This window comes from Podarcis pityusensis, assembly GCF_964106645.2.
Source record: "Podarcis pityusensis genome assembly, chromosome: 2".
Taxonomy (NCBI): domain Eukaryota; kingdom Metazoa; phylum Chordata; class Lepidosauria; order Squamata; family Lacertidae; genus Podarcis; species Podarcis pityusensis.
In genome coordinates, this window is record NC_138029.1 from 20,561,985 (window position 1) to 20,634,073 (window position 72,089).

At 43.8% G+C, this 72,089-nt stretch overlaps 1 long non-coding RNA gene across 2 annotated transcripts; it reads left to right on the forward strand.

Moving 5' to 3' along the window:
• The first annotated feature begins 14,901 nt into the window (after positions 1–14,901).
• On the forward strand, positions 14,902–55,597 carry LOC308471257. 2 transcript variants are annotated; one of them, XR_013982849.1, is made up of 5 exons: positions 14,909–15,036; positions 34,680–34,734; positions 44,546–44,694; positions 54,006–54,286; positions 55,308–55,597. It is a non-coding gene; the product is annotated as an uncharacterized lncRNA (long non-coding RNA). The 2 variants fall into 2 exon arrangements; XR_013982848.1 differs by lacking the exons at positions 34,680–34,734; positions 44,546–44,694; positions 54,006–54,286; positions 55,308–55,597 and adding exons at positions 29,111–29,211; positions 29,842–29,948 and having other exon boundaries at positions 14,902–15,036.
• Positions 55,598–72,089: the final 16,492 nt, after the last annotated feature.

Here is a 72,089-nt window from a genome sequence, read left to right on the forward strand (position 1 = left end):
CTAAAACAGTTTCTGTTTCATTTTCACTTTCTTTCTTTGTTGAAATGCATCTTCTTCTGTCCAAGATCTGGAAAGCCAAAGTGAAACTTTGGCAGCTTCCCATTTATATACAGTGGTACCTTGGTTTTCAAACATCTCCATTGACGAACATTTTGGTTTTCGAACACCATAAACCCAGAAGTACTGTATTTTTCGCTCCATAAGATGCACTTTTTTCTTCCTAAAAAGTAAGGGGAAATGTCTGTGCATCTTATGGAGCGAATGCGTGGTCCCTGGAGCTGAATTGCCCAGGGGCAAAAAGCAGATCATGCTTTTTTTTTTTTTTTTTTTTTTTTGCTTTTTTTTGAAAGAGGGAAGTGGGTGTTGAAACAAAGCCCTGATCATTTGCCAATTGGGAAGAGAGATAAGGGACGCTAAAGATAAAGGAGGCTGCCTGGGAGTGGGGGAGGGTAAAAGCCCATGGATCCTCAGGATTTTTGCATTAGGTCACCCCAAATTCACAATCAGATCACATAGCATGTCCATGGCTACAGCCTGCACACACACAAAAATGCATCCACTCTTTCGTGGGGCTGCAATGGCGCAAAAACATGGATACAAAGCACGGATCCACATGGATTCTCAGGATTTTTGCATTGGGCTACCCCAAACTCACTGTCAAATCACATGTCTGTGGCCACAGCATGAACCACAAAAATCATACATCCACTATTTCGTTCAGAATATTTTTTTTTTCTTGTTTTCCTCCTCTAAAAACTAGGTGCGTCTTATGGAGCAAAAAATACAGTGAATGCTTCGGTTTTCGAAAACACCTCAGAAGTCAAACATGCCACGTGGCTTCCACTGAGTACAAGATGCTGAGGCCTAGCTGTCGGCTATAGAGTTTTCGGTTTTTGAACATTTCAGAACTCGAACAGACTTCTGGAACGGATTATGTTTGAAAACTGAGGTGGTACCACTGTACTTCCATACCCTCCAACATTTCTGCAATGAAATAGGGATCACTTATTCCATGATGATGATGATGCCCCACCTATCTGACTGGGTTGCCCCACCCACACTGGGCAGCTTCCAACATATTTAGCATAATAAAACATTAAACATTAAAAATAAACTTCCCTATACAGGGCTCCCTTCAGATGTCTTCTAAAGGTTGTATAGTTACTTATCTCTTTGGCTCATGGGTCGCATAACTCCATACCCTCCAACATTTCTCCAGTGAAAATAGGGATGTCCTAAGCAAAAGCGGGTCATTCCAGGATCAAATCAGAAACTGGGACAGCTTCTGTAAATCTAGGAGTGTTCCTGGAAAACAGGGATGCTTGGAGGGTCTGTACTTCCTGTAAGCCTTGCCCAGCTCATGTGACTGTTGACAGCTCCACCCCAGCCCCACCCACAAAAAAATTCATTTCGGGAGTTTTCCTAAACTTAGATTGTTAAGTTGTGGGTGAACATATCAGACGACACAGCGATTCTTCAAACAGCTGTTTATTCAAAGGCCAGAACAGAACTGAACTGAAGGGTTCAGCCAGTCTGCTTATATAGAGCTCCAGTACAACGCAACTGTAACAACTTTCTGTAACTATCCAATCACTGAACGTCACTTTCAATCCCTTATTTGCATATGTGGACCTGAGTGAAAACTATCTACACTATCCCCCTGCTGGCCCAGGGTGAGAACTTCAGTACATAACATAGATATTATGAGGGCTTCACAGCTCCTTTGCTCCAAATTTCAGAGGCTTCGCTAAGCTATGACATCTTATTATTTAATGCACTTTGCTTAGATGCTCAAAAACTGTTCTCCTTCATCAAACAGGCAGATTTCAGCCTGAAACATGTGAAAACCAAAACTTCAAAAAGAAATGTCTCACCTGTCCTGTACATTCTTGTTTCGATGCAACAAAGCATTAATCTCAGCTGAATTGTGTCCCCTCTGTTACTGAGGTTTACAGGACCAGCCACAGGCTTGAAATCAGATATGGCACTCAAGGGTTCATCATTGTCGAAGGTTTTTGTGCCCAGTTTCCACATCTAGAATCATATCATTACCATCATCATCATCATCATCCTGCCCGTTTACCCGAAGGCTCCCAGGGTAATACACAAGCAATTCCTTAAAATACAACATTGTAACTCCTAATATAAAACCCCAAAACCAATAAACACCATAAAAAAGCAATCCAGCTGCACACACACACACACACACACACACACACACACACCAATCATCCATCTTCATAAGCCTGAAGGAAAAGATGTGTCTTAACTTGATGTTGAACGTCCTTCTTTCTTAGCTTTCTGGCTAATGACAATCATTTTTGGTTTTAAATTAATCTTTATTAAATCTTAAAACACAGGAAAAAAAGAAACAGAAAAAATATCAAGCTGTCAAAACCATTATGCACTTCATAGAAACAAACTGACACAGCATAAGACTGGCAGGCAATAAAGTACTAAAAAGGGGGGATGTAAATTAAAATGAAAGTAAATAATTTTTAATTATTATTTCTGGTCCAATAAATCAAGAACTCTGCAGTGCATATCTTATCCACACTCCTGTCCCCAGATACCTACTGAGACATCCCAGGCCACATCACATTTTGTTTTGTTTCCCTACATATAAAAGTACTGTGATTTGGTGTTTCTTAGGTGATCCTCGGGGGACGCGGGTGGTGCTGTGGGTTAAACCACAGAGCCTAGGGCTTGCCGATCAGAAGGTCGGCGGTTCGAATCCCAGTGACGGGGTGAGCTCCCGTTGTTCAGTCCCTGCTCCTGCCAACCTAGCAGTTCGAAAGCACATCAATGTGCAAGTAGTTAAATAGGTACCACTCCAGCAGGAAGGTAAATGGCGTTTCCGTGCACTCCTCTGGTTCGCCAGAAGCGGCTTAGTCATGCTGGCCACATGACCCGGAAGCTGTACGCCGGCTCCCTTGGCCAGTAAAGCGAATGAGCACCGCAACCCCAGAGTCGGCCACGACTAGACCTAATGGTCAGGGATCCCTTTACCTTTACCTTAGGTGATCCTACCTTCTCAATTTCCTCGCCCATTATGATCTTCATTTTTTAAAAAAATTATTAACATATAAAACACATACATATACATTTACACAGTATACATACACAACACACTACCTTATTTTCATAACATAAAACATACCTACATTACTCTATATAATACCTACCTACACTGTACATATCAACATACCTACACTCCTACCCCACACAGAAACCCACCAAGTGACTTGACTTCCAGCCATTCTTGTTACGCTACTTTATTTTTCCAACTAGCTTAAACACATTTCATTATTTCTTTAATCTCTTCTTCTATCTCGACTTTACTCTCCTTTCACTCTAATAATTTTCTGGATTCACTCAATATCTGTCAGAAATTCTACTTTTTCCACATAAATTTTGATGTATTCCTTAAAGATATCCCACTCCTTACTCACTTTTTGTACCATATCTCCTCTTATCTTCCCTGTTAGTTCGGCAATATGGAAGTATTCCATCATTTTAGATAACCAGTCTGTTTTAGTTGGGACGCTGCTACTTTTCCAATTTTTGGCAGTCAATAACCTTGCCGCCGTAGCTGCATACATAAATATTGGTCTGACCGTTCTTTTTATTTCCTCTGACATGATACCTAGGAGAAAGGATTCTGTTTGGTATTTTTTCAAATCAATCAATCAATCAATCAATCAATCAATCAGTCAATGTTTATTACGGTCCAAAGACCCAACAAATTGTTACAAAGCAATGCATAATTCAGACAGCCTACCTCCAGGTTAAACAAGCATTTTGTTCAGACTTAAAGAGAGGGATCATTGGTTCTTCCAACCACCGATAAAAACTTCACCACTGCTAATGTTCTAGCGTTTGTCTGGTCTTCCAATAGGAACCTGACATAGTGAGCCTCTGATTTTCCTGGGAAAGGAAACGATAACCTAAACATCTTTTTCAGTTCATTATAGATATTTTCCCAGAATCCCACTATCTCTTTGCACTCTGTTATGATCTTCAAGTGAGAAATTGGACTCAGCTATACAGCGGCAAATAAAAAGTTTTAAATGTATTGTAAAGTGAAATATACAAATGTGACACTAGATGGCAAAAGTGAGCTATTCCAAATTCAATGTCTTTTTCAAAACGTTTAAAAAAAAAAAAGCAATTTCAAAGCACTTTTTTAATACGTGTGTAGATTCCCCCCTTGTTCCAAATCCGTTTTAGTCATGGATACAAGGCCTGCAAGGTTACGGAGCACCTGTTTCTTGGTTTAGTGCTCTGAGGAGGAACTTAACAGGAGCTGCCTTGCATTGAAGAAGAAGAAGAGTTTGGATTTGATATCCCGCTTTATCACTACCCGAAGGAGTCTCAAAGCGGCCAACATTCTCCTTTTCCCTTCCTCCCCCATAACAAACACTCTATGAGGTGAGTGAGGCTGAAAGACTTCAGAGAAGTGTGACTGGCCCAAGGTCACCCAGCAGCTGCATGTGGAGGAGCAGGGAATTGAACTCGGTTCACCAGATTACGAGTCCACCACTCTTAACCACTACACCACACTGGAGTCAGACCAATGATCCATCTAGCGCAGTATTGTCTACGCTAACCAGCAGCTGCTCTCCAGGGCTTCCCAGATGTGCCTGGAGATGCCAGCGATCAGAGCTGGGACCATCTTGTATGTGCTGTACCTATGGTCCCTCCACATCTGGGGATCTACGAGTCCCCCACCCCTGCCTTGTTGGAAGTCTCAAGCTTGCTTGCACCAGCCTCCTCCACCCCCCATCTCTTACAAGCAGAAAGTTACACAGAGAAGGAGCTGGATGGTTTTGAAGATGCACAAACACCAGAGACGCCTGTAGGACAGAACAGAAAATTTTAACATGGCACTCCCGCCTGCTGGAGAGAATGTGGGCAGAAGTCCATTCCAAATGTGAGGTGCCAACAAGACCAGGATCTTTCTGATTCCCAAGTTTCCCATGGGAAGGGAGTGTTGCGTCGGAATTTGGCGTTGCTTAGCTTGAATGCAACCTGCAGGGCAGAACATTCCTCACAGGAACAGGAGATTCAAAAATGTGCATGAAAGAACTTTATTACGATACCATTTCACACACTGTACTTCTCATGACCACAATACAGTTGCAAGGGTGGAGGGAGAGGGAGGGAGAGGCGTAAGTCTTTGGGTTGCCAGTTCTTTTCCTTGAATTCTTTTCTTGCCCTAACAGCAGAGAGGTAGGGAGATGTTTGCCGGGTGTGGTTCCCCCATTACCACAACAGGAGATGCCACACCTGAATTCTTCACTCCTGTTCAGTTATTAAAAGGCATGAAAACCTTCCCAAGGGCTCCGCCAGACAATCTGATTTTGTTCAGCTTTCACCCTGATTTGCTGACACGGTAGTTATATGAGCATAACGTATCTTTCCATTCATCCCCTACTTTTCGGCACATTTCCCCATCACTTTCCAAACTGCAAATAGCCTGTGGTTTTCTGGGTGGATTCCAACATAGCTCTAAATCTTTCGTTCCATCAGTCCATGGATTTCTCTTTGCACAACAGAAAGTTCTCCCCTGTGCACACCCTAAATCGGTGTTTGAAAAAATTTGGTCTCCAGCTGTTTTTGGACTACAACTCCCATCATCCCTAGGGATGATGGGAACTGTAGTCCAAAAACAGCTGGAGACCCAAGTTTGGCAAACACTGAACTCAGCTATACAGGTCAATTCATAACATTATATTTCTATTTTTTTTTATTTTAGAAAAGTTTTATTGTTAAAATAATTCAGCATTAATACACACATATTGCGAATATACAAACATACATTTCATACAATCCTTAAAAATGTTCAAACATACCTACACTCAATCCCACAGATAATTCCTTTTCCCATCACCATCCACCACCTCTCACCCCACCCTTGTGTTAGACTTCCAATCTACTCAATTGCAATTTCTTTCCACTTCTATTACTTTCTTTCACACACCTTTAACCTAATTTCATACTTCTTTTTCTATTACACATTGTTATCCATCTTATTTAGTATTCCAGTATTTAAAACAGAACTTGTTTATTCTAATAGGAGTTCTGATTTTTCAATATGGTTTTGCAAGTATCCTTTAAACACCTTCCAGTCCCTGTCTATCTTCTCTTTTGATATCCTTCCAATTTCTCCCATTGTTTTGGATATATTGTAGTACTCCAATATGAATTATTGGAATACTGACAATAACATTATAAATGCATTATAAAAATGTGACACCAGACAGCGCTATAGAGCAGCAATCCGAGGTCAATGTAAATTTCCACTGGGAGCTCTCTTTTTTTAATAGCTTTTTTATAGTGCTTTTTATATCTGTGTAGATCCAGCCACTGCCCTAAATCTTGGCCACCTCTACCAGCAACTCAGCAAGGTCGGTATCATGCGGAAAAGGCAGTGAAAAAGGCAGTGACCCAGTTTAAGAAAAACAACAGACGCTTTATTTATTAACTTCCGTTTATGCAGTCCAGGCCTCTTTATATTCACATCCACACCATATATTTAAAGAACATTTATACCACTTTGACAGTCAAGGGTTGCCCCAAAGAATCCTGGGAACTGTGGCTTCCCTACCAAACATAAACATTTCATGGGTTGTAGCACAATGGCTGATCCACATAGAAAGCAGTGGGTGGATAATAATAATAATAATAATAATAATAACAACAACAACAACAACTACTACTACTACTACTACTTATACCCTGCCCATCCGGCCAGGCCTCCACAGCCACTCTGGGCAGCTTCCAACAGGATATTAAAAACACGAAAAAAATAACAAACATTAAAAACTTCCCTAAACAGGGCTGCCTTCAGATGTCTTCTAAAAGTCTGATAGCTGTTTATTTCCTTGACATCTGGTGAGAGGGCGTTCCACAGGGCAGGCACTACCGAGAAGGCCCTCTGCCTGGTTCCCTGTAACCTCACTTCTTGCAGTGAGGTTACCACCAGAAGGCCCTCAGAGCTGGACCTCAGTTTCTGGGCTGAACAATGGGGGTGGAGACGCTCCTTCAGGTATACTGGGCTGAGGCTGTTTAGGGTTTTAACGGTCAGCCAGCACTTTGAATTGTGTTCAGAGATGTACTGGGAGCCAATGTAGGTCTTTCAAGACTGGTGTCATATGGTCTCAGCAGCCACTCCCAGACACCAGTCTAGCTGCCACATTCTGGATTACTTGTAGTTTCCAGATCACCTTCAAAGGTAGCCCCACGCAGAGCACATTGCAGTAGTCCAAGCGGGAGACAAACAGAGCATGCACCACTCTGGTGAGACAGTCCACGGGCAGGTAGGGTCTCAGCCTGCATACCAGATGGAGCTGGTAGACCGTTGCCCTGGCCACAGAATTGAGCTGCGCCTCCATGTACAGCTGTGAGTCCAAAATGACTCCCAGGCTGCGCACCTGGTCCTTCAGGGGCACAGTTACCCCATTCAGGACCAGGGCATCCTCCACCCCACCCACCCCCTGACCCCCAAAACCAGTACTTCTTCTTGTCAGAATTCAACCTCCATCTGTTAGCCACCATCCACCCTCCAACCGCTCAACCACTGAATTGCTTTGTCATGGAGGTTGGGATCATTATAGCATTTCTCTCCCCTCTATGATCCCCCCAGTTTCAGAAAGTTGCTCAAGGCAAGACAAGAAACAGCAGTTCTGTCTCCCAAGAGAGACCTGAAATTCTTCCATTCCCCAGCAAAGGTCGCACCACACTTTTATAGTGCATGCCCTCCAAAAAAAATCTGGGAACTATAGCTTACCTCTCCCAAAGCTACAGTTTCCAGCACCCTTTACAAACTACAGTTGCCAGGATTCCTTAGGGGAGGTAATGTACTTTAAATGTGCTGTAAATTTATGGTGTGGGTATAACCTGTCTTTTAATGACATCACTTCTCAGGACAACTTCTGGCACACACGGAGGCCCCCAGAGCTCTCCAGAAATTCCCAGAACTCTCCCTGCGCTTCTAGTGCCAACCTCTCCACAAATATCCCTCCCACTTTAAACTTTGTGTATAAGGCGTACATTGCCTTTACGCAATGTACGCAAAGATAAATAGATCTCAATCAGTGCATTTCTGGACTGGAGACCAGTTCAGCGACCACCTCTCTTCCCATAACAATTTGAAAATGTGGGTTGTTTTCATTGTCCCCTGCTCCACGGCTGTTTAAACAGCAGAGGGGGAAGGAAGAGGAGTCCATGACATGGAAAATTAATTTTGGAAACCTTTAGCGCTGCAAAGTTGCCCAGGGTTTCCTCCTCTCCCTCCCCCCCCCCCCCCGCCGCAAACTGTGCTGAGGAACTCTTAGCTCTTCTGGAGCAGCTATTTTTAAACCACATGTCAAATTTTACAGTTGAGGCTGACGAGGCCGTTAATGGAGAACAAGAGAGCGGGAAGGATGTTAATAAGACTCTGGACATTTTGGTATTTGCATGGGGAGGTGAGCGGCAGCTCCTCAGAGCCTAAAATCCAGGCAAAAGTTCTAAGGACCAATGAGGCCCAAAGATCTAACACAAACAAGCTATTTCAATGCACTCCTAGTGGAAGTTGACTCTGAACAGCAAACAGCACAAGTCTAGGCAGTGGGTTACCTCAGTAGCAGGCGTGACAACTCTATGTGGCTAAGGCCTCTACTACTACTACTACTAATAATAATAATACTAATAATAATAATAATAATACTAATAATAATAATAATAATAATAATTTATTTAGACCCCGCCCATCTGGCTGGGCCTCCCAAGCCACTCTGGGTGGCTTCCAACAGTATATTATTATTATTATTATTATTATTAAAGCAACAACATCAAACATTAAAAACTTCCCTAAACAGGGCTGCCTTCAGACGTCTTCTAAAAGTCAGATAGTGACCTGTTGTCCTTTTCCACAGGGCAGTCATCACTACCGAGAAGGCCCCCAATGTCCATTGGGATGGGGCTCAGGGCCCCTCCCCCAATCTTGAGGGGTCAGAGGCCTGGTGATGTCGCCCCGATACAATGCAGCCTGGTGAGAAGTCACCAGGGTAGGCGTTCGATCCAAGAACTTCAAGCACTGAGAGGAGATCGCTGCCAGAACAGCAGGTGAAGCAGTACCAGATTTGTGGTGAAAGACCAACTGGTTCACATAACATCTGTGAAAGAGCTGCAGCGAGCAAGTTACCTCTTGGTACGGTAGTCAAGTAGCAAAACATAAGCCCAAGACTTGACTGAGGGTTTCTCTGTGTGAGGCTCTGTAGGAGTCAAAACCATTTGTGTGGACGACACTGTGAGCCTATTGTACTCACAACTGGCATTCCCCTCCCCTCAATCAGCCCCATTGTTGAAAGATATTTATTGGGTTTCTAATTTATAACGTAGCCTCTACAGAGAATGCATTAACTTTGCCTCATCCCAAAGTGAATGAAGTCAATGGGAAGACTGTGTTTTGGCATGTGTTTTTGGCACACCCCTACACACAAGGCCAGGTGGGAGGAGAGAGAATGATTTGCATGCTAGTAGTAAGACACGGCCCTGGAAGGTCTGTTTGGTTATACTAAGAGAGAACAGAACAAGAAAAGCTCTGAGCCAACAAAGAGCTTGTAAGGAACAGACAACTGTCAGTTCATCTTCCCCAAGCAGCTATGGCCCTCCAGATGTTGGTGGACTACAGCTCCCATCATCCCTGACCACCAGTCATGCTGGCTGGGGCTGATGGGCATTGGAACCCAACAACATCTGGAGTGTCATAGGTCCCCCATAGGTCTTCTTCTTCTTCTTCTTCTTCAATCACTCATAGCTGAGTAAGATTGTCTTCCGTGAACACAGTTTTAACTGTGAGTCCGTAAGTAACTGTGGAGGTCAATTCTGGATCCACACGTCCTTCCACAGTGGGGACATAGGTTTCCTGGCAGGAGTTGATCATGGTGAGGGTTTGCCAAGCGTGCCTTCCTCTTAGCACGTTTCTCCCTTTCGTCCTGAGTTGGAACATCTTCAAAGTCCTTTGGTAAAGGCTGTTATCCAATTGGAGAGCTCGCAGGCCAGTGTTTCCTAGTTGTCGGTGTTTTTACTACCTACATTTGTAGCTAAGCACCAGCACCTTGAAGGCAGCTCAGGAGTAGACGGGAAACCTGTGACACCAGTGAGGTATATTCCCAACAATTGGCCTCCTGGCAGTTAGATTCTGGATTAAGTGAAGTTTCTGGACCTTCTTCCAAGACTGTCACATATGTAAGCCCTGTGGTAGTCTAAACATTTACACAATTGTACATTCTGGCATAGGGACGCGGGTGGCGCTGTGGGTTAAACCACAGAGCCTAGGACTTGCCAATCAGAAGGTCGGCAGTTCGAATCCCCGTGATGGGGTGAACTCCCGTTGCTCGGTCCCTGCTCCTGCCAACCTAGCAGTTCGAAAGCACATCAAAGTGCAAGTAGATAAATAGGTACCACTCTGGCAGGAAGGTAAATGGCATTTCCGTGCGCTGCTCTGGTTCGCCAGAAGCAGCTTAGTCATGCTGGCCACGTGACCCGGAAGCTGTACGCCGGCTCCCTCAGCCAATAAAGTGAGATGAGCACCGCAACCCCAGAGTCGGTCATGACTGGACCTAATGGTCAGGGATCCCTTTACCTTTACATTCTGGCATGGTCATTTTATCACACACACATTGAGAGGAGGAGCTATTGACAAATAGAGCAGACTCCCTCACCTTTCCTAGCAAACAAGAAAATGTGTCCAGTACATTGCACAACAGCAGGAAACAGGTCAAACGGGCAGGTAGGAGGGCAAAAGAGCACATGTTTTGATCATTGCTCCAACAGCCCCACCTTCTATAACCAAAAGTTGCATTCTTGCTTGCTTCATACCCAGAACAAGAAATAAAAATGACCCACCTGAGAGCAAGTCTGAGAACTAACGCAGATAGAATGTGAATTTTTTCATAAATTACTCAGATTCTCAAATATTTAGGCTGCAACCCTAACCCCACACACCTTGGGCTCAGGGGGTAAACCCTGCTGATTCCAATGAGAGTTTAACTCGCCTTCTGGAAGGTATAGAGACTCACCTTTCTAAAAAATAAAATAACGGAAGCTCAGATTCTGGGCCCCTTTGCAGGTATGGGCCCTGAGTCAATTACTCAACTTGCACCATAGATGAACTGGCCTTGAGGATAAATGTTCAATAAATCAGTTGTCTGGAAGTGACTGTTGTGTTTTATTTAATTCTGAGCAGAAGCCAGAATTTCCCAAAAGTTCTGGATGCCACGCAACAACTGCGTCTTTCTTATCTGAAAAAGCTGCATCTGGAAAGCAACCCGCCCGCCCCAAGCCAAATCTCCGTCTAAAATTTCCATGCACAGTTAAAGGGATCAAATGTCCCTCCAGAAACAAGTCTCCTAAGTAACTTGGCTCACAGCATTTTCATTCAGGTTGAATTAAAAGAGTGGTAAATCTTCCGCACACAGCCTGGGAACTTTGCTTCGCAAAGCATTCCCAGCGTATCCCATTCAGCTTGGGGAACTGCTACGTTGGGTTGGGTCCCAAAATCTATTTCAGAAAACAGAACCGGTTGGTTTCGCACAGCAATCAGGTTCTTTTCCCCTCTAGTGGCAAAGCAAAGGGAAGCCATGGATCATTTTGATGTCCTGTCCTCAAACTACTGGTGTCAGAGCAGCCTGGAAGTAAATATTGCCATTCAGAAGGCAGGTGAAACCTCATTCCTTAAGGCAGACTTCCCCCAAGCTGGTGACTCTCCAAATGTTTTAGGAGTCCAGCAGTATCTGAAGAGCAGCACTGTCTTTCTATTTAAAGTAGAGTAATCAGTTCCAAATTTGTATCTGTCCATACGAACAAACACATGCAATTCTTATGCGCCTCCGTGTCCTCCTTTCTGGTCATCCATTTCTTATTTGGCAAGGCAGGGTATTATGTACTGAAGTTCTCACCCTGGGCCAGCAGGGGGATACTGTAGATAGTTATGCAAATAAGGCATCGAAAGTGACGTTCAGTGATTGGATAGTTTTAGAAAACTGTTACAGTTACGTTGTACTGGAGCTCTATATAAGCAGGCTGACTGAACCCTTCAGTTCAGTTCTGGCCTGGCCTGTGAATAAACAAGAGCTGTTTGAAGAATTGCTGTGTCGTCTGATATATTCACCCACAACTTAACACAGAGGTACCACCTTATTCACCGTAGGAAATCTTGTCGCTGAACGATTCTTGTGAGTCTCCAAACTTAAGGGGTTAAGAAATTAAATATGGCACTGCTCCTCTGACCCACAGCCCTCCTAGACCCCTCTGGTATCGCAAAGAGAGGTCCACTTCTGTTTTCAGTAGGCAGAGTGGGCAAGAGGATGAACAGGGCAGGATCCAGCTACATATGCGGCCTAGGACCCACGTACCTACGGGACCACCTCTCCTGGTATGCCCCGCAGTGGACCTTAAGGTCCACAAATGACAACACTTTGGAGGTCCCAAGTTTCAAGGTGGTTAGATTGGTCTCAACTAGGGCCAGGGCCTTTTCAGTACTGGCCCCGACTTGGTGGGACGCTCTGTAACAAGAGACTAGGGCTCTGCGGGACTTGACATCTTTCCGCAGGGCCTGCAAGACAGAGCTGTTCCGCCTGGCCTTTGGTTTGGACTCAGTCTGACCCTTATGTTTCCCTCCCCTTATGGTTTTGATCTATGGGCTACTATTAAAATGAGGCTGCATTTTAAATTGTATTTTAACCCGTATTTTAAATTGGGTTTTTTCCCCTATTATGTTTTTATTGTAATTTTACTGGTGTTAGCCGCCCTGAGCCTGGCTCTGGCCGGGAAGGGCGGGATATAAATATATTATTATTATTATTATTATTATTAGGGGTGGGGGAGGGAACAGGAGAGGAAAAGGAAGCTCTGTTGTGTGAATAGTAGTCCCTTGGGCCAATGGAACTGCAGCGTCGGATACATGGCGCAACCTAATTAGAGAACCAATGTGGTACAGGGTTTAGGGGGCTCCCCCCAAATCTATAACAATATACATATATGCAGTACATATGGAGGGGGCCCACACGTATACATAAGTATATTGCACAGTTGTATTACTGTTTTTTTTTTAAATTGGCATCACCATAAACAGCGACGATAGCAGCAACCACCTCCCCTATGGCATACCATGACCACTTTCCCATAATTGTTGACTTTGAAGTTCCTCCAAGCCATGCCAGCATTCCTTCTGGATAAGCTTCAGCAAACAGGGAGCAAAAATTCAGAATTATGGTAATGGGCTCAGAGCAAGCCCATGGATCTCAGGTTACATCTTAGGTCAGGGGTCAGCAAACTTTCTCAGCAGGGAGCTGGTCCACTGTCCCTCAGACCTTGTGGGGGGCCGGACTATATTTGTGGGGGGGGGGGTGAACAAATTCCTATGGCCCATAAACAACCCAGAGATGCATTTTAAATAAAAGGACACATTCTACTCATGTAAAAACACACTGATTCCCGGACCATCTGTGGGCCGGATTGAGAAGGCGATTGGGCCGGATCCGGCCCCAGGGCCTTAGTTTGCCTACCCATGTCTTAGGTTATACAGCATCAACGACAGTGACAGCTATAGCAACTTTTTAAAAGGGGCTGGGATGGTGTCCAGGAAAGAGTGTGTCAGGGGGAAACCCATATCTTGACCCTTTGAGGCAGTTTCCTTCGAAGCCCCGTAGAAACAAGGGAATATTATGCTTGGGAGAGCTCTTGCTGGGTTGCTCTCCTGCTTATGGGGACGCATAGCATTCTCCAGATTTCAAATGCTTGCAGCAACTGTACATTTCATATTATGCTACTGAATGCTCCCCGGAGACAATGAGAATGAAAAGAGATCCACTGTGTTCTCATCGCGCAGTCCCCATCTGTTGTCAGGAACAGGGAGAGTTATGGAAGCCTTCCCTCCGCCGTTACATCAGGAGACTGTATTAATAAACTGCTAAAATGTAATGCAATCTGCTTCTCAGCACCTGCCTCAGAGCATCTGCTTCCTGACACTTTAATGGCAAGCAGGTTATTCATTAAGTGGTGCTTGCAGTATTGCCTTCGCTAATGAGGTTCTACTCTGGAGGTTCTTGGTTGGCCATTAGAAGCCCTCAAAATACTCACAGCCACTGGCTTGTAACCGATATCCAAAGAAGATCTGATGGCAAGTGTGTGGTTTTTTCCCTCCTGGAGAACCAGTCGAGGGAAGGGAGTTAAGTGACAAGCAGGTTTGGTCGCTGAAAACATCCCTCCTGCTCCAACTTTTCCAAACATGCATGCCGGCACTGTAATTAATCTCAGTGAAATGGAATGTATCGTCCTGACCAGTTCAGCTGGTGTGGGCCAAAGTGCAAAGGAACAAGCAAAAAGAAAAAGGAGTTCAGTCTCTCGCTTCGGAGGGCGCAGTTCGGTTTCCCTAACGAGAAAATCTGACACAACTCCTCTTCGTGAAAGGAACGGGACCGTGGCAAGAGGCAATGATAGATTCCACAAGGCTGTAGAGAGTTCAAAGAAGAGACAGGTTGCTGTTTTTCAAAACGCTATTCTGCTCGGCAGGATCTGCAATGTTTAGAATGTGTGGTGAGATTTGGGAACAGGCGCAAATCAAACTTTTAAATGCACACACACACACACAAACACACACAGTGCAGTTACTCACAAAGTGTGCAGAATAATTAAGTTGGTATGTGTGGGGCAGCCAACCCCCAAACCCAGAGACCCCATGCAGCACTGGATCTGCGCCCCCTAACCAATATGTCACAAGGGAAGGCATTATAAGAGAACAAGGAAGCGTTCGTGGTGAGTTCTAGCATGTCTTTTTCTAGAAAAACAGCACCACATGTGATTCCCAAGTAGTCTCCCATTCAGAAACTGATGAGTGTCTGAGGTGTTTAGCTTCAGCAAGGCCTCAGTGCCTCAGGAGTCCTCAAGCCAGTCAGGAGAGGTGCTGGAACTGAGTTCAAGTGAGTTCCAGCTGAAGAAAAGCGCTGATCGCATATATGCTGCCTTGAGTTCCACAGCTGAAAGAAGGTAGTGTATACTTTTCAATGTTTTTTTAAAAAAAAAAATCTGTTTTTTCTGTTTCTAGTTGTTTTATTAGACATCGTTTTAAGTTGGTTGGCTAAAATGTGATTAATAAATCAGTGGTGGGAATGTTCTTAATAATAAATTTACTAAATAAATAGCCCATTCACTTGTTTTTTCTCATAGCCTTTAGTATCTAGCTTCCCTTGCCTCTATGACTGCCACACAGCTGTTTTCCTTGACATTGACCTTTGCTTGTGTCTTTTGACCATGGGATGTCTCTCTGACTCCCATCAACCAATCCAGCTGCTGGCTCCTGCATCACAGCCAGCTGGGTTCTGCCTGTCATTCTGACCATTAGTCTTCTCTTAGACAGCTCTTTGCGCTGTCTGTTTCAAGGATCTATGTAAAAGCCCTTAATATGAAAGCTGAGTATCCAGTTTTCGAGTGTCGGTGCTTGCTTGATGCGAAACTGACAGCAGCAGCATGTTTTTGACCCATAAATATATTAACGGAAGACTTTGTAGCACGTCTTGGTAGGTTTCCACAAGCCGCATGAATATTCAGCATCAACGGGAGAGTATTCATCCATTGTAGAGAATGAATATATATTTCCGAACTCCTCACTTGAGAATCAAGAAATTCCCATCTCAAGGTCTTCCAGATCAGCCAAAGTTCAAGTTCTTATTTCTTCACCTTGACAAATATACGAGGCAGACGAGTGTGATACACAGTTCAGAGCATCGCTGGGTGATTCAGTAGCAAAGTCAGGAGGAGGCGAAGGATGAGCAATATTATGTAAATGCAGCCGTGCTGATTTAGAGGCGCAAATGGTGTTAGATTTCAAGGAATAAAAATAAAAAACCAAATTCCTACAATTGGATTTTAGGACGGTTAGTCATCCACATAAATAGAATAATGACGTGCCTGTCATTGAAAGGACCTTTTTATGAGAAGAGTAACTTTGAACTCCTGTTGAATGCTGATTTCCTCATTGAAACTCACCAACAGGATGGAATAAGAGGGCAGATGAAACAGCAGTCACCTGTGGAATGAGCAGCCCACCAGTTCACTGGCTTACATTGGGGTTCAGACATCTACAGTGGTGCCTCGCAAGACGAAATTAATTCGTTCCGCGAGTTTTTTTGTCTAGCGAATTTTTCGTCTTGCGAAGCACGGTTTCCCATAGGAATGCATTGAAATTCAATTAATGCGTTCCTATGGTCAAAAAAAGTCCAATCAAAGCCAAATTTGGAACAACAATAGTTTATTAACTGCTCTTTAAAGTCACACATACTTTAAAGAGCATATCAAAAATTGAAGGAACAATAAATTAAGTTTCTAAACATGACAGAAAAACATTTAAAAATTAACAAAGTGTACTGTACATACATTTTCTAAGACTCTGGGGGACCACTCGAAGAAGGTTCCTCTTCCACTCTTTGCTTCTTGCTGAGGAACCTGTCCATGGTCTGCTGCTTCATCCGCCTTTTCAGCAGCTCCCTGAGAGGCAACATGACCGTCGTATCAAAAGTGTTCGCTTGGTCATGTGCCACGTGCTTGTTAGGGTGGTGCCGCTCTGCAAAAGCCTGCACCTCCTTCCACTTCTGGCAAATGTCCCTCAGTTCTTTGGAGGACGGCCGTTCCTCAGTTGCTTCCTCCTCTTCCAGTGAGGCCTGCTCTTGCGCAACCTCTGCCTGCAGTTCAACCAGCTCCTGGGTGGTCAGCTCGTGGTCGTGCTCCTCCACCAGCTCGCTGACGTCCTCCTCTGTGACCTCCAGGCCCATGGTCCTCCCCAAGGCAACAATGTCCTGCACCACTGTCGACTCTGGTGCATCAGAGTCACTTGGTGCCACACAGTCCGGCCACAGGCTGCGCCAAGCGCAATTCAAATTTCTCTGGCTGATCCCGTTCCAGGCCGTGGTGATCATCTTCAAGCAGGTGACAATGTCGAAGTGGTCCTTCCAGAATTCCCGCAGGGTGATGGTGGTGCAATCAGTCACCTCGAAGCATCGCCTGAAAAGCTCCTTGGTGTAGAGTTTTTTGAAATTGGCGATGACCTGCTGATCCATCAGCTGGAGCAGTGGCGTGGTGTTAGGCGGCAGGAACATGATGTTGATGAAGCTGAACTCCTCCAACAAGTCCACCTCAAGGCCTTTAGGATGAGCAGGAGCATTGTCCATCAGAAGCAAAGCCTTCAGCGGCAGGTCGTTGTCCAGCAGGTACTGTTTGACAGCAGGGCCAAAAGCAAGATTGACCCAGTCCACAAACAGCACACGTGTGACCCAAGCCTTGCTGTTGGATCGCCACATGACACTCAGCTGCTCCTTGTCGACCTTGTGTTTCTTGAAGGCCCATGGGTTCTCCGAGTGGTACACCAGCAGGGGCTTGATCTTCAGGTCGCCACTTGCGTTGGCACAGAAGAGCAGGGTCAGGCGGTCCTTCATGGGCTTGTGGCCAGGCAACTTGGCCTCCTCCTGTGTGATGAAAGTCCTTTTGGGCATCCTCTTCCAAAACAGCCCGGTCTCGTCGCAGTTGAAGACCTGCTGTGGAACGTAGCCCTCCGTCTTCACAACCTCCAGGAACTCCAAGGCAAAGTCTTCAGCCACAGGAACATCAGAACTGGCAACCTCTCCATGCCTGACCACGATGTGGATTCCAGATCTTGCCTTGAACCGGTCAAACCAGCCTCTGCTTGCCTTGAAGACTTCTGGCTCGCCTGAGGTTCCTGGCTGTTCCCGGATGAGGTCTGCGTGCAAGGCCTTGGCCTTCTCACAAATGACGGCCTCAGTCACTGTGTCCCCTGCACGCTGCTTCTCTTCTAACCAGATGAGCAGCAACTTCTCGACCTCCTCCAGAACAGCTGGGCGGTTCTTCACGATCCTGGTGACTCCCTTGGCTGCATCAGTCGCAAGGATCTTCTCCCTCATCTTCAGGATGGTCCCGATGGTCGATGGGTTCCTGCCGTACTCCCTGGCGAGGTCCATCACACGCATTCCACCGTCGTGCTTCCAGATGATCTCCTTCTTCATTTCCAGCGTCACCTTCTCCTTCTTCCTCTCGCCAGCCTCCGCAGCAGCAGCAGTCTTCTTGGGTCCCATGGCAGCACAGCTCTTACCTTCGTAAACTCAGAAAAAGAAAAAAAAAAATCAGCAATTCAAACCCAAAACCAAGTCCTTGAATTCCAAACACCCAACCCAAAATCCAAAAACCCCCAAAAAAGTTTTTAAAGTTTAACTTACGAAATGGCTGCAAATCACCAAAGTCTTCAAAATCCTCAAATGGCTGCAAAAGAAGTTTTGGGAAAGCTTTAAAAATCACCAAAGTCTTCAAAAACCTCAACGGTTCCCCCAGCCCCTCCCCAACTGTTGCAAACCCCTCCCAAACTGTTGCAAACCCCTCCTCAACTGTTCCCCCATCCACCCAGCACACAGAAATTCAAACCCAGAAATTTTTTCAGAAAAAACCAACATGGCCCAATGGTCACAGAAAACCATAAAAATTCAAAAAAACCCACACAAGCTCCCAGATTCTTGCAAACCCCTCCCCAGCTGTTCCCCCAGCCACCCAGCACACAGAAATTCAAAACCCAGAATTTTTTTTCAAAAAAAAACACAACATGGCCCAATGGTCACAGAAAACCATAAAAATTCAAAAAAAAAAACCACACAAGCTCCCAGATTCTTGCAAACCCCTCCCCAGCTGTTCCCCCAGCCACCCAGCACACAGAAATTCAAAACCCAGAAATTTTTTTCAAAAAAAACCAACATGGCCCAATGGTCACAGAAAATCATAAAAATGCAGAAAAAACCACACAAGCTCCCAGATTCTTGCAAACCCCTCCTCAACTGTTCCCCCATCCACCCAGCACACAGAAATTCAAACCCAGAATTTTTTTTCAAAAAAAAATTAACATGGCCCAATGGTCACAGAAAATCATAAAAATGCAGAAAAAAACCACACAAGCTCCCAGATTCTTGCAAACCTCTCCCCAACACCAAGTCCTTGAATTCTAAACACCCCAACCCAAAATCCAAAACCCCCCAAAAAAGTTTTAAAAGTTTAACTTACCGAACAGCTGCAAAAGAAGTTTTGGAAAAGCTTCAAAAATTCAGCAAACTCTTTAAAAAGCTCAAAAAGGCCACCACACCGCATGCAATGTGTTGCTCCTCGAAGTCAAGTCGCAACTGCACCTCTTCCAGCAATGCACCCTGGGTATTCACGGTTTTACGAAAAAGGAAACAAACTTGCAAAACGTTTTCGTCTTGCGAAGCAAGCCCATAGGGAAATTCGTCTTGCGAAGCAACTCGAAAACGAAAAAACCTTTCGTCTTGCGAGTTTTTCGTCTTGCGAGGCGTTCATCTTGCGGGGCACCACTGTATTGCATTAGACACTTTGGATGCAGGGTGTGAGTGTATCCATGGGTGTAGCGTGGGTTGACAGTACCCGGGGCAGTGCAGAAGGGGGTGGGTGGGAAACAGACAGAGTACGCAAGGACATTCCATTGCCTAACAGAGTCCATGTCACCCAGGAAATCACAGCCACAGAGATAAGAAAAGAAGAGTCATTCCATAGTCTGGAGAGGTCACTTCCTGGTTTGCATGGAGAAGCCGTTTGCAATGGAGCCCAGCAACGGAAGTGAGCAGCTGCACTGAGGCAGCACTGGGTGTTGAAATTTTGCGCCCCAACAATTTTGCGCCCAGGGAAACCACCCCTGTGGGCCCCTCGCACTACGCCACTGAGGGTACCACCACTAGGGTGACCACCACCATGTGACCAATGCAACCAATGGGACAAGGTACATGTGCACACATGTGTGCCATGAGCCCCACAGTGCTGCTGGGGTCGGGCTTGGATTGGCAGGCTCTGACACAGGAGGAGGAGGAACAAGAAACAGGGGGTGGGGCGCGAACCCGTCGCAAGCGAGGGATTTCTCTGGGAGAGGAACCCTGGCTATTTCGGCCAGAAAAGGGGGGTTTTAGGGCAAAAAAACCCTCTTAAACCTCTGGGGGGTGTCCAGAGGGTCAGGTTCCCGGCAGTGCCTAAAAGCTGCCCGCCCGGCCGCCAGGTAACCTCGGAAAGGGGTGAAGAGCGCGGCGGAACGGGATAGCAGACTATCGGGAAGCCATTGCTACGGCCGAATAGCGAAGCCCTGAGCTTGCAAGGAACAGCGCTTCGCTCTTAAATTTAAGAAATTCGGACTTAAAATAATTATAATTGGATTGAAGAGACATTAAGGGAAGTACTGAAATAAAAAGGAGAAGATTTCAAGTTCAGCTGTCATCTGGAATCAGCACAGACGCAGCATTGCAAGGAGAGCCAGAAAGCGAAAGTGAGTTGCCGCTAGCGGCTATTGTTTCCGTTTCTCCCTAACTTTTAGAAACTTTTAGAAACTAAGTTAAAAGTTTAAAAGTAACCTTTATTGAGAATTTAAAGAGGTGGAAAAGCAAAGGGGGAACAGAAGGTTACTATTGTGGCAAGCAGAAGTCTTAGATGCAACGGAGGATATATGAGGATTGAATTGTTTTCCCACTTCTACTTTCACAATAAACTTGTTACGCCAGGAGAAGAGCTTCCGACTCCATTTTAACTTAGCAGAAAGGCTACAGCGGCAGAGAAGAAAGAAATAATATATTTCTCCACTTTCCTTTTTTTGGATGATTTTGGTTTTTTTGTCCTTTAATTTTTAAAAAATTGAAAATTAAATCTGGCAAAATTGAATTGGAAAATTTAACTTAAGTTAAATGACAATTATTTAAATTACTTAACTGTGGATTGGAGCCCCCTAGTGGATGGAATGAGATACTACAACTTGTTTTTCAGGATTTTTCTTTGTTAATGGAGTATTACTGAGGTGGAAGGAATACTTGGGTTCCTGTTTGGTTTCCTGTTCCCCATATTTTTGTGGAATGCCCTGCTTGGAATTATAAAAAACCTACCCTCTCAAATATTTATATCTCCTCTGAAATACCGTCTGGACTATTAAACAGAAAATAATTTGGACCTGGCTTTGGAACTTTAAACAGATAATATAGAACCAATTTTTTGATTTGAAATCAGAAGATATAAAATAAATTAAAACTATTTAGATTATAGCCATATTTTTGTTTTTATTTCGGAAGAAATTATTATTATTATTTTCCTCTTTTTTGGGAAACAACCATAATTGGATATCTTAAGGTAAAGGTACCCCTGCCCATACGGGCCAGTCTTAACAGACTCTAGGGTTGTGCGCTCATCTCACTCAAGAGGCCGGAGGCCAGCGCTGTCCGGAGAGACTTCCGGGTCACGTGGCCAGCGTGACAAAGCCGCATCTGGCAAGCCAGCGCAGCACACGGAAATGCCGTTTACCTTCCCGCCAGTAAGCGGTCCCTATTTATCTACTTGCACCCGGGGGTGCTTTCGAACTGCTAGGTTGGCAGCGCTGGGACCGAGCAACAGGAGCGCACCCCGCCACGGGGATTCGAACCACCGAACTTTCGATCGGCAAGCCCTAGGCGCTGAGGCTTTTACCCACAGCACCACCCGCTTCCCGACTGGATATCTTACTGGAATACAATTTAAATTATTCGGATTACAATCTGGATTACAATTTTATTATCTCAACTCAATTTATCTTTGGATTATAGTTTTATGCAGTTCATGAAATATCCAAGAGGACATCTAAAGAATCTAACTGAGGATTAGCCCGAGTGGGGGCAAGAAGACTGGACTACATCTTAATTCTGGTTCAGGTTTTGACTGCCTTCATGTTTAGAAGTGGTTAAAGGGGGAAGCATTCCCTCTTATAAAAGCTATGATCCGCTCCTCCTCTTCCTATATTATTTTTTAAAATTACGGAGTAAAACTAAGTAATTGTATTCTGTATTTTTATGTTTTGGAAAGGATATTAAAATTGTAACGGTGAAAACTATTTGAACAACTGGGAAACTGTTTAAGTTACATTGACTAAATATAAGGTAAATAACTAATTTGAGAAACTTGTTTTTGTATTGGTTATATCTTGGTATTTTTGTGAAGGGAAATGTCACATCAACCAAAAAAAGGGGTAGAGGGAGGGGCGCCAACTGACAGGAGAGCATCAAGGCAAGAAACAGAGTTTAGTAAAACTAAGTAATTGTATTCTGTATTTTTATGTTTTGGAAAGGATATTAAAATTGTAACGGTGAAAACTATTTGAACAACTGGGAAACTGTTTAAGTTACATTGACTAAATATAAGGTAAATAACTAATTTGAGAAACTTGTTTTTGTATTGGTTATATCTTGGTATTTTTGTGAAGGGAAATGTCACATCAACCAAAAAAAGGGGTAGAGGGAGGGGCGCCAACTGACAGGAGAGCATCAAAGCAAGAAACAGAGTTTAGAACAGAAATATTGAGAATGTTTGCAGAGATAAAACAAAGTGAAAAAAATCTGGAAACAAAATTGGAACAAGTAGATAATAAAATTGGGAAAATGGATAAAAAAATTGATGAGACAGTCAATGAACTGAAAGGGCAAATAAAAGAGGTATCCAAAAGAACTCAATCATTGGAGGAGGGGATGAAGAGGACAAAACTGGAAATGAGAGAGGTAAAACGAGAGGAAGAGAGGATGAAGACTGAGATGATGGAAATAAACAAATCACAGGAAGAAATTAAAGATGCGATGAATGAGCTGAGACAGAGAGAAGTGAATTTGAGGCTGAGATCAGTGCCAGAGATACAGAACGAAAATATAAAAGAGAGATTGATAACGGAAATTGCGCAGTGGCTGGAGATGCCAGCAGAAGAAGTTGCAAAAACAGTTCAAAATGCATTTAGAATGAAAGTAAGGACAAGTAAAGCAAGGAAATTCCCTGGTGACTGCTTAATTACATTCAAGGATAGAGAGATGAGAAATTTGATTTTACAGAAGAACAGAGATAAAAGACTATACATAGACGGGAATTACATAATTATCTTTAAAGATATACCAATAAGGCTGTTGAAACGAAGAGACCCATATAAGCCACTGTTGCAGATCCTTAAGAAAAACAAGATTGACTTCAGATGGGAATTTCCTGAGGGAGTCTCGTTCTTTTACAAAGGTAAGAAACGCAGATTGATAAGCCCAGAAGAAATAGGGAAATTTACGAGAAGGTACAAGGAATTACAAGTGGAAGAAGAAGAGGTCAAAGGTGCAGGAGGAGGAGCAGGATCCAGGGAAGAGTCTGAATCAGGAGAAGAAGAAGAACAGAATGGAAAGAAATCGGAAGAAGAAAAGGAAGAAGAAGAAGAGGTTGATAGGTTATAAGGAAACGAAACCAAATTTATTTAATTGGAAGACATTATGGCGTTAAAATTATGGAATTGGAACATTAATGGGATGAATGATAAGAAGAAACGAAACAAAATTGAACAATTTTTTAAAAAGAAAAATCTGGACATCATATGTTTACAAGAAACACATGTGGCAAAGAGACACAGGAAAATTCTGATTAACAAAAGACTCGGAAATGAATTTATTTCTTCGGACAAAGAGAAAAAAAGGGGAGTTGTGTTATACATTAAAAACAAAATCGAATCTCACCAAATATTTAAGGATGAAGAAGGAAGAATTATAGCAGTTCAGATTAAATGGCAAGGCGAAAAATTAATAATTGTCGGGATCTACGCACCAAATGGAAATAAGACTGATTTTTACAAAGCTCTGGAGGAAAAATTATTTGAGTACATGGATCAGAAAATTATAATAATGGGAGACATGAACGGAGTGGTTTCATTGGAAATGGATAGACTAAGAGAAGGAATGAATAAAGAAGGGAAATTGCCTAAGACCTTCTTTATGATGACTAAGAACTGTAACTTGATTGACATCTGGAGACTTAGACACCCATTGGAGAAGCAATTTACCTATTACTCAGAACCGAATCAGTCAATGTCAAGAATAGATCAAATATAGGTATCGAATGAATTGACTCCAAGAATTCAACAAATTGAAATACAACCCAAAGTAATTTCAGATCACAACCCAATAAAAATGGAACTAAAAGGTTTTGAAGAAAGAACTTTCAGATGGAGAATTAATGACTACTTGCTGGATGACCAGAAGATTGTAGAAAAAGCACAAAAGAAATTATCTGAATATTTTATGGACAATATCAATAAAGGTACAAAGATGAATATAGTTTGGGACGCAAGCAAAGCAGTTATGAGAGGATTTTTCATTCAGCAGAACTCATTGAAGAATAAAAACAGGGGAAAGGGGAAAAAAGAAATTTTAAAGCAGATTATGGATAATGAGCAAAAATTAATCAAAAAACCAAACAACTTAAAAATTAAGCAAGAGATTAAGACCCTTCAAACTCAATTTGCAATGATAATAAACAAGGAAGTAGAATGGAATATTAAAAGGTTAAGACAGAAAAACTTTGAGTTCGCTAATAAATCAGGAAAATGGCTTGCATGGCAACTTAAAAAGAGAAAGGAGCAGAGCACAATTAATAAAATTATGGTAAATGGCGAGGAGACAGTTAATCCGAAAGAAATCAGAAAAGGATTCTTGGACTTCTACAGGCAACTGTACAGAAATAAAGAAAGGAATAATATGAAGAAAATAGAAAGATATTTAAGAGATAAAAAGGTGCAGAAGATCCCGACAGAACAAAAAGACCAGCTGAACGCCCCAACAGAAACAGAGGAAGTAAAAGAGGTCATAAAAGAGTTGAAGAGAGGGAAAGCCCCGGGACCAGACAGATTTACATCAAGTTATTATAAAGAAATGAAAGATGTGTTGATGACCCCATTGAAAGAAGTTATGAACAATATCTTAAAAGAAAGCGACATCCCAGAAACGTGGAAAGAAGCATATATTACTTTGATTCCAAAACAAGAATCGGACTTAACCTAAGTTAAAAATTATAGGCCTATTTCATTATTGAACACGGACTACAAGATATTTGTGGGGATTTTAGCGAAGAGAATGAAAAAGATACTGATAAGAATTATCCATAAAGATCAAGCAGGTTTCCTACCAGGCAGACAAATGAAAGATAATAGAAGGAATATAATTAATGTTCTAGAATATCTGACTGCTAGGAACGAGAAACAAGCAATTTTAATGTTTGTGGATGCAGAAAAGGCCTTTGATAATATTGTATGGGAGTTTATGTTGAAAAATTTAGAGCATATGGATGTGGGGAAAGAGTTTCTAAATGGTATTAAGGCAATCTATACAGAACAGAGAGCAAAACTGATAGTTAATAGCGTAATTACAGAAGATATAAAAATATCTAAAGGAACAAGACAAGGTTGCCCGCTCTCGCCATTGTTATTTATAACAGTTCTGGAGGTCTTTTTAAATGCGATTAGACAAAATAAACAAATAAAAGGGGTGACAGTAGGTCAGAATGAGTATAAAGTTAAAGCCTTTGCCGATGATTTGGTAATAACAATCGAAGAACCAATAGAAAGTACAAAAGAGGTATTGGATGAGATTGAACAGTTTGGGAGGGTAGCCGGATTTAGACTGAATAAGAAAAAGACTAAAATGATTGCAAAAAATATGGAACAAAGTAAGATTGAAACAATGCAGCAACAGACGGAGATAGAGGTGGTGAAAAAGGCAAAATATCTGGGAATTTGGTTATCTCCCAAAAATATTGATTTGTATCAAAATAATTATATTCCGGTTTGGAAGAGAATAAGGAATGATCTGGAGGTGTGGGGTAGAATGAAACTATCTTTTTGGGGTAGAATTTCTACGATAAAGATGAGCGTACTGCCAAAGATGTTATTCTTATTTCACACTATCCCCATTATAAAGGGGATAGGAATTTTTAAAGAATGGCAAAGAGTGATTTCAAGGTATATCTGGCAGGGGAAGAAGCCAAGAATAAAATATAAGTTATTGACAGATGTAAAAGAAAGAGGAGGCTTCGCCCTACCAGATATGAAATTATATTATGAAGCAGCATGCCAATGTTGGCTAAAGGAATGGATAAAATTAGAAAATAAGGAGTTACTAGATCTTGAAGGTTTTAATACCAGATTTGGTTGGCACGCGTATCTATGGTGTGATAAGAAGAAAGTCCATAAAGGTTTTGGAAACCACATTTTCAGGAGTTCGCTAATAGAAATATGGGAAAGATATAAAAATTTACTGGAACCAAAAGTTCCACATTGGCTATCTCCGTTGGAGGTTATGAGTGTAAAAAAAATTAATATGAGAGGAAAATGGATCACATATGGAGAATTGGTAATTAAAGAAGGAGGAAAATGGAAACTAAAACAATATGAACAAGTTAAAGATCATGTATATGATTGGTTGCATTATTTCCAGGTAAACAAAATGTTTAAAAAAGATCTAAAAGAAAGTGGTTATGTAGAAAAAGATTCTAAATTCCAAACAGATATAATAAACAATGAATGTAAAACTTTGTCAAAAATGTATAAGATATTGTTGGAATGGCATACGAAAGATGAAGAGGTTAAATCGGTAATGATACAATGGGCCAAAGATTTTGGATATAACATACAATTTGATGATTGGGAAAAACTGTGGAAAGAGAATGTAAAATTTACTGCATGTATGGCATTGAAATAAAATGTTATGAAAATGTTTTATAGATGGTACATTACACCAGTAAAACTAGCAAAGATGTATAAGACGTGTAACAAATGTTGGAAATGTAAAGGAAAAGAAGGAACATTCCTTCGGATGTGGTGGGAATGTAAGAAAGTGAAAAGTTTTTGGGAAATGATTTATAATGAAATGAAAAAGATGTTAAGATATACTTTTGTAAAAAAAACAGAGGCTTTTCTTTTAGGGATCACAGGAAAGGAAATAAGAAGAAAAGACTGTAAACTCTTTCAATATGCAGTTACGGCAGCTAGAATCTTGTTGGCCCAGAAATGGAAACAAGAGGAAATACCGACGATAGAAGAATGGAGAATGAAACTGACAGACTATGCGGAATTGGACAAACTGACTGGGAAAATTAGATACATCAGAGACCAAAAGTTCATCGAAGACTGGGGAAAGTTTGTAGATTATCTGAAAAATGTGTGTGATGTGAAAACAATGCTAGTGGGATTTCAGGAGGCACTGTAAAAACAAAGAAGTATTGTTAATATGAAATAAAAGGAGAAGGGAAGCTTAATGGCAATACGAATGAAGGGAATGCGTATTAAGGATATAAATATGGATGATTGTCAGAGAGGCTGAAGGAAGTTCAAAAAGAGATGATTTGTTAAAATTTGGTTAAAAATTTATAATTGTATGGAAAACTAATAAAAATTTATTGGCAAAAAAAAAGAAACAGGGGGTGGGGACTCAATGGTGGGTGGAGGAGGTGGGTATCTCCTCTTTCCATACTGACTTCATGCCAGCTCTCTCCTCCAACCTTCCTGCAAAGCAATGTGGGCTGGGGAGGACTTTGGTCAACTGAGGAGGGAAGCTGGAGGTTGCAATATCTGAACAAGTGTCTAAACTGGAAGGTGCAAGTTTGTTGCCTAGAACCAATTGCCACCTTCTCAGATGGGTTCAGACCTTCTCACCCCAACAGAGCATGCATTTGTAATCTCAGTATTCCCGCAAGGCGAGAGAGCCTCGTGAGTGACGGCAACATGCCTCATCTTCAAAAGCTTGGCAGGAGGGACAGGGAAACTTATTGGGACGTCTTTGTTATCTCCATCCAGTTCCAAACTACTTTGCCCTCCCCTCCCCATCACCTGACTCGCGATTCCTTAACACAGTGTTTATTGCCAGACCTGTACCACGACTTGCCTGAATAAAGAACTCCTTTTTACTTACAAGTAAGAGCCTCTGTCTGCTTGTGTTTGGGGTGGGAGCCAGGACAACCTCTATAATTTATTCCCCCCTTTTAAGTGGGAAAGGATCCCATGCAATCTGTGTCACACGGTACACATGGGGTACCATAGGAAAGAGTGGGGAACAGCCCTCTGAGTTTCACTGTGATAGCATTTTTAAAAGAGAGCCAGTGTGGTGTAGTGGTTAAGAGCGGTAGTCTCCTAATCTGGGAAACCGGGTTCGCGTCTCCGCTCCTCCACATGCAGCTGCTGGGTGACCTTGGGCCAGTCACACTTCTTTGAAGTCTCTCAGCCCCACTCACCTCACAGAGTGTTTGTTGTGGGGGAGGAAGGGAAAGGAGAATGTTAGCTGCTTTGAGACTCCTTAAAGGGAGTGAAAGGCAGGATATCAAATCCAAACTCCTCTTCTTCTTCTTCTTCTTCTTCTTCTTCTTCTTCTTCTTCTTCTTCAAAGTGCATTGATGCCTGTACATTTCATGTTATCCATTAATACAATGGGATGGTGTCCATTTAATATTATACCAGCAAAATGCCCATGGATGGCAGGCTTCTGTGTCACAAAAACTGTTGGGATGCTGTGCATCTTTATGTGTTACATGACTAGGATAGGGTCTCTACAATGGAGCTCAAACCTGGAGTCAAAGGTAGGGTGCATTTTTCTTTCTACAGCAACATTGTTCCAAGTGTCACATTTTACTATCCCCTAAAGCAGTGGATGGAACGCGGGTGGCGCTGTGGGTTAAACCACAGAGCCTAGGACTTGCTGATCAGAAGGTCGGCGGTTCGAATCCCCGCGACAGGGTGAGCTCCCGTTGCTCAGTCCCTGCTCCTGCCAACCTAGCAGTTCGAAAGCACATCAAAGTGCAAGTAGATAAATAGGTACCACTCCAGCGGGAAGGTAAATGGCGTTTCCGTGCGCTGCTCTGGTTCGCCAGAAGCAGCTTAGTCATGCTGGCCACATGACCCAGAAGCTGTACACTGGCTCCCTCGGCCAATAAAGCGAGATGAGCGCCGCAACCCCAGAGTTGGCCACGACTGGACCTAATGGTCAGGGCTCCCTTTACCTTTCCTAAAGCAGTGAATGGTATCCATTTATACGGATGTTGTGATATGAGTGCTTAAGAATACCCTGTACACTGGGACTAAACTGACTCCCTGCCCTTGGTGTCTGCATCCAATTAAGTGTTCAGTTATTTGCATAGCCCCACCCCTTTCTCTGCCCAGCACAACACTAGGTTTGGTTTCTTGGTCATACTACAATGAACTCAGTTTTATGTCCCTCTCTAGGCACCAAATGAGAGAAGGAACAGCAATGGAAGGGACCACCAAGATATATACAGAAATATTAAGACCTGCTCCCTTATATCCTAGTGGGGACTTATGGCTATGTAAGCATCCAACCTACACTGTATTTTTCCTTTAAACGTTTTTTAAGTGCTTCCTAGAATTCTGAAATCTTTTCGGTTCTCTTTAGCATCAATTAAGCTGACCAGGTTTTAAACAATCTGCTTCTGTGTGTTGCTGCACAGCTGACAGCTTCAAAGGGAAGATTATCACTTCCCCAGATTGACATTTGCCTTGTTTACATTGTTACTTTGCAAATCATTAAGTCCTGGCAGCCTACGGTGGTGTTTGGTTACCTTGTGGGGGTAATCAGCACTTTGGAGAGCTCCTGTTACATTGCAAAGAAGGTTGGAATGCCCCTAAAATGAAATGTATATGTTGGTGCATGAAATGAGCAAAGAAACTCACCCTTTGATTTTGAAATTATCTATTGGTCTTGGAGGTGTGAAGGACCGGGGTGGGGGGAGGGAACGGAAAAATAGGGAGAGGACCACCCCCACTCCCAAATTTCTGGCTTTTTTTTACCAGGCCTTTACATCTCTAATTGCCCTGCACAGATTTGACTGTACTATAATCACAGAGCTCTCCTCAAAAGGACACCCAAGGTCTCAACTTATTTTACATACATCAATTTACTATTTATTATCTTACATTATGTTTCACCTTTCTTCCAGCATAGAACACAAGGTAGCATACACGTGGATAAGGTCCAGTCAATGACCAGATCCATGTCTGCTCAGCTGCTACAAGGTGGTAGCCTCATGAGTCTTCAGAAGTCATATGTTGCATTATTTCTACAGTTCACAAGTGTAAGAAGTCATATCAGCAACTGGAGGAGGAGGAGAGGTCAGAGGTTGGAGAAAAGACTATAAGTGGAGGTGTTAATAATAATAATAATAATAATAATAATAATAATAATAATAATTTATTTATACCCCGCCCATCTGGCTGGATTTCCCCAGCTGCTCTGGGCAACTCCCAACAGAATATTAAAAACACAATAAAACATCAAACATTAAAAACTTCCCTAAACAGGGCTGCCTTCAGATATCTTCTAAAAGTCAGATAGTTGTTTATTTCCTTGACATTTGGTGGGAGGGCGTTCCACAGGGAGGGTGCCACTAGCGAGAAGGCCCTCTGCCTGGCTCCCTGTAACCTGGCTTCTCGCAGCGAGGGAACTGCCAAAAGGCCTTCGGAGCTGGATCTCAGTGTCCGGGCAGAACGATGGGGGTGGAGATGCTCCTTCAGGTATACAGGACCAGGGATGTTTAGGGCTTTACCCATCCTTGGGGACCCCTAGGATACTCCCCACACCTACTCGAAATGTGTGTGGAAAGTGCAGTTGACTGGGACATAGCTGGGCAGTTTAAGGAAGCTCCATTCACCTTGTGTCTGCCCATTAAACCAAGCCTAGAGTGAGAAACCAGAGAGATGTCAACAGTTTCCCTTTGTAAGACATTTGTGGGTGAGTTGAGAGTTCTTTTAGAGCCTGGATAAGAGCCAGCAGGCTGAGAGGGAGGGTGTGGCTAAAAGAGAAGGAATCAATATTCAGTTTTTATTTATTAGTAAATAATAAATATTTTTTATTTGTTTTTATTTGTATCTATGTACTTATGTAATATAGTCGTACCTTGGTTTTCAAACAGCTTAGTTCTCGAACATTTTGGCTCCCAAACGCGGCAAACCCAAAAGTGACTGTTCCGGTTTGCAAACTATTTTTGGAAGCCGAATGTCTGATAGGTCTTCTGCAGCTTCCAACTGGCTGCAGGAGCTTCCTGCATCGAATCAGAAGCTGCCCTTTGGTTTCTGAACGTTTTGGAAGTTGAACAGACTTCTGGAATGGATTCCGCTTGACTTCCGAGGTACGACTGTAATTCCAATATTTTGTTATAAGTTGTCAGTTGTGGCTTCAGTTTTCTGTACACCACTTAGGGGTATTTTTAATACATTAAGCAGTTTGGAAAGGATGTAAATAAATAAATAATTTCAAACCCATGTTAGGGAGTGGATAGCACTGTGACCTAAATCACTGAGCCCCTTGGGCTTGCCAATCGGAAGGTCGGCAGTTCGAATCCCCACAACGGGGTGAGCTCCCGTTGCTCTTTCCCAGCTCCTGCCAGCCTAGCAGTTCAAAAGCACACCAGTGCAAGTAGATAAATAGGTACCACTGCGGTGGAAAAGTAAACAGCGTTTCCGTGTGCTCTGGTTTCCGTCATAGTGTTCGATTGCGGCAGAAGCAGTTTAGCCATGCTGGCCTCATGACACAGAAAGCTGTCTGTGGACAAATGCTAGCTCCCTCAGCCTGAAGCAAGATGAGCACCGCAACACCATTGTCAAGTTTGACTAGACTTAACCATCCAGGGGTCCTTTACCTTTACTTTACCTTTATCAAACCCTTGTGTACACTATCAGTCAGGGACAGTTACAGCTATGCATACAGCAAGTGATCACACCTTTTGAAGCTGCAGCTCATTTTGGGTTCCCATTCTGGGTATATATGGTAAAATACAGGTGTGGATTCCCATGGGTTTTGTACTGCATTGCAGCCAGCAAAGGCGCTCCCATTCAGACAAGGACTTCCATTTGTGCAATGGAATTTCCCCTTCTGCTACTCTCATTTCATGCCCCCCCCCCAATTCTGTTCTAGAGGTTTGGGGGACACTCAAAACAGCTTTGGGGGAGCAAAGGGAACAGGTGAGGTAGGAGCAGAATTTTCATTGAGCAAACAGATGAGAGATGACTGCAAGCAATCAACCCGACATTGTGAAATAACCTGTTCTGTACCAGTAATGTTGTTGTTGTTTAGTCGTTTAGTCGTGTCCGACTCTTTGTGACCCCATGGACCAGAGCATGCCAGGCACTCCTGTCTTCCACTGCCTCCCGCAGTTGGGTCAGACTCATGTTTGTAGCTTCGAGAACACTGTCCAACCATCTCGTCCTCTGTCGTCCCCTTCTCCTTGTGCCCTCCATCTTTCCCAGCATCAGGGTCTTTTCCAGGGAGTCTTCTCTTCTCATGAGGTGGCCAAAGTATTGGAGCCTCAGCTTCAGGATCTGTCCTTCCAATGAGCACTCAGGGCTGATTTCCTTAAGAATGGATAGGTTTGATCTTCTTGCAGTCCATGGGACTCTCAAGAGTCTCCTCCAGCACCACAATTCAAAAGCATCAATTCTTCGGCGATCAGCCTTCTTTATGGTCCAGCTCTCGCTTCCATACATCACTACTGGGAATATCATAGCTTTAACTATACAGACCTTTGTCAGCAAGGTGATGTCTCTGCTTTTTAAGATGCTGTCTAGGTTTGCCATCGCCTTTCTCCCAAGGAGAAGGCGTCTTTTAATTTCGTGACTGCTGTCACCATCTGCAGTGATCATGGAGCCCAAGAAAGTAAAGTCTCAATATTTGGCTTGTTTACAGGGGGTGAGAATGCCACCACATATATTGACATGAAGCAGCATCTATATGGTATAGTGAACTGTCCATAGCATTGCTCAGTCCTTTTCCATCAGAAGTAAATTCCACTGAGTTCAGTGGAACTTACTCCTGGGGAGTGAGTAGCAAGCAAGGGTGCGGAAGGTTGCAGAAGTACAGTTACAACAGTGTCGTTCTATTTTTAAAAAATTAATGAAAGGAGGCCAGGAAAGGCATTCTCCAAAAATGCAATGCTGATTAACCCACATAATTGATACTTTTTTAAAATTTATTTTTATTGAATTTTACAAGAAGAGAAAGAGAAAGAGAAACAAAGAACAATACATAACACTGTAAACACATTTATATACATCTTTTCCAAAATGCAAACTAAAAAAAAAGACAAAAGAAAAGGGGAGGAAATACTTTTCATAACCAATAATATTACCAAATTCATGCTTCAAACCTATACAATATATAAATCCTAATTAAAATATTATAAAAGACTTCCACCGCATTCACCGCACGTCTCTTAGTTATCTTGCTCGCCTTTACACCTGTTCTTCAATCATTTCCCTTCCTTGGGTTCTTTCATAATCTGTCAAATCTTTATGTTCTCTATTTTCTCCACAAGGTTAGTCTAAGCACAACCAAACTTTCGTATTTGAGCCCTGCTTGTATAAATATTCATTTAAGCATTCCCATTGTTTCTGAACTGTAGTTTTGGATTTATGCCTTATTAAATCCGTCAATTTTGCTAACTCCAGGTACTCACATAGTTTACTTAACCATTCTCCTTTTGTTGAGATATAATTTCCTTTCCAATGACTGGCTACCAACATTCTCGCTGCTGTTGTTGCATACAGAAAGATGTTAATTTTGTCTTTGGGGATATCCTTACTCAAGATTCCTAGCAAATATGCTTCTGCCCTTTTGATATATGATTCTTTTAAATTGATGTTGTATTTTTAACACAGAGGTGAAGTGCAATACAGACACACAAAAGTGCACTACACTACAAAGTACCAGCAGATGCCTCAAACTCAAACAAGTGAGCCACACTACTACCCTGCAGTGGTCTTTAATGTGTTTCTCTGTTTAAATCCCCATGGGAAGGGAAACAGCTTGGGCTGTATAAAGGGTTATGTGCCCCTCCCTGGCCATCATCTCTCTGTTGCTGATCATTCCGCCAGAGGTGGCATTTCTGCTTCAAAATGTGTTATCATTTTGTGGAGTGACTGGGAATGGCGCTTTCTACATGAAAAATGTTGTGAGATCAGTTCTCATGCTGAAAACAAATTCCTGGGACCAAGAATGTCTCAGACGACCCTATTCATTAATTCTCACAGTGCAATCCTAAGTATGTTTTCTCAGAAGCAAATGCCTCTTCGCTCAATAGATCTTACCCATACAAGTGTGCAACCCTATTGGAACACAGTGGGGCTCACTTTTAAGTACAGTCTAACTGTATTTTGCTTAATTATTTAAAATATTTTCACGCTGACTTTAAGGGGGGGGGAGACGCTCCTAAGGCAGTGCACCATTAAAATACAGCCATGATATTCAAACCCATAAAAGCCAGTAGAAATAAAACGTAAGCATGCAGCCCAGACAATAGAAAAATGCAGTACGTAGCTACAAAAATGATGATGTTGATAATAATAATAATAATAATAAACTGTCAGCAGAACACAACTCAAGAAAAAAGCAGACAAACACAATGGGGTCTTCAGAGCTTCTTTTTTATAAAAAAAAATATTATTAAACAATTCCAACATAACAAATTGTCAATCCATATAATCACATACGTTATTTTTCCCCCTTTCCCGCCCTTCAATCCCTCCCTCCCCTCCAAAGACTTCCCTCAGCTCCTCTCTCTGATTTCTCTGCACATATTGTTCTCTGCATGTTATAAAATTATATATATCCTTGCCTTATCTATCATGTAATCAACCAATACATTTGTGTATGTTCATTTTGTTGTCTTTTTAGTTAATTTGTAAAAAGTTCCCATTGTCCCTTAAAGTCACAGTTGTCCTTATCAGGCAGTTTATATGTCAATTTAGCCAACTCTGCATAACTCATCCATTTTTCTTGCTACAGGTCTTTGGAGCTTTGATAAAGACCTGAAGCGACTGGGACTGCTGGAGCACAGCTGGTAAAGTGTTCCAGCAAACATCCACGTCCGCTCCCCTGAGTCACTGTTTTGCACGGGGCTCCAGCTGATCCACCTGAGCTGCATAAATCTGGTCTGCATAGCACTGCTGTGCAGGATTAGCAAACATGACTTGCTGCTGCATAGCTCCATTTCAGCAAACCATACTTTGCTCTACGACAGGAAACCTGGCTCTATTTGGTGCAGTTAGCTTTTTTTAATTTTTATTTTTTAACCATGATTTGAGAGCTTTGAGGATTCATATTTATTTAGCCTCCTGAGCCATGGAAACTAGGAAGCGCCTGAAAGCCGAGAGATTTTTTTCGCATGACTCAGTGTACCGGGCTCCAACAAGGGAAAACCATGAATGATATTATGAGACTCGCGACGGGCCTTGGCAGCCTGGCTATCTGCACAACTCAGATTCGCAGCCTTAACATCTGGCCTATCAAAGGGGGAAGCGTGCAAATGTCCCCTTTAAGGGGAGCTGGGATGCCGCTGCAGCATTTCTGGGAACTGGGAGCTGGGATGCGAACTGCTAATTTATTCCAGAGGTCCCTCTCTGCTCTCTTTAACAGTGCAACTCAGCAGCATCCAGATCAAGTCATGTTGCATAATAAGGACTTGGGGTCAGCTCGGCATATCTCACTTTTACTGTGCCAGGTTTTCGGCTTGTTATTTGTACAGGGAAAGGTGCTACATCTACTGAATGACACCATTGGAGGGCCGTGCGCTTCCATTCCCAAAGGCTGCATAAATGACAGTACGGGAATGCTTGGCTTAGTCAGATTTAGTAAGGAACAGCCAGCCCCTTCAGAGCTCTTCTGGCAAATAGCAGCAAACCGTGTCTATTTCTCCTTGTTCGCTGAGAAAAATAATGAATCCTGGGGAAACCCATTAAAGGTGCCATTTTTTAATGTTATTATTAAATTGTCACCGACCCATTTAAATTTTATTTCGCCAATCAACTGTGGTGTGCTTTAACTCTTCCATGGATCCACTGGTTGACTTAAGCCAGGGGTCAGCAAACTTTTTCAGCAGGGGGCCGGTCCACTGTCCCTCAGACAGTTTTTTTTTGGGGGGGGGGAATGAATGCATTTCTATGCCCCACAAAAAAATCAGAGATGCATTTTAAATAAAAGCACACATTCTACTCATGTAAAAACACCAGGCAGGCCCCACAAATAACCCAGAGATGCATTTTAAATAAAAGGACACATTCCACTCATGTAAAAACACGCTGATTCCTGGACCGTCCGTGGGCTGGATTTAGAAGGCAATTGGGCCAGATCCAGCCCCTGGGCCTTAGTTTGCCTACCATGACTTAAACCCTCACTAGCTACAGAATCTCAATATACTGTTATGCTTGAACCACTTTTCCAAGCGGTGAGAGATTCCTGGGGTCCAGCTCTGTCTCAGGTTTAATTTCTTTGGAAAGAAGTTGCCAGAGCACTATTCTGCAACCATCTTGGGCATACCCTTATGAGCATCTTGGCTCAGAAGCCTGCATTTCCTCTGGAAAAGTTAATTAGTCTAGAAAGGATCTAACAAACAGAGAGAAAATGCACTTTGAATGTTTCCTGTCCAAACTGTGAAGCACTGGACCTCCTGAAATCGTTAATGTCCAGCCTTCTTACAGTTCCTCATCTGATCAAAGCAATTATATATCAATTGTCTATGGAGAGTCCTGATATTTTGAGAGTCTTTCTCAATACAGTGGTAGTAAAGTAAAGGTAAAGGTACCCCTGCCTGTACGGGCCAGTCTTGACAGACTCTAGGGTTGTGCGCTCATCTCACTCTATAGGCCGGGCAGTGGCGTAGCGTGGGGGGTGCAGGGGGGGCCGGCCGCACCGGGCGCAACATCTGGGGGTTAGGGTTAGGGGGCGCAAATCCACAGGTTAGGGGGCGCAAATCCACGGGTTAGGGGGCGCAAATTACTTGCCTTGCCCCAGGTGCTGACAACCCACACTACACCACTGAGGCCGGGAGCCAGCGCTGTCCACAGATACTTCCGGGTCACGTGGCCAGCGTGACAAGCTGCATCTGGTGTGCCAGCGCAGCACACGGAAACGCCGTTTATCTTCCCGCTAGTAAGCGGTCCCTATTTATCTACTTGCACCAGGGGGGGCTTTCGAACTGCTAGGTTGGCAGGCGCTGGGACCGAGCAACGGGAGCGCACCCCGCCGCGGGGATTCGAACCGCTGACCTGACGATCAGCAAGTCCTAGGCGCTGAGGTTTTACCCACAGCGTCACCCGCGTCCCTCAATACAGTGGTACCTCGGGTTAAGTACTTAATTCGTTCTGGAGGTCCGTTCTTAACCTGAAGCACCACTTTAGCTAATGGGGCCTCCTGCTGCCGCCGCGCCACCGGAGCACAATTTCTGTTCTCATCCTGAAGCAAAGTTCTTAACCCGAAGCACTATTTTTGGGTTAGCGGAGTCTGTAACCTGAAGCATATGTAACCTGAAGCGTATGTAACCCGAGGTACCACTGTAGACCCAGAACTCCTGAGCTCAGAGTCTCCCTTGAGGCGTCCACTACTCTCTTTCCCCCAAGTTTCCCCCATGTGTCCTTTGTTTGCTGGCACACACTCGGCCTAAATTTTTGGACTTTCTGGCTGGGTACCTGTTCTTGCATCTCTGAACCCCCAAACTGATTCTGGAAAGCTCTTGCCGGGATCAACTCAGCCAGTCTGACTTTACACCCCTGGCTCTGAGTGCTACATTTTGCATTCCCACTTCCAATGAACTGCACTTGATAATACTCTCAGAAACCAATGGGTTTGGTTGATTGGTTGGTTATCTTCTTTTTCTTTACTCTGAAACGAAGGATCCTCAGACCCTCTGCTGTGTGGACACAGCATATAGAAGGAAAGGTACAGCTTGCCATCACCGCCCCCCAACAATCACCTTGGTCAGCTTTTAATTTCAGCATCAATTCTCCCCTTCTTCTTTGGAAACAATCCACCAAGCGGCCTCTATGGCTAGCAGCTGCCTCACTCCACATTTCTCCAGATTTCCCTTCGATCTCTAGGACAGCCTTTGCAGTTACCTATCAAATTGCTGTTTTGTTATTCATTCTCAATAAAACTCCATTTGTCGGGAAGCAGTGGTCTCACTCTGCTGCTCCCTGAATACTTTACAAGGACACTCCAATACTTGACTAAATGATCTGAAGTCACTCATGCTGTGCTCCTTTGGTATTGGAAGGGGTGCCAGTTTGTGGGTGAGATCCTGTGCTCCAGGAGAACAGAGCCAAGGGTACAGTGGGGAATGGTTCCCATTGCTCCCATTGAGCTAAATTCCCACCAGCCAGCTGTGTTCCAGAACACGGGTGGTGCTGCGGTCTCTTGGGCTTGCCAATCAAAAGGTCAGCAGTTCGAATCCCCGCAATGGAGTGAGCTCCCATTGCTCTGTCCCAGTTCCTGCCAACCTAGCAGTTTGAAAGCATGCCAGGGCAAGTAGATAAATAGGTACCACTGCGGCGGGAAGGTAAACGGCATTTCCGTGCACTCTGGTTTCCGTCACGGTGTCCCGTTGCAGCAGAAGCAGTTTAGTCATGTTGGCCACGTGACCTGGAAAGCTGTCTGTGGACAAACACTGACTCCCTCGGCCTGAAAGCGAGATGAGCACCGCAACCCCATAGTCGCCTTTGACTGGACTTAACTATCCAGGGGTCCTTTGCCTTTGATTTCTGCTGTGGGAGAAATAGCTTGCATGATAACAGAATATTCAGATGACCTGATGAAGATCCAACTATTGAGACCTATCAGCCAATCTCCTAAAGAAAAGAAGTACTTGGCAACTTTACCAGAACTATAAAGGGAATCTTAATACATATTAATACAGCAGTACATCTGGCTCTGTTAACTGTCTTTGTACAGACCCCTCCCAGTCTTATGCTACCAATAAGCACTTCGTACTATGAACTTGCACATTCCAAAGCTGATGAATTAAATTTAATAGGAGATGCAAGGCTGTAGCCAAAAAAAACATTCCTGCATCTCCTTTTTCTTTCTCTCGTATAGAATCTAAGGATACTGAATGCAAGATAATATAGCATGAAGCTGTAAATTTCCCCATTACTCCTTCTTTCTTCCTTGGCTGACACAGTTTTTTATTCCGATTCAAAACTGTTGCAGTTCCCAAAGGGAAGATGCTCCAATCCCTTAATCATTTTTGTCATCCTTTTCCATGATCTCTTCTAAATCCTCAACATCCATGTTGAGACGGTCATCCAGCTGACCGCAGTATTCTAAATCTGTAGGCACACCATAGGCTAATGTAATAGCATGGTGATACCTGTAACTATATATCATGCACAGTATATAACTATATTGGGTAATAGTCATAAAGGAAGTTAACACCAATGGGTGCTACCTACTCAATTTGCATGAAGACAATTAGATATATAGATGACTCATTAAGCTGTTATGTTAGCAACCAGATCATACTAGGAGGGCGAAAGCTCAACTTATTTTATAAATATCCACATTACAGAGCTGTTTCATATGCTAAATACATTGGTACCTCTGGTTACGGATTTAATCCGTAACTAGAGGTGCTGCTTCTGTGCATGTGTTTGGCGTGATAGAGTGCTTCTATGCGCACACGCGGCATGCAGAGTGCTTCTGCGCATGTGGCAAAACCTGGAAGTATACACATCTGGGTTTGCTGCGGCCGTAACCTGAAGATTCCGTAACCTGGAAGTTACGCAACACGAGGTACCACTGTAAATGGCATGCATAGTTGCGCAACTTTTTGTTTCTCTGCCTCGCTTATAAATCCCTGGAGCGGAGCAGAGTGAAGCCGACTCATTTTCGGTCCTCTCACCTGGCCTTGCCCCCAGCGGTGCCACGGATTGGCTCATTTGAATGGGGGTTTGGCGGGAACCCCAATGGTCTGTGGCACTGGGAAGGCAGGCCAGCTCCAACAAACCTGGCATGTCACAAGGGGCATCGGAGGTGCTGTGCGCTGGTTCGCAAATGGCGCCCACAGTCAGAGGTGTGAGCGGTTATTGTCTACTTTCACATAAGCAAATTCTGTTAGCTTTACGACTGAATGAAATATAACTATTAATCCATTGCTTTAATGTTGGGATGCTAGATATTTTATTTATTTCTATTTATTAAATGCATTTATAGACGAGCCTTAATTTTTAAAAAAAATTCCCAGAGTGATTCAGCAATCACACAGTTCATAACAGACAAAAAGAAAACCATAAAACCGTCTTCAATCCTAAAACAGCAACAAGGGAACAATTCCATAGACTGCTCTACAGATCAAATCTGGTGACAACCTCAAGAAAGTCTGAAGGCCAGAATGAAAAGATATATTGGTGGCTGTAACAATTTTTGCCCCATTTGGTGGCTATAAAGAGTTTTGCTGCCATTAAAGGTCTTACCCAGAGGCTTTGTAATTTTAAGGACATATTGTGTCTAAATAAAATCTAGAGTTTTCTCTCAGCTGAAAGGTCCTCTAAATTCAAAGCATCTTCTAAGCCTTAGACAGAAATTCAAGAAAATCAACCGGTGGTGATTCCGGTTTCCAACTACATTAGTTGATGAACTGAATAAGCTACAATGGTGCAGAGACTGTTGAAATCCTTGGATATTTCCAAAGATTGATGGATCTGTCTGATGCAGTAATTCTAGGGAATTTCCAGTTATTACTGCATTGCATAACACGGGTGACATACAGCATCCTCAGTGTGTGGATATATGTGGTCAATAGTTCAAATTTCATATGAACTTTGGAAAGCAAAGATTTCATCACGAGTGTGTCACTTAATGCTTGATGCAGCAGCTAGAAGCAGCAAATATAGTGCAATCGTAGAATGTGGTTTGCACAGATGGGCTCATCCACCTTTATCTTTGCTCGGTGCTTCTAGGCATAGAACAGCACTTTAAAGCTCTCTGTCTGAGCACTTTTCTTTTTCTGCCCTGTTGCTTTCCCCACAAAACCTAGCTCTTTACTGCTGAATCACAGCCAACAGCAATCTGTTGAAACTCAAACTGCCCTTTGTGCCAATAAAATGGGTATAATAAAAGATTGGATCCAAAAGCTGACAGAATATGCCGAACTAGACGGTCTATCAGAAAAAATAAAGAATAAATCAAGACAGGAATTTGTTTCAAAATGGGAGAATATTTGAAAAATAAATATAGTAGTTTAAATTCTGTTGCAGCATTCGAGGAACTTCAGTAATAGTTGCAAGGTAGATATAAGAAATTAGATATATTAAGAAAAAGTTTAATTATTATAAAAGTGTGTATTGGCAATAAGTAATATGAAATCGAAATATAGAATAGATGGGAGGTTGGGTCTTTAGTGTTAAGACCAATATATGTTTTTTTTGTTTGTTAAGAAAATTACCGTATGTGTCTATGGTTATTCCTGTGTGTAATTTGGTATTTGCGTTTTTTCTTTTTTCTTGCTGTATCAATAAAATTTTTTTTTTAAAAGGGTATAATAATACAATATTCCATATTCAGCTCTAAAGACTTCTGGGGTTAATTTTTAATCTTTTATTTCAAAGAACAAAGGAATAGAAACCAAAGAGAAGGGCAGGGGAGAAGGCTCGCAAGTAGGGAAGATGTGTCAAATGAAAAAGCAGTGTCATCTTTTCTCTTTTTTCCTGTAGAGATGGAAATAAAAGGAGAGAAGCAAACAATAAGGTGTTTTTTTAATAACATTGGCATACCTGTAAGAATAGCAACACTTCCTTGCCAATGTCTCTCTAATATATATAAAAAATCATAAGGATGTCACCATGCTGCAGTTCGCTTGGCCACAGACAGGTGGCAGTGCAAGCTACTGTGTGATGAGCTGCTGAGCCAGTGGGCAGCCAAGTAGCCCAGGTGAGGAGAGGACAGGGGGAAGTATCCAGAGCAGAGAGATGCAGGAGAGAACCAGAGGATGGAGACTAAGTCAAACATATTGCTCAGTTTAACAGCTTGCTATTACTATCCTACAGTAGCCACTTAATGTATCTCCCAAAAGGAGGACCATGATTTACATGAAATCTGCATACAGTGGTACCTCGTGTTACAGATGGGACCCCGTTCCAGAGGCCAGTCCATAACGTGAAATGCCCGCAACTCAAAGCGCAGTGTCTGCGCAGGTGCATGGCGCGATTTAGCACTTCTGTGCATGCGCGAGCGGTGAAACCCAAAAGTAACCCGTTCCGGGACTTCCGGGTTGCCGCAGGACGTAACGCGAAAAGACGCAACATGAAGCAGATGCAACGCAAGGTATGACTGTCCGCTAATTTTCATGTACAACTACAAATGTAGAAATAATTTAATTGCTATCTATCATTGCAGTGGAAATATTGCACATCTCAGCTTAACTGAAAGACTTTGACTCGATGACTTGTGCACCCATTCAGTCTGCTGTTCATTCATGTGCTAACCGTCAATGGGCAACTTCAAGACCCTTCCTGGTCTGGCTTGAAGGAATCATAGAACTGGGGTGGGACCATGAGGGTCATCTAGTCCAACCCCCTGCAATGCAGGAATCTTTTGCCCAAGGTGGGGCTTGAGCCCACAACTCTGAGATCTCATGCTCTACCAACTGAGCTATACCAGCACCATCCAGATTAAAGGTAAATCTAGACTTGGACTGGACAGACCTTCAAACAGAGGGCATCTTCAAACAGAGGATTGTCCTCTATAAGGTGGGGCACATGGCGACCTGGTGTACCCCAATCCCAGCTTCTACTTTCAGCAAGCCCCATTTCCCGCTTTCCACTGCTGGCTCATTACCATCATGCTAAAGTAAAGATAAAGATAAAGATAAAGGTATCCCTTTGGGATACCTTTGGGGTTGCGGCGCTCATCTCGCTTTATTGGCTGAGGGAGCCAACGTACAGCTTCCGGGTCATGTGGCCAGCATGACTAAGCTGCTTCTGGTGAACCAGAGCAGTGCACGGAAACGCCGTTTACCTTCCCACCAGAGCGGTACCTATTTATCTACTTGCACTTTGATGTGCTTTCGAACTGCTAGGTTGGCAGGAGCAGGGACTGAGCAATGGGAGCTCACCCCGTCACGGGGATTCAAACCGCCGACATTCTGATAGGCAAGTCCTAGGCTCTGTGGTTTAACCCACAGCGCCACCCGTGTCCCTAGACCATCGTGCTAGAAACACTCTTAAAGGCTTTATACCCAAGTGGCCACTTCACGGCTCACAATTCATATGCAGCCCCCAAGCAAGGTCACATCCAGTGTTCAAGTAGTTCAATAAAAATGAAAAATCAGGTTTTTTAAAAAACCTTGTTTTATTTTACTAAATAAAAACACTTTATACGGCACAAATAAACCAAAAATTCAGATTCTCTGGTCACAGAAATCCAGACTCCCCCTATGCGAAAGGAATGAAGGATGCCAGAAAACAGACACGCCCAAACGCTGCAATGTGAGTGTGCAATAAATCTTGTGACTCCAAAGGTGCAGAAGGTCAATGCATGCAAAAACAGAAGGGGTGGGAATACATGTGTATGAAGAGGAGCTGTGTTCTTTCTTGCTGACTCATCAAGGCCTAAAGCCAACAGGCAAACCAGATCGGGGGGCGTTTCTTCGTGGAAGCAGCACTGCTATCTAATCGGTGCCAGAACTGTTTATCTGCAGGATTAAGAGTATACAGAGCTTGTCAGGAGTTTTAAGAAGGTCATCTGACTAATCCCACTGCAACAGTTTGGATACATTTGGGGTTTATTTTAGAGTATCAGTGACCAAAGCATTTTCTAGATGGTGTGGGAGGCTTCTTTCACCTGGAGGAGAGAGAGAGAGAGAGAGATGAAAAACGTGTGCTGTTTATGCACTAGAAAATTGGTAGAAGTGAAAACTGGTTTAATAGTCATTTAAGGTAAAAGGACCCCTGGGTGGTTAAGTCCAGTCAAAGGCGACTACAGTCATACCTCATGTTGCGTCCGCTTCAGGTTACATCTTTCAAGTTGCGTCCCACGACAACCCAGAAGTACTTAATGTTACTTCCGGGTTTCGCCACTCGCGCATGCACAGAAGCGCTAAATCACACTGCACACGTGTGCAGACGCATTGCTTCTGGATGTGAAAGCTTTGAGTTCTGGATATGCCTCTGGGATGGATTACGTCCGCAACTCAAGGTTCCACTGTATGGGCTTGCGGCGCTCATCTTGCTTTCAGGCCAAGGGAGCCGGTGTTTGTCCACAGACAGCTTTCCATGGCATGCGACCAGCATGACTAAACCGCTACTGGTGCAACGAAACACCATGATGGAAACCAGAGTACACAGAAATGCCATTTACCTTCCCACCACAGCAGTACGCATTCATCTACTTGCGCTGGTGTGCTTTCGAACTGCTAGGTTGGCAGGAGCTGGGACAGAGCAACAGGAGCTCACCCCGTCGCAGGGATTCGAACCGCCAACCTTCTGATTGGCAAGCGCAAGAGGCTCAATGGTTTAGACCACAGCGCTACCCACTAAGCTAATGAAATTTGCCCCACATACAGGTCTTACTCTGCGCATGCCCAGATTGGTGCCAAATTGGTTGTGGCCTGCGCGTCACCACAGCGAAAGCACTGTGAGGTATGCAGGCTGTGAAACAATTTGTATGAAATATGGTGAATGTTTGCTCAGGACTGCACTTTGCAGTGTAGCTTTCTATGCTAGGGAAAAAGGAAGGAAGGAAGGAAGGAAGGAAGGAAGGAAGGAAGGAAGGAAGGAAGGGGAAATTGCAGGAGACCTGGTGGCAAAGAATGAGAGTTTAGGCCCCTGTAACAATGCCCTTGCATCAGATCCCAGCTTAGTTTTTCTACATTTTTCCCAACACAGCACAAAACATTGCTCTTCCACAGAACACCACAGAAAAAGGACAGATGTTATAGGATACTCTTGACATCCCAACGGTTCTCTGTTGGGAAAACCCCCTGCCACTGTTGACTCTTTGCCAACAGTGAATCATCAGAAATGGAATACCTGAGGTAAGCTTTGACTAAAAAATGCGGCTTAGCAAAGACTAATGGATAAGTCAAGGCCTGATTATTAACTAGCTACACTGTTATTCTTGCCTGGCCACCGGCATGTTCCTCCGCAGCTGTTGGGTTTCGCACATCTTTTCCACGCCGTGCCTTCATGCATCTCTGCCTGCGCTCTGTGTCCCCCTGTGAGACTCACTACGGTGTAGCAGATGCATTAATATTTTTTCCCCTTGCGGAGTCTAGACAGTTGTCTGCGCACGATCAGACAATGTGACCGTACAGAGGGGTGCGGGGAGGCTCTGTGAACAGCAGACAACTGCAAAAACAAAGCTAGCGAGTGCAAAATGCCCACATCTCCTGACAAGCAACCATCTCTCCACACATGTGGATACAGGGGAGGATACTGATTATTAAAAAATCAAAAATCCAAAAGCACCCTCACAGAATCAGTTTTGTTACCGCTCCATTGGAGAGCAGCTTTCACTGCCAGAGAGCATTCAGGGAGGAGTCATAAGCGTGCATCTCCCAAAGCATGTGTGCTGTACTTGAAATGTCCTTCCTTGCCACTGCATGCTCCATGCTCTTCGGGCACATAGCAAAACAACAACAAACCTATGATTACGTGAAACATAATAAATACACAAGACGTAACCGGCTGTACTTCTGAATAAATAAGGTATACTATTCATTGTACCAGATTGTAGATTTCAACGGAAGTCTCATAAAGTTCAACGAGCAAAGCAGAAGACCCAGTGGATCAGTACATTTTCTAGTCAGTTCATGCATAAGGTCCATACATGTATAAGTATCTATTCCACCTGTCTGTTCATAGAGTCCAATAATCCACATGAAGTGTTGTTACAGTTCCACAGAATCTTTTCACAGAGTCTAAGACAAGGATTTCCAGATTAGCCTTGTTTCGCCATCCTAGGCTTCATCAGTAGTACAGGCTCTAGGTAATGCAAATAAATACAATATCGTAATTCACACATTTTTCAGCAAAAATAATATTAAAAAAAACCTTAAACTACTGTACATACCATATGTAATGTTACAGGATAGTGGATCTTATAGCACAGTAGTGGGCTGGCATTTTGATGATGGGTGTGAAAAACTCATGTGTATGAGTAGCACTGATTCCACAACAAACATTCATCTGGAAGCATCCACATACAGTGGTACCTCGGGTTAAGTACTTAATTCGTTCCGGAGGTCCGTTCTTAACCTGAAACTGTTCTTAACCTGAAGCACCCTTTAGCTAATGGGGCCTCTTGCTGCCGCCGCGCCACTGGAGCACAATTTCTGTTCTCATCCTGAAGCAAAGTTCTTAACCTGAAGCACTGTTTCTGGGTTAGTGGAGTCTGTAACCTGAAGCGTATTTAACCTGAATCATATGTAACCTGAGGTACCACTGTACAACTTTATCTTCTAATGGGTAGAGAATGCACCTTGCTCCTTGTTGTTTATGTCTTGGTTTTATGAGGAGCATTGCTAGGAAATTAGTCCCCCCCCCCCCCATCATGGAACACCGCTGACTTTCCCAGCATGCAACCTGGAAGGGGAGCCCTAGTTGGGGAGTTCTCTGTGGATAAGCTTCTGACTTCACCAGCTGTTCCCATTATGTCAAGAGACACGTCCCCAGGAAAACAGCTGGCATGGAGAATATCTTCAATGCCTGAGTAGGCATGGGAGAAATGCTGCTAATTATTATTCCTAAGATTCCCAAGAACATGTGAAACACTTGCTCTGCACTCTAACAGAATACATAGGATCTCGTCTGCTGCTTTTGGCCTCAGCCTCATATGTCTGAAAAAGTCCAGTGACATATGAGAGACATGTTGTCTCCAATTAAACTATCTCCGGCCCCGCTGCAAGTCACCACCCACCTTCCAGCAGTGAATTGGCTGCTAACTTCCTTCTAAGAAGCTGGGGTCTCAGCAAGCAAACACCACCCCTGATGTGGGAATTATCCAGGCAAGAGTTGTGAGCTCAGCGGAGCCTGTAACCTAAACCTTCCACCAAGGTCTGATATCACCATGTTAAGAACTGTCCGGCTTCCTAGCAGAGGGCTGGTCTGAAGACTAACTCCTTGCAGAATGACTCCACTGGCTACTGCCCACTCTTCTGAGTAAACATAGGTAGGATCAGGGCCAGATGACACATATTCAGAAGTTAAGATAACAATTCCTTTCTGCCTCCCTCTTTCTAGTTTTTTTTTACCCAGAAAGAGGCAGGATACATTTAAAAAATAAATGAAACTTCCCACTCAGCATGGTCTAAGTAAAATATTTAGAATCTTCTGGGTGGTAAATTATAAAAAGGGACAACTTGTGATTTGTTATGTGTCGCAAATATAGCAGGGCGGGGATAAAATTTTAATTGCATTTATACTTGGGGATAAATAACTGTGCCACAATGATTCCCTAATTAACATCATTTTTCTTAGCTCTATTTGAGACCTCGCGTAATTTTTAACTAGTGCTTTTGTACTGAAATAATTTCTGATTAAGAACATATGGAGATGGCTCCTGGGAGCCAGAAAAACTAAGTTCTATTCCAGACTTTCCTACAAGCTCACTGTGACTTAGTTTACATTTCTCTTGCAACTATATTCGTGCAACAACATAAGTTTAGTGCATGTTTTATCCAGACTTCAAGGTGGTATAGGTAGCTCAGGCCTCTGGCTGACCATTCCATTGCTTGGCAAATTTCTGGTCAATAGTCTAGACTAGGTGGCTTTCATTTCCTTAATGGTTCAGATGTAGTTGGCAGGGACGCCAACCATCAGGGGCTCTGGGTGGTCAAGCACTATGGCTTTTTTTAGCAGGAAGTCACCGGAACTCAGTTCCAGCACTTCTCAGGTGGGCACCATTCACAGCTGTCAACTTACAGATTTGAAAATAAGGGACCAGCAGCCTTGAAAATAAGGGATCAGCAGCCAAAATAAGGGACCTGCAACCTCACCTGTTCCAGGCACTCCAGTCTTCCTGTCCTCCTGCAGTCTGGTCAAACTCATGCTGGTAGCTTAGAGAACACTGTCCAACCAACTTTGTAACCAGAGGTTCAACTGACTAGAATCTGAATCACATGCACCACAAGGCCTATGCAGCCTCAACTTAAGATGGCTCCCCGGCCTGGCTTTACACTGCAAAGTTTGCAGCAGCACGTGCAACAAAATGGCATCCAGCATTCAAAAAACCCCTCAGCTTGCATTAACTAGCCACACACACACAGCCTCCCCCCCTCCCATGAGATCTCCTTTCCTTTTCCCCCACCATGTGCCCCCGCTCCAGACAGACCTTTTTGCCGGCAAGGGTGAGTGGGCCATCGATGACGTATCCATCCAATTCCGATCTGTGCACTCAGCACAGGTATGTTCAACTTCTGAGCCCCTTTGAGCCAAAGGCAGAAACCCCAGCCAGCAGCCAAATGAAGCCTCAAGGAAAACCACCGTCACCTCTCCGCTGGGAAGCGCTGAGCAAAGGCGAGTCCCCAGGGAATGCAGCCGATTTGATCAGCACAAGGCATGCAAGCTCCACCCCCCCAGTCATTCTTAGACTTCTTATTGGGTGAGCAACACAGCCAAGCAACACAGTTGGAGCCTCCCTCCTCCCTGGCCGGCAGGGAGGGAGGGAGAGGAGCTGCTTCCTTTGAAATTTAAGGGACATCATTTAAGGGACATTTAAGGGACATCCATCAATAAGGGACAGCAGCAGGACATGGCGCTGGAATAAGGGACTGTCCCTTGAAATAAGGGACACTTGACAGCTATGGCACCATTGCTATTATATGAGAACAAAAGAGGCGTTCATGGTGAGTTCTGGCACCTCTTTTTCTAGATAGATTAGATATAGATAGATAGATAGATGATAGATAGATGATAGATAGATGATAGATAGAGATGATAGATATAGATAGATAGATAGATAGATAGATAGATAGATAGATAGATGATAGATAGATGATAGATAGATGATAGATAGATGATTGATAGATAGATATAGATAGATGATAGATAGATAGATGATAGATAGATAGATAGATAGATAGATAGATAGATAGATAGATATGATAGATAGATATAGACGCGGGTGGCGCTGTGGGTTAAACCACAGAGCCTAGGACTTGCCGATCAGAAGGTCGGCGGTTCGATCCCCACAATGGGGTGAGCTCCCGTTGCTCTGTCCCTGCTCCTGCCAACCTAGCAGTTCGAAAGCACATCAAAGTGCAAGTAGATAAGTAGGTACCGCTCCGGCGGGAAGGTAAACACCGTTTCCGTGTGCTGCTCTGGTTCGCCAGAAGCAGCTTAGTCATGCTGGCCACATGACCCGGAAGCTGTATGCCGGCTCCCTCGGTCAATAAAGCGAGATGAGCACCGCAACCCCAGAGTCGGTCACGACTGGACCTAATGATCAGGGGTCCCTTTACCTTTAAGATAGATAAATAGATAAATAGATGATAGATAGATAGATAGATAGATAGATAGATAGATAGATAGATAGATATAGATAGATAGATAGACAGATAGATGATAGATAGATGATAGATAGATAGATAGATAGATAGATAGATAGATAGATAGATGATAGATAGATAGATAGATAGATAGATAGATAGATAGATGATAGATAGATGATAGATAGATAGATAGATAGATAGATAGATGATAGATATAGATAGATGATAGATAGATAGATAGATGATAGATAGATGATAGAGAGATAGAGAGATAGAGAGATAGATAGATAGATAGATGATAGATAGATAGATAGATATAGATAGATGATAGATGATAGATAGATAGATGATAGATAGATAGATAGATAGTTAGATAGATAGATAAATAGATAGAGATATAGATAGGTGATAGATAGATAGATAGATAGATAGATAGATAGATAGACAGAGAGATAGATACCAAGCACCCACACAGAAAATGTTGTGGGTGCTCAGCACCCATACCACAGGGTCCCCATGCAACTTCAGAGACCCTGGAACCCGACTCCTGGTTTGATTGTTTTGTCGGTGCAGACAAAGGTTACAACAGTAACCTCTCGGGCTGGAGTTTGTGAACAAGCCCTTGAAAGGTATTTGCTGGCTTTTCCTTGTGTATATCAATGACCACCACTGCCTTACAGCAACCGAGCTAAACCCGCTTTAATAAATGAGGTGGAATGCCCATATTTCAGAACTACACACCCAGCCCCCCCCCCGACTCTCTCTTTCTCTCATTCTAGATTTCAGAGGCCGTCCCCCCACCCAGCTCTTCTCGCTCTGTCTCGTACATCTGTGTTTGTTATTTTTTGGCCCGCAAATCTGACAACGTGCAATGCTGTTCCGAGTCTTCTCTAAAAGAGAGCACAGTTTGTTTAGCTGTCAGCTCTAGGTGCCAACATTTAATGTGTACAGGGTGAAAGGAAAATAAATGGAGCTATTATGCCGCATTTAGCCTTCCCATCCCATAACTTTGCATTTGTCTTTATTGCTGTCCTAAAAGCGGAGCCACAGAACACATGTTGTGCTGTGTTTCCCAATCAAGCTTTGCTTTTCCTCTCTTTAGCAAACCCTATTTTTCAATGTGTTGAATGTCCCTTAATTCTGCCCTGGCTGTTTCTGCGGCAGAAACCCCATTACACATCGTTAAGGAGGATAAATGGGGTTTTTTTGCTTGAGGAATTGGAAGAGTAAAAGCAGAGAACTGCGTTCAGGTGGGATTACCATTCAAATACATGGTCATTTCCTCCTCTACGTTGCATAGACTGTGATCCGATTCTACGACTCTATGATCCTAAGCATGTTTACTAAAAACCAAGTCCTGCTGTGATCAATGGGCCTTACTCCAAAATCAGGATGGTTCCAGACAACCAGTTTAGTTAGCATTGATCCTGAACTGTTTTGGGGGAGATTAGAGGCTACATCGCAGCAGAGCAAGTGTTATCCTAAAACTTTCCATTTTCCTGTCACTTCCCTTCTTGCAACAAGTCCAATCTTTGGGTGAAAATGGGTCACTCTGCTAGAGTTCCAAATCCACTTTAATGTGTGCAACCTGAATTTGCCTGTATGTGATTGAATTCCACCCAAAAATAAGTGCCCTGCCACCAGTGCAAGCGTATACTCTAGTTCAAGTGTGCTCAGAATGTCAGTATTTAAATTGCCAGGGCACGAGAGGCAGAGAGAGAGAGAGAGAGAGACTGTTTTGGTCCTTTTGGAAATAGCACAAAATATGGGGAAGCACTGGCAACAGAGAAGAGTGGAATCAAGGGGAGGTGGAATCAGGGGTGCCAACTTTAATAAAATATGGGGGGGTTAAGCTTTGCCCCGGGACGTGGGTGGCGCTGTGGGTTAAACAACAGAGCCTGGGCTTGCTGATCTCCCAGTTCGAATCCCCGCAACGGGGTGAGCTCCCATTGCTCGGTCCCTGCTCCTGCCAACCTAGCAGTTCGAAAGCACGTCAAAGTGCAAGTAGATAAATAGGTACCGCTCTGGCGGGAAGGTAAACGGCGTTTCCGTGTGCTGCTCTGGTTCGCCAGAAGCGGCTTAGTCATGCTGGCCACATGACCCAGAAGCTGTATGCCGCCTCCCTCGGCCAATAAAGCGAGATGAGCGCCGCAACCCCAGAGTCGGTCACGACTGGACCTAATGGTCAGGGGTCCCTTTACCTTTACCTTTAAGGTTTGCCCCACATAATCGATCACATGATGTGGCACATGCACACAATTTTAATGGCAATGCCTATCAATTTTAGAGGGGCCTAGCCCCCTCAAATATTTTATTGGGAGGTCTAAGGGACCTCAGCTCCTAGGAGTTGGCACCTATGGGTGGAATCAAAGTGGCTGGAATCCTGAAAAGCAGAACTTCACGCTGCAACTTCTTGTTGCAGGTCCCCTGGTATATATTTGCCTCATCCTTTGGCATGCTCAAGCGCAACATATATTCAGACCCATTTACGCTGGGAGCAATTTGGGTGTGTAACCTGCTCTGTTCTTAAGAACATAACAGGTGTGCCACAATCAAATCAAAGGTCCACTAAAGACTGCAGATGTTCGATGTGCTAAACTTTACCGAATACAAGTGTGTTTGTGTGTGTACATATAGCTGCTGCCAATGGGTGGATCCAGATATGACTACTTCTCCCTTAAAGGCAGATTAAACTTTGTAAAGAGCTATTCGTGTTTTGTTACTAAGAATACACGCAGGCTGTTTTTGGAGGACAGCCGTGAAAGACAGTCAGGCTCTGGCTCCTGTTCGACGACAGAGCCATGGCATGCTAAACAGGTTCTGGTGCTATGTCCTGTTGAGTCCTGACTCAAATTAAATCCCTTCTTCTTGGTTTAGCAAAAATCACAGGTTATTGCAGGGGGAGGGGAGGGTGGAATCGTTTAACTTAGGTGAATATATTGATTTAACATTTAAATAAGTCAAAGCAGATTCCAGGGCGCTTTGCAAAATAGAAAGGGGTAAAATTGGCTTGCTGGAAATAGTGGTTATAGCTAGGGTTTCTTTGGGCGAGGAGGGAATGGCATTCTGCATAAGCCTTCCTCCCTCTTTTTAGCACCAGTTAAAACATGCCAATAAGTGCCTGCAGATGTTCTCAGACAAAAGGATTTGAGGTCCAGGTTTGCATGTAACCCTGAACACACCCAAACCATGCTGTATTAGATAGACCAGTGGCTTTTAACCAGTGTGCCATGGCACCCTGGGGTGCCTTGAATGATAGTCAGGGGTGCCCCTGGCAACACTGGCCTCTGTCCCTCCTTCCTTCCCTCCCTCTTCTGATGCCCTCTTGCGTCTCTGCCTCCCAAAGGCTTGCACAGCGGTTTGTTGCAGCAGCCCTGGCTACAAGCTCCCTTGGTGAATGGTGCCTCTGGGGCTGGCTAGTGGGTGCTTCCCAGGCCCCTGTGGGGCAGTGTGAGGAGGCACCTCTCTTTGGGGCAGGGGACTGGGGTGGCAGCTGTGGCTGCCCAGAGAACTCCCAATGAGATAGGAGAGAAGGCTGAGGGAACGCTCCACAAGGGGTGAGGGGCTGCCGGCTCTGTAGGTAAGGGGTGACATAGCTGGACTCCTGAGCCCCACAGGGGTGTCGCAGATTGAATGTAGTTGGTCAAGGGAACCATGGACTCAAAAAGGTTGAAAACCTCTCAGCTAGAACTTTCTTAGTTATTAAACGCGGGTGGCGCTGTGGGTTAAACCACAGAGCCTAGGACTTGCCGATCAGAAGGTCGGCGGTTCAAATCCCTGCGACGAGGTGAGCTCCCGTTGCTTGGTCCCTGCTCCTGCCCACCTAGCAGTTCAAAAGCACATCAAAGTGCAAGTAGATAAATAGGTACCACTCAGGCGGGAAGGTAAATGGTGTTTCCATGCGCTGCTCTGGTTTGCCAGAAGCGGCCTAGTCATGCTGGCCACATGACCCAGAAGCTGTACGCCAGCTCCCTCGGCCAATAAAGTGAGATGAGCGCCGCAACCCCAGAGTCGGCCACGACTGGACCTAATGGTCAGGGGTCCCTTTACCTTTACCTTTAACTAATCATAGCCAGTGAACAGGTATTCTATTCCATCCACTTTCAAAAGACAGCATTTCCAAGTAGGAAATGAGAACAGCATCTTTTATAACACTATACATATTTTAATGCATGTTTCCATTCACCATTGCACTGCATAATGGATTTTGTAGTCTTAAATCGACATAGGGATTGTATTGAATAGCAACTTCCCTTTCCCCCTAGAATCTTAGGAGTCATGATTCTTTGAAGGCAACTCTCTCAGATAATTAGCACTGAACTACAATTCCCAGAATTCTCTGGGGGTGAGCAAGCTGTGAGAGTTAAGCTGATGGAAAACCTGCTTAGGTTTACAGTACAGCTATCCCTTTAAGAAAGCTGATAAGAAAGATCAGCACCCAGGACCAGCCGTACCTGGATATGATTGCTCTGCTCTGCATTTTTGCTGACTTCTTAGCCTAGCAGCTCATAAAAGTAGCATCAGAGATGAGACCCAGGGCTCTGCCCTGTAGCCCCATTCCTGACCCCTCATTAACAAAAAATAAAATAAAATCCTGAGAGGCTTCAAAGCATCACACTAATTGCTTAGCCTGTTATGTGCGTGTTTCTTTTGTGTGTGTTTCTTTCCTTTTTCTCTCCGCTAGCTGGGTTTTTCTTCCAGACGTGAATTTGCAGTGATGTCAAATCCCATGAGCCCCACACTCAATAAAGCACAATGATGGTTTGCTTGCACACTGTAGCTCAGCCCTTTGATAAACACTGGAAATAGCTTTTTTTTTTTCCCCTCCCTTCCTTCTTCACCCCATCTGGAAGTAGGAAAGCCACATGGAATGGAGGGAATGGCTTTTAGCAAGTCTGACTGATTGCTCAGCGATGACCCAGCAGCCTGCAAGGTGGAGGGGAAGCAGAACAAAGAATAAGATGGTGCTTAGTCAGCAGCATTGATACAACAAAAGAAAACAATGGGAAGAAAAGTCTCCAGTCAAACATCCAAGCCGATGAGTCGAATCTGAGCTCCATGTCGTAGGGCTCACCTCACCTGCATGGGCAAAGGTGGGGCTGCAACTTCAGAGGGCCCTTTGCCATCATCAGAAAAGGTGGGTTAGGTACAGGATTGATTTCAACAGGCCCTTGTAATAAAAAAATTAAGGTCTTATATATATATAATAAATGTCCATAAATGTACCAAGCAAACACGTACATGAATATATAAACTATATGTCTGAAGCAGCACAGGAAGACGGTCCTGAAACTCCCAAACTGACCAAATGTTTCTCTGCAAGGAGGGAGGGGGTGAGGGAACCTTCCCATTGTCTCAGGAATTAAGTAATTACCATCTCAAAGGAATGGGCAGACTACCAGAAAAGGCAATCAGATAAGGCATTATCAGATAACCTGGCAGACAGGAAAAACAACAACATTCAAATTTCTGTTGTAGACCACCTCTTCTGTGATGTATGTGTGTATGATGTATGAAGGGGTGGTCTTGAGCTCCAGGGCAGGGAATTTCAAAATGTCTACATACGTACAGTGGCGTAGCGTGGGGGGTGCAGGGGGGGCCGGCCGCACCAGGGGCAACATCTGGGGGGGTGCACTCACACTCGCAGCTCTCTGCCCCTACCTGGCTCACTCACTCTCTCCACGGGTTAGGGGGCGCAAATTACTTGCCTTGCCCCGGGTGCTGACAACCCACGCTACGCCACTGCATACATAAAGGCAGGCACACCTTTGTGCTGGGTCCTCCTCCGCTCTCCTGTGTGAGGGCAGCACCCTGTTGCAACAGCTTTAATAAAGATCAGGCTTACTAGCTGCTTTGCTTCTCAATATTCTCTGGTTGGCCTCTGTTATTTTCTCCTACCGATGGAGAACCTACAAAAGACTCTATAAGGGCAGGTTTTGTTTACAACACCCTCTGGTGGGAAACAGGAGGAAAGGAAGTAGCCCCATCAAGCAGAGGAGGTTGTCCACATCAATTCTAAGAGGTTGACAAGATTAAATGTGAGCCAAGACTCCGCCATGAGACCAGTTTGTAGTTGCAGACCCCAGCACTGGAAGAGAGACTTTGTGCTGGACAAGCAATGACTTTTTGCACCTGCCTTGCCTACCCTCCAACCCTAGGAGACTTTCCCAGACCATGGCTTTAGGAACAGCAGAAGCAGCTGGGAAGAGAGGACTTCAGGGATTTTTATTATTATTAATAATAAGAATGTAAGTTGTGTGCCCTTGTTTCTCAGTTTGACAACCTTTTACATGGATTTGTATGTTTTGTGGTACAGTTGTACCTCGGAAGTCAAACGCTTTGCAACTCGAATGTTTTGGCTCCAAAACGCCGGAAACCCGGAAGTGAGTGTTCTGGTTTGCGAACGTTCTTTGGAAGCTGAACGTCCAATGCGGGTTCCGATTGGCTGCAGGAGCTTCCTGCAGCCAATCGGAAGCTGCGCCTTCATTTATGAATGTTTTGGAAGTCGAACGGTCTTCCGGAACGGATTCCATTCAACTTCCAAGATACAACTGTATTTTACACATTTTGACTTGCCGTTATTTTTATTGATTGTAGTTTAGTAATTCTTTATTGCAATTGTTAAGTGAAAACTGTTTAATTATTATTTGCTGGTATTTTACGGTTTGCTATTACATTCTAATGGGTTATTGAATATTGCTTTATCTGATATGTTTATTTTAAAGTTACATTTTTATTACGACTTTTTTGTATTAGATCAGATTATTCGGTGTGAGGTCTCTGCTATTTTGTTGTCTCCTCAGCTTGTAAACCGCCTTGCGTGTAGCAATATAGAAAGGCTGCATTCAAATTAAAAGTGAAATGAATATATGAAAAAAGAAGAATGTGCTGTTCCTCAGCCCTGAGAAATTGCCAGCGGTAAGCACACAGGTGGGAAAAGGAATAAGAGTGCCAGTTGGAGTATTGAATGTCCTGGCAAGGCTGAGCCCTGTCATGTCATTTTAGAAACTAAGTGCTTCAACCTTGGGTCCCCATATGTTGTACAACTACACCCATCACCCCTGCTATTGGCTAACCTGACAGGGGATGATAGCAGTTGTAGTCCATCAAATATCTAGGGACCCATGATTGAAGAGCTCTGCAAGTCTACACTATGGTGCTCCATACATGTCTATCAAACCTATTTTAAGGCTGCCCATCCTCTAGAGTAGGCTGGCAAAGTAACCTGTGCTGGAATCTGAGGAGCTGGGGAAACTGTGAAGGAGACACCGGGGGCAAACAACAGGGAATGGTTGTCTCTACTATCCTCTCCAGATGGCTGCCCACTGTTGGTGACAGAATACTAAGCTAGATGGACTTCTGGTCTGATCTCCCTCCTTCTATTCTCTTATGAGCTGCATCTTCTCTGCAGACTAAAGGACAAGTGGAAACTTGATGAGTGAGGAAGGCAGAAGTGAAATTCTCAACAACATGAGAAAACAGACACTGTGAACTTAAAGACAAAACTCATTAGAAACCACCCCGAGGGCAAACACTCTTCACTAATGCGTTGCTAACTCCCGCTCTCTAATTATCTGCAGCCCCAAAGAGAAAGCGAGAGAGAGTCAAGCTCTTTAGGCCTGTTTTTAAGACATTCATCCTTATGGTGCAACTTGTTTATGGCCCGGTTGACTGGCAGATGAAACAGTCCAACCGGGGGGGGGGGGGGAGGACAAAAAGGCTTAGAGCAGACAGATCCTAATCTACAAATTTATTCTGAGGGAAACCAATTTAAGCAGAGATAGAAATTCTACCTAGGAATGACCAATCGGCGCATGATAACAGGCAGTAAGGCCTGCTCAGTTGCTGAAAAATCTACAGGGTGAAAAGTTAAGGTGTTTATTGCAAACTGAACATCCCAAAAAGTGAAAAAAGCAAAGCTAAGCAGTTGGCTCCTTACCTCTCTCGCCCTGACCTAGCCACTGTGATCCACACGACGGTCACCTCCAGACTGGATTATTGTAACTTGCTCTACGTGGGACTGCCCTTGAAGCTGACCCAGAAACTCCAGCAGGTGCAGAATGCCACGGCGAGACTCCTTCCGGGGTCCTCGCTGCAGGATCACATTCACCCAGTGCTATATCAGCTGCACTGGCTCCCAGTGGAGTACAGGATCAGGTTTAAGGTGCTGGTTTTAACCTTTAAAGCCCTATACGGCCTAGGACCCTCGTAACTACGGGACCGCCTCTCCTGGTATGTCCCACGGAGGACCTTACGGTCTTCAAACAAAAACACCTTGGAGGTCCTGGGCCACAGAGAGGTTAGGCTGGCCTCAACCAGAGCCAGGGCTTTTTTGGCTGTGGCTCCGATCTGGTGGAACGCTCTGTCACAAGAGACTAGGGCCCTGCGGGACTTGACATCTTTCCACAGGGCCTGCAAGACAGAGCTGTTCCACCAGGCCTTTGGCCAAGGCACAGCCTGACCCCCTCCTCTGGCAATCCTCACGGAACTCTAGCCCAATGGTTGCCATTAATCTGATTTGAATTGATTTTATAATGAAATGATTTTAGAATGTTGTATCATTTTACTGTTGTTAGCCGCTCTGAGCCCAGCTTCAGCTGGGGAGGGCAAGATATAAATCTAAAAAAAATATTATTATTATTATTATTATTATTATTATTATTCACTTCACTGTCATTTTTTGTATGAATAGAAATAGGAAATTACTTATCTCTCACATTGACTCAGCTAATGACTCTTGAGCCAGTTATGTGAGGGTTGACCTCTTGGACTGTAACTGAATCACAGAGCAAGCTCCCTGGGGTGCTTAGTCAACAACCTTGTAATAAGCGTTCCAAATTTGCTTTTCTTGTGGAATGAATAGTTGGGTGAATAGATGTCTATGCCTGCCTGGACTTCCACATCAGCCTTGACCACCAAACACATTTATTTGGGAGGTTCTGGAGCAGGAGGAGAGAGTAATCGGCAGCTGATCAACGTTTACTTTCGTAACCAGGAAAGGGTATGTTCAAATAGATTGAGAAAATGTTATTTTTTTGCAACAAGGGAGAGTGGGCGGGTGCCAAATAGAATGAAGGCCTTAAGATCTAAGCTCATGAGGTGAGGGACTCTGGGAAATGAGTGAATCACTGCTTTTCCAACCAGCTGATTGTGGGTCATCTCTAGGTTCCCACTTGAAAAGCACATGAAGACAGCAGAAAAGTTAGAATGTGCCCATTGTTTCTGTGCAAAGGGGGAAGATTGGGTGAAAACCAAAACAGGTATAGGCTACAGAAACCTTTGCAACTGCAACGACAGGGACCCCCTACCCTCCAACATTTCCCTGATGAAAACAGAGGTGTCCTAAATAATAATAATAATAATAATAATAATAATAATAATAATAATACTCTGCCATCTGACTGCGTTGCCCCAGCCACATTATATGTCTGTGTCTATATCTCATACCCTCCAACGTTTCTCCAATGAACATAGGAACATCCTATTCCATAATAATCTGACTAGGTTGCCCCAACCACTCTGGGCAGCTTCCAACATATATAAAAACATCAAAAAAACATTTTTTAAAAAAATCTTCCCACTACAGGGCTGCCTTCAGATGTCTTCTAAAGGTTGCATGGTTACTTATCTGCTTGGCTCAGGAGTCGCGTAACTCCATCCCCTCCAACATTTCTCCAAAGAAGATAGGGATGTCCTAACGAACCCGTCAACATTTCTCTGATGAAAATAGGGATGTCCAATGGAAAAGTGGGACATTCTGGGATCCAATCAGAAACCAGGATGCCTTCTGTAAATCCAGGGCTGTCCCTGGAAAATAGGGACACTTGGAGGGTCTGGACCCCTTCTGGAAAAACACTCTTCAGTTTAGTTGAAAGATTGCAATGCTTAAGAGCCCATGGTAGCTTTGCAAGGGAGGAAGATGGGGAAGGAGCCAGATCTTGGCCACACCCCTGTGACCCCTCTTTCGCCATGGCCCTGTGACCTCCGAGCAGTGCACCAGGTCTAGTCAGCACCAGTCACCACTGATGCCTAAGAAATGCACTAAGAAGCTCCCTGTGTATCAGGCAGAAGGTGGATCCATAGAAAGACATTATTTTTTGGCTCCTGGTAAGTGAGAGCTGGACCATAAAGAAGGCTGTTCGCCGAAGAATTGATGCTTTTGAATTATGGTGCTGGAGGAGACTCTTGAGAGTCCCATGGACTGCAAGAAGATCAAATCTATCCATTCTGAAGGAAATCAGCCCTGAGTGCTCACTGGAAGGACAGATTGTGAAGCTGAGGCTCCAATACTTTGGCCACCTCATGAGAAGAGAAGACTCCCTGGAAAAGACCCTGATGCTGGGAAAGATTTGAGGGCACAAGGAGAAGGGGACGACAGAGGATGAGATGGCTGGACAGTGTTCTCAAAGCTACCAGCATGAGTTTGACTAAACTGCAGGAAGCAGTGGAAGACAGGAGTGCCTGGCATGCTCTGGTCCATGGGGTCACGAAGAGTCGGACACGACTAAATGACTAAACAACAACAACAACAACAAAGAACAAATGGACACCAGTCATACACACGCACCCCCCCAAAAAACCCAGAATATTTTCATTATGAAATTCTCATGCTGCTCTAAAGCTACTGTCGAACGCACATCCGGATTGGTGAATAATTCATGTTGACATCCATCAGTAGCTGCTTGTAGCAGACTACTTTTTGTGTCTGTGTCATGTCTGGTATAACCACTGCCCATTACTCTGTTTGGGCCTATCAATCAAGAGGCCTCCATCTTCCAAGCCCTGGGGCATACCAGGAAGTGAGGCTTGCTTAGCCTCTGAGACAAAAGAATCAATTTAAGGTAGGAGGAAAAGAAGGAATCTTCCTTCTGCTTCCCCTCTCCTGGTTGCACTGAGACCAATTACCATGGAGAAAGGATGAGGAAGCCTGCTCCCTCCAGTAATCATGGGCAAATATGGAGGGGGGGGGAATAGGCTGCAGATGATTATCGAGTTCAAAGAAGAATCCAAGAGTTGCAATAAGCAAGTGTATTGCTGCGACGGCTTTTGGAAATGTGGCTCCTCACACGGAAGACTTCTGCGTTGCGGACACCAAGCGAGGCATGCTGTCTATAATCGTAACCAGGTGTCCTCTCTAAGTACAAAACACAAGGAAAGAAAATAATATTTAAAAAGAGCACCATAGCGATTGAAGAACTCAATTGGTATTGTTCTAGATGACCAGGAAGTCAACACCCTTCATGTATGAACTGCATGATTCCTGGTATTATTATTAAATTTGTATATCACCTTTCATTAAAGGGTGGTTCACAATGTAAAAATTCAAGATGATAATAATAATAATAATAATATTTTATTTATACCCCACCCTTCCCGGTTCAAAAACCGGCCTCAGGGCAGCTAACAACAAATTTAAAACACTTAATTATAAAAGCAGCATAAAATACAGTATAAAAACATGAATAACAAAAAAATTCAAAACTCAAAAATCAGTTTAGGGGAAATAAGCTTTAGATAATCCCCAGGGCTAGCTAAAGATAAAAACACAGCATACATAATAAAAACAAGGACAAACCAATCATCCCCAACCCCTCCCGCAAACACATTTTAAAAGGTATAGGATTATAATCACGCAAAAGCCTGGTCGAAGAGGAAATTTTTTGCCTAAAGATTTATAATGAAGGCACCAGGCGAGCCTTCCTGGGGAGAGCATTCCACAAATGGAGAGCCACTGCAGAAAAGGTTCTTTCTCGTGTTGCCACCCTCCAGACTTCTTGTGGAGGGGGCACACAAAGAATGGCCTCAAGATGGTGATCTCAGGGTCTGGGAAGGTTCATATGGAGAGAGGCAGTGCTTGAGGTATTGCTGTCCTGATTAAAAGGTAAAGGGAACCCTGACCATCAGGTCCAGTCATGGACAACTCTGGGGTTGCGGCAATCATCTCACTTTATTGGCCAAGGGAGCCGGCGTACAGCTTCCGGGTCATGTGGCCAGCATGACTAAGCCGCTTCTGGTGAACCAGAGCAGCGCACAGAAACACCATTTACCTTCCCGCCAGAGTGGTGCCTATTTATCTACTTGCACTTCATGCTTTCGAACTGCTAGGTTGGCAGGAGCAGGAACCAAGCAACGGGAGCTCATCCCATCGCGGGGATTCAAACCGCCGACCTTCTGATCGGCAAGCCCTAGGCTCTGTGGTTTAGACCACAGCACCACCTGCGTCCCGCTGTCCTGATTAGATGTGACTAGTATAGGGAGCTTGGCCTTTCTCCGCAAACGACTTGGCTCACCCATTCTGATTGGCTACATAGCATTGTGACATCATGTTTTTCACTGTGTGATCTGTGATTGACTAGAACCAGCCAGAGGGAAGAAGCATCAGGTAGATTTTAAGAAGCAATCTTAGTGAAACTAGAAAAAAATAAAACAAGTAAAACAAGCCATTTTCACATCTACTAAGCCTAACAATTTCAATTTCAATTTAGATAATTATAAACTTAAAGAACACTAGGCAGCCACGCTAAGCAGCTGACACATCAATATTAGGTCGTGGTATTATGAAAGGGTATTGCAGAAATCTTTTATTCAGTTTGCATTCAAAAGTGAACATGGCAGACTTTGTATGTGAACACAGCTTTCAAAATGTTTCTGGATTTTGCAAGGTAGTTCTCCAGTCAAGTTGTGTGACCCCTAAATCTGTATACTAGGGTCAAGTATTCATATACAGTGGTACCTCGGGTTACATACGCTTCAGGTTACATATGCTTCAGGTTACAGACTCCACTAACCCAGAAATAGTACCTCGGGTTAAGAACTTTACCTCAGGATGAGAACAGAAATTGTGCTCCGGCGGCGCGGCGGCAGCGGGAGGCCCCATTAGCTAAAGTGGTGCTTCAGGTTAAGAACAGTTTCAGGTTAAGTACGGACCTCCGGAACGAATTAAGTACTTAACCTGAGGTACCACTGTAAATGCATATATTAATAAATAAATAAAAACCAATATCATTTTATATTAGAGGAAATTGCTTTGCAAAAATGTTTATATCAGGAAAAATTTAACACAGCAATGTGTGTCTTAGGAGAAGTTCACACTAACATGCTGAACAATTTTCCTGAAGACTTCTTTTTTTTTCAAAAGAAATTGCAAACCAGGAGAATGGGGCAGAAGTGGAAGAAGGCAACTGGGTGAGAAGGCCAGTCTACCCAGGCCAGACTTGGCAATAGCTAAAAGCAAACGGAGGACCAGAGAAGAGGCTGATAAACTCCTGCTCCCAAGAGGCATCGCTGACATCTACTTCATTTCTGTCTCCAGCTTGGTTATCACTGTATGTTAACAGCTCAGACTAGCTAAAAATTCATTTGCCTTTTGAGATGCTTGTGTGCAGTGCTATTTTTCTAGAAAAAGAGGTGCTGGAACTCAGTTCCAGCGAGTTACGGCTGAAAAAAAGCCCTTCTCTGTGTGTGTGTGTGTGTGTGTGTGTGTGTGTGATTGTTGTTTTTGGTTTTGGTTTTGGTTTTGGTTTGGTTTGGTTGGTTTTGACTTTGCTTTGCTTTGCTTTGCTTTGCTTTGCTTTGCTTTGCTTTGCTTTGCTTTGCTTTGCAGATGCTGTTCTCATTTCCTACTTGGAAATACAGTGGTACCTCAGGTTACATACGCTTCAGGTTACATACGCTTCAGGTTACAGACTCCACTAACCCAGAAATAGTGCTTCAGGTTAAGAACTTTGCTTCAGGATGAGAACAGAAATTGTGCTCCGGTGGTGCGGCAGCAGCAGGAGGCCCCATTAACTAAGGTGGTGCTTCAGGTTAAGAACAGTTTCAGGTGAAGTACGGACCTCCGGAACGAATTAAGTACTTAACCCGAGGTACCACTGTACTCTCATTTGAAAGTTGCTGGGACACAATACCTGTTCACTGGGCTTGAAAAACAAATCTAGGCCAGAACACTACCCATTGTTGCATGTGCTTAGAAAGCCCAGAGTTCAAAGGAAGGAAAAGGAAAGGAAAGAATGTTGAAAACTGAATTTAAGACTGGGAAGATGAGAAACCGAGAGAACCAAAAGTGACAGGTCCTTCCATCCCTTATTCTGACTATGCTGCATAAACTTAGAAAACCTGGTCAGTTTACTCTTTTATATGTAATCTATAAGTGTTTGAAATCACAAGAAACATTCCCTCATACTAGCATCATGGACACCAATCAGATATTGTGATAAAAACACTCCAAGCAGAAGAAATTGTGAGTCCCTTAAGAACAGTAAAAATATTGCTGAGAGGCTACAAACTACCTCTATATCATAGCGTTTCAAGAAAGAGGTCTGCTTCATCTGTGGCTTCTTCTCATTGTGTGAAGTATATCAAGCCAGTTCGGAAATTTAACAGAAAGTCATGGGGGGGGGTGCAAACACACAGACACATTCAACACACACACAAATCACCAAAAAATGGGAGATGGGGGAGTGGGATGCAATGAAAAAAGTAGGGATAAAATACAAAAACTAAGAATTGTAGTAAATCTTTTAAAAAAAAAAAAAGTGACTGCTTTGGAAATAATATAGATTTAATAAAGCCAGAGCCTTTTGGAAAGGAAATGGGGAAACTCAATATTTAGAATATTAAGTGTTTTTAAATTAGTTTAAATGTGGCACGATGCATGTGCGTCGCAAAGGAAAACTGCTTGGCAAAATCTACAGCCCTAAAAAGTGCGTGCCAAGTTATTTTGTCATAATGAGTTGTTGGCTGAGGTTCTGCCTGAGAGGTCCTGGTATCTGAATGGTGTCCAATGCTATTTAGAGGACGTCCGCATGGGAGCTTTCTGGGCATCTTGGTGCTTTGGCATAAAACTGGAGAAACAAGAAGCATCCTAAAAAGTGGTACCTGTTGTGCTGAATTTTGAATATCCATCTACCTGTGTGGTGCTCAGTGGCACCTGCACTCCGAAGCAAGTTACCCAGCCTGCCTTATGGCAAGCTCAACTTGGGAATCAGTTCTGAGTCACACCTGGGCACTTGCTTACTATAATTTCAAAGCTTTCCAGTCTGTGGTGAGCTAGACATATGGCCCCGCCAACACATGCAGGATTTGGCTTCCAGGCAATACCCAAAGCCAGGATGAGTGCATGGCGGCAGAAACTCATGATGAAGTCACAGCAAGATGCAGATGCCACCTCAATTTAAAGTACATGAGGTTTCCAGCATCCTTTGAAGATGTCGATCCAAAACCGTTTGTCAATGTAAACATCAAGACTACTACACGGTTATTTTTACTGTATTCTTCACGTTTTTACTTAGCTTTTTAACATCCAGAGAGAACCCAAAGTGGAAGCTCCTTTTTAGCTCCTTTCACCTTCAATTTCAGGGGTGAAAATGGGACCAAATAAAAAAACAAAATTTCAAGGCCCACCCTATTCCTGCGCTTGTAATCTATTTTAACTGCTTTTAATCTTGAATTCTGAGATTACACTGGGACCTGTTGGTGGAGGGTGAATAATAATAATAATAACAATTTATTATTTATACTCTGCCTATCTGGCAAGGTTTCCTCAGCCACTCTGGGCAGCTCCCAACAGAATAATAATAATAATAATAATAATAATAATAATAATAATAATGTGATAAAACATCAAAGATTAAGAACTTCCCTAAACAGGGCTGCCTTCAGATGCCTTCCAAAATACAGTGGAACCTCCACTGTGAGATACAGTGGAACCTCATGTTACGTACTGCCCTCCTTATGAATGCTTCAGGTTACGAGCTCCGCTAACCCGGAAGTAGATGCTCCTTGTTACAAACTTTGCCCCTGGATGTGAGCAGATGTCACGCACCGGCGGCGCGGCAGCAGCGGGAGGTGCCATTAGCAAAAGCGCACCTCATGTTAAGAACAGTTTCAGGTTACAAACGGACCACCGGAACCAGAGGTACCACTGTAGTTGTTTATTTCCTTGACTATCAAGAAGGCCATCTGCCTGGTTCCCTGTAACCTCACTTCTCGCAATGAGGGAACTGCCAGCAGGCCCTCAGAGCTAGACCTCAGTGTCTGGGCTGAACAATGGGGGTGGAGATGCTCCTTCAGATATACTGGGCCGAAGCTGTTTAGGGCTTTAAAGATCAGCACCAAAACTTTGAATTGTGCTTGGAAACGTACTGGGAGCCAATGTAGGTCTTTCAGGATTGGTGTTATGTGGTCTCGGTGGCCACTCCCAGTCACCAGTCTGGCTGCCACATTCTGGATTAGTTAAAGTTTCCAGTCACCTTCAAAGAGCGCATTGCAGTAGTTCAAGTGGGAGATAACCAGAGCATGCACCACTCTGGAGAGACAGTCCGTGGGCAGGTAGGGTCTCGGCCTGCATACCAGATGGAGCTGGTAGACTGTTGCTCTGGACACAGAATTGACCTGCGCCTCCATGCTGTAATAATAACAGCAATAACAATAATAGAAACGAATCACGAAACCAAACTCTTATCTTAAAATGTCTGTTGGAACAAGATAGTCTTAGTCATGCACCTGAAGTTTTGCCTGTCTAATCTCAGTTGGGAGAGTGTTCCACAGGTTTGGGCCCACTACACTGAACGCACAATGTTGGGTTTGTGCAACTGTTCGGGGTGGGAAGGAAGGGTGGAAAAGAAAGAGAAGAGGAGACTGATCAGGGTCTGTGCCTCATCCTGTTGTGGCATCTCAAAATAAGATGCAAGTAGAAAACTGTCTCCAACTACACATTGAATGAAGCCATCTGTCTGCAGTCTTCCCCGTCAGGGCTGGCATACGGGAAAATGATTCTTTAAGGTGGCGGTGGAGAGAAGAGTGATATGCCATGACTGTAGCTGCTGTTCTGTCCACTCTCACCCAGCTGATAATTATTTATGGCTTGTATACAAGGCAGGAAAACTTAAAGGAGTCCCAACATGTTCTCCCTAAATAGCTGCTTGAACAAACAGAAGCTCTTCACGCCTGCTAGGAGTCTGGGGCTGTGTACACATTCGTGGTTAATCTGGCTCCAGTACGTTCCCACCTTCGTTTTTTGACTCTGCATACACAGCTGGAATCCACAGGCATCTCAGAGTTCCTTCTTTCAAAACCATGTTTTGATGCAGCTTCCCTTAACACAACTTCACTACCATATTCTAGTCAGTTTTTAACATGGTGGATTAAACCCAAGTTGGTTGGTTGGCCAACTGGATTTTTATACCGCCGGTCAACCATTTTTTCTAAGTGAGGTGAACGCCAAGATGGTCTCTCCACACAGTAGGTGAATTCTCCAGCCTGGACACTAAGATCTAGCGCCAACTACCTTCTGGATAGGGACGCGGGTGGCGCTGTGGGTTAAACCACAGAGCCTAGGACTTGCCAATCAGAAGGTTGGCGGTTCGAATCCCCACGACGGGGTGAGCTCCCATTGCTCGGTCCCTGCTCCTGCCAACCTAGCAGTTCGAAAGCACGTCAATGTGCAAGTAGATAAATAGGTACCGCTCCGGCGGGAAGGCAAACGGCGTTTCTGTGTGATGCTCTGGTTCACCAGAAGTGGCTTAGTCATGCTGGCCCCATGACCCGGAAGCTGTACGCCGGCTCCCTCGGCCAATAAAGCGAGATGAGCGCCGCAACCCCAGAGTCAGCCACGACTGGACCTAATGGTCAGGGGTCCCTTTACCTTTAACTTTACCTTTACCTTCTGGTAGTCCAAGCAGGAAATAACCAGAGCATGTACCATCCTGGCAAAACAATGCGCAGGCAGGTAGGGTCTCAGCCCGTGTACCAGCACGTGAAGCTGGTAGACAGCTGCCCCGGACACAGAACTGACCTGTGCCTCCATGGACAGCTGTGAGTCCAAAATGACTCCCAGGCTGTGCACTGGTCCTTTAGATTATAGTTACCCTATTCAGGAAAAGGGAATCCCCCACAACTGGCTGCCCCTCTGTCCCCCAGAAACAGTATTCCGTCTTGTCGGGATTCAACCTCAGTCTGTTGACAAACAGCGCTCTGCAAGAAAGGGGGAAGGTATTAAGCTGTTAATGCTAGAGTATTATGCAATAATTCTAAAATAAAAGGGGGATGAGAAATTACGACAGATGAATATGAAGTATGCCTGTTTTGATAATCTGTGTACATTCAATCATATGCACTGTTTGGGACACACTCAGGAGTTTTTTCCAGGGGGAACGCACAGGAACTCAGTTCCGACACCTCTCAGCTGGGCACCATTGCCATTTTAAGAGAATGAGGGAGGTGTTCATGGTGAGTTCTGGCACCTCTTTTTCTAGAAAAATAGCACTGGGCACACTGATTTTCAGAGAGCAGAGAACAGAAAGCCTACCACAGTAAAGATGAACAGGGATAGAAAAATGAAGAGATTATTTAAACAACCTAACTGAGTGAACACCAGCTGCCTCCGTGTTCTAAAAGGACCTCTAGACTTATTGAAAAATAAAAATAAAACAGTGATGTTCTGTAATTGGCTGCTGCCAAAAACCCAAAGATTGGGGGGGGGGGAGAGACATTCAGCATCTTAAATGAATCTTTTCATCCAACATAACGATGAGCAATGAAGTGGGAGCAATTCTGATTGATTGGCCTGGAGAAGAGGAGGTTAAGGGGTGATATGATAGCCATGTTCAAATATATAAAAGGATGTCACATAGAGGAGGGAGAAAGGTTGTTTTCTGCTGCTCCAGAGAAGCGGACACGGAGCAATGGATCCAAACTACAAGAAAGAAGATTCCACCTAAACATTAGGAAGAACTTCCTGACAGTAAGAGCTGTTTGACAGTGGAATTTGCTGCCAAGGAGTGTGGTGGAGTCTCCTTCTTTGGAGGTCTTTAAGCAGAGGCTTGACAACCATATGTCAGGAGTGCTCTGATGGTGTTTTCTGCTTGGCAGGGGGTTGGACTCGATGGCCCTTGTGGTCTCTTCCAACTCTATGATTCTATGATTCTTCGGGGGGTGAGAATTACCAGGGGGGCAGAGCATTCATAGGATTGCTTCCTTAGTAGATTAGTAAATTTGGTAATAAATTGCTGCATGGTTTTCTTATCTTTTATAAGCATTTTCTTCCCTTGTCTGCATTTGCTTGCCCGATATTACCACCTACCAGTGTTACGCTAATTATCTCTTACAAATGCCAGGCCAGCGTCAAGTTAGAAATATTGAGAGCAGATAGAGATGTGGCTGAATGAAATTCTGAAGCTCTCTTCTATGGAGGATTATCAAAGGCTAAGCCTTGGCATTTTTCAGGTGTGATGTAATGGGAATAGATGCTGACAGAGGGCAGCATTTAGTATTTTTCATTCATTTTACTGTGGCTGGTTTGTCCCTACAGTGGTACCTCGGTTTTTGAACAGCTTAGTTCATGAACAACTTGGAACCCAAACACTGCAAAACCAGAAGTAGGTGTTCCTGTTTTTGAACTTTTTTTCAGAAGCCGAACATGCTCCGTTTTGAGTCCCCCCGTGTTTCCTGTTGCGCTGCTAATTTGTCCCCCCCCCCCTCCCCTGTAATTCAAGCCTTCCGCTTCCAATTGCTGTGTTCTGGGGTGATACTTGGAGCTTATATTTGGTGCTTTTGTTTTTGCTTTTTACTGATTGATTGATTGATTGATTGAGTGAGTGAGTGAGTGAGTGACTGCAGAAATGGATAATGACTATCATCAGTGCAGGTAAGAATTTTTTTAAAAAAAATTATCATCTACAATACTGTTTTATTTATTTTATAGTACAGTACAATAATTATTGCTTTCATTTTATGGTCTCATTAGATAGCAAAATTCACGTTAAATTGCTGTTATAGGGGTTGTTTTTAAAAGTCTGGAATGGATTAATCCGTTTTGCATTACAGTAGTACCTCGGGTTACATACGCTTCAGGTTACATACGCTTCAGGTTACAGACACCGCTAACCCAGAAATAGTGCTTCAGGTTAAGAACTTTGCTTCAGGGTGAGAACAGAAATCGTGCTCTGGCGGCACTGCAGCAGCAGGAAGCCCCATTAGCTAAAGTGGTACTTCAGGTTAAGAACAGTTTCAGGTTAAGTACGGACCTCCAGAATGAATTAAGTACTTAACCCGAGGTACCACTGTACTTTCTATGGGAAAGCGCACCTTGGTTTTGGAACGCTTTGGTTTTGGAACAGACTTCCAGAACGGATTAAGTTTGAGAACCAAGGTACCACTGTATTCCTAGGTTCACTTTTCAAGATACAGCACTGAAATGTTTTTTCAAGTTACTCTAAAGACAGCTCACACAAAAGAGTGATTTTTTGAGAATCCTGGAGTGGTTTTACAGACAACACATTGTAGTTGCTTCTAGGCGATGAGTTGTATTTCACCTTGATTTATTTGCACAAAGTTTGCTATGAGTTTATACAACATTGGCTGTTATATTGAGTATTTGTTCTGATTTCTTTTCAGGTTGTATTTTTCCAGAGACTTTTTGTCTTCTTCTTTTCTTTTTGAAATGTATTGTTTCATAAAACTGGTTACTAAAAGGGGACAGGTAAACCTGTCAATTTCCATTTCTCATTTTTCAGATTATCCAAACTTATCCCACATCTAGAAAGCATGGGTCTGTGAGGACTTCCACTTGGGCCATGACACAACATAGCCAGCATAAATCCAGCTAAAAACCACTTAGTGAGTTCATAAGCTTTGAACCACCACCACAGCCCCAGGTCCCAGCTCAATCTCTTAGCCGCCATGTTAAACGTTTTAGCTTGGCGTTGTGCAAGCACTACAAACCCAAGCAGGCATTGTTTTTAAATAAACTCTTGAAAAAGAGGCTGAGTGGATATGTCTTCATAACTACCGTATTTTGTGCTCTATAAGACTCACTTTTTCCCTCCTAAAAAGTAAAGGGAAATGTGTGTGAGTCTTATGGAGCGAATGCAGGCTGCGCAGCTATCACAGAAGCCAGAACAGCAAGAAGGATTGCTGCTTTCACTGCGATTCCTCTTGCTGTTCTGGCTTCTGATATTCAGAATATTTTTTTTTTCTTGTTTTCCTCCTCCAAAAACTAGGTGCGTCTTGTGGTCTGGTGCATCTTACAGAGTGAAAAATACGGTAATTGCCACAGAATTACCACCACACACACACAAACTGTGGCCTTGGTAAGCCCAGCTCATGTTATTTGGCATGAAAATGAGAATCAACTGCTTGATTAAACAAGGGGATGTACTTTGCCAATTCTTCAGTTGTGCAGCAATAATACATTAAGATGACACATCATTTGTGCTTGTGTGTAACTGCCGCTGCTTCAGATTTAAATGCAGAGGATAATTGTGTGCTTTCCGATTCTCTCTAACTGATTTATTACCCAGACTCCCCCTGCCTAATCTTTCCAGCAATATACTTTTGTGTATTCCCCCGGAGCTGAACTTAAACATTTTTGGATGATTGATCCCTCTCGTCCCCCTCGCTACAGCTATCACCTTGTTGTACTCCAATCGCTCTCGGCCAAAGGGGAACAGAGTGTGCTGGAAGCTGCATATGATCCAGTTCTTTGTGCCACTCCTAGCGTCATAAATCGCATGAGCAAATCACATTGAGACAGCTTTTTCGCCATGCCAGCTTTAACACTGCTTTGTTTATGTGCTCCCAGACCTCATGATATTTGTTCGTGCTTTTGGCATGAGATTTGCTGATGTTTCTGAAACCCTTTTTTCCCCCTTTCCTTTTTTTAAAGAAGAAGAGAGGAATCAGTGTGCTTGCCAACCCAATATGCTCCATAACACGTCAGATATCATCAGATCATCATGAGATGCTTACAATTTTTAAAATGAAGAGCACAGCAGTTATGGGAAAGGGGAAGGAGATTATATCTTTTGATGTTGGAGCTGCCATTATTCAATGACGATGGCAACTATTATTATTATTATTATTATTACCCCAGCCACTCTAGGCAGCTGCCAACAGAATATTAAAAACACAATAAAACATAAAACATTAAAAACTTCCCTATACAGTGGACCCTCTGGTTACGGATTTAATTCATTCCAGGGGTCCATGCGCATCCTGAAAAATCCGTAACCAGAAGCCCACTTCTGCGCGCGCACATGGCGTAAGAGTGCTTCTGCGCATGAGCGCAACTCGCAGCGCACTTCTGCGCATGCGTGCGGCGAAAGCGCTTCAGCACATGAGTGTGGCACGCAGAGCGCTTCTGCACATGTGCACACAGCAAAACCCGGAAGAATACACTTCCGGGTTTGCTGCGTTCGTAATCTGAAAGTTATGTAACCAGAGCGGTACGTAACTGGAGGGTCCACTGTATAGGAAGTTTAAGGTTTGATTCACATATTGCTTGATCTGTAAACGCAGATTCTTGACCATCTCTGGGCCAGCTGTCATGCAAACAGGCAAAATGGATATAAAGACTGATCACGGTCATGTCTGTCAGCTGTTCCTATGGACTGTTCTTCCAGCTGCCAAAGTCACAAGAACTGATATCGATGATGATGATGATGATGATGATGATGATGATGATGATTATATTTTCCCAGCCACTCTGGGTGGCTCCCAACAGAATATCTAAAAGTCAGATATTTGTTTATTTCCCTGACATGTGATGGGAGGGCTTTCCACAGGGTGGACACCACTCCCAAGAAGGCCCTCTGCCTGGTTTCCTGTAACCTCACTTCTCGCAGGGAGGGAACCACCAGAAGGCCCCCAGAGCTGGACCTCAGTGTCTGAGCTGGATGATGGGGGTGGAGATGCTCCTTCAGGTATACTGGGCTGAGGCTGTTTAGGGCTTTAAAATTCCGCATCATATCTGTGATCACCTCAGCTGACAAGTGCAGTGCAGTGCAGTGCAGTGCAGTGCTGTTAGTGGTTTTGCTACGATACCTACACAGGTCCTCTGTGACCGACGTGGGTATGACAGCTCAAGGTTTACTGTGAATGGGGAGAGCATTCCCACTTCACTCTGCCCCTAGCATGAGTGGGGGCAACAAACCATGATTCCT